Source organism: Pinus tabuliformis, chromosome 8, assembly GCF_031772625.1.
Source record: "Pinus tabuliformis cultivar Carrire ecotype Pingquan chromosome 8, CPIR1, whole genome shotgun sequence".
Lineage (NCBI taxonomy): Eukaryota > Viridiplantae > Streptophyta > Pinopsida > Pinales > Pinaceae > Pinus > Pinus tabuliformis.
This window is the reverse complement of record NC_142294.1, coordinates 1,376,889,738-1,376,961,826: the sequence shown is the minus strand read 5'-3', so window position 1 is coordinate 1,376,961,826 and position 72,089 is coordinate 1,376,889,738.

The following is a 72,089-nucleotide window of genomic DNA, read 5'->3' as shown; positions in this document are numbered from 1 at the left end:
ACATATACAGTAAAAAAACTAATTTAAATCACATAAATCAAAATTTCCTCACAATTTTTTCTGCCAAATTCCAACAACAAAAACGCCAAAAAAAATTCATGCTAAAAACAACTCCGTTGTTTTCCATGCATGCGGCCCTGTCACTCGCGTATGCTGCTGTACGAAAACCTGTAATACAATCTGGCTGTATTGCAGGAGGTTCCTGTGCACCCAAAATTCTGCTTGTAAGATAATACTAAGTTATGTACCTTATTCAAGGCCACGGACCAAAGTTAAATGATATTACGAACTTCATAATCGTATTTAAAGTGGTGTTTGCACCTCTTCTACTCTCGAGTTATGTACTTGTAAGAAATAAAATAATTTAACATGAGCAATAAACTTTCTCATTTTGTTTGGTAACAAATAAATACATATTTTAATAATAGAAAAAGAATGATAGTTTGTTTAGTATTTAACATATTCATGCTTTTGAACTCTTCATAAGTTGGTATTTGAATTCAAACCAGTGCTTAATGGAAATTCCATCATTCCCCATGATTTGAGATCTCAAAGCATCGATGAAAGAAGACCTTGGCACATAAAAGAAATAGACTTGAGTTATACTAAAGAAATAATGAATTTTTGTTCCTTGGCACATAAAAGAAATAGACTTGAGTTATATTAAACAAATAAAGACTTTTTGTTTCAAAATTTGAGAAGGCTTAAATTTGAGAAGTTGAGAAGAGTTAATAATATATAAATAATTCTTTTTGGTTTTAAAATTTGAAAAAATTGTACTCGTCAAATTAATAATATATAAATAACGATTTTTTGTTTCAAAATTTCAGAAGACTGTCCAAACTTTATTAATTTGTTAATTAGATTACAAGTTTTTCTTGGAAATTGGTTATCCTGCAAAAACTAGTGAGTTCTAAGTTAATAATATATTTGTATATACTTATTATTACAAGTTCTAAATCCCATGAAAACCAGTGAGTTCTAGGGGAGCAAATTTCATGGGCAATATGGACTCTAAAATAAAACATACAAATTTGTAATCCAACCAAATGTTAGTAAATTATTTATTTATTTATTTATTTTAATTCAAATAAAAATATTTTATTTCTTCACTTCAGTTCAAGCACATACTTCACAGTTGTCAAGGTGATAGAAGCTCCATGCTCTCTCTGAAAAGCAATTGTGCCCACTCTTGAAACTCTATACTTTTCATCGTCACCCATCTCTATGAGTATCTTGAGGTCTTTCTCCTCCAAGTTACTGAATAAACTTTTATCGCCGGTCATGTGGAATGAGGCTCCACTGTCAAGAAACCAACCACAACCCATTATCGATGAAACCATGCATGCGATGAGGGTGAAGTCCATCTCGAACTGAGAGGCCAATGCCTCACTTTCAGATCCTTCCGAGGATCCCTTCTTGAACTTCTTCGATGGGAAATTTGTTATATAATGACCCATCTCGTGAAAATTAAAGCATCTCACTTTAGATTTGTCAATCTTATTCCCACCATGAGAAGAACTTGATTTGGGATGAGAATCCTTCTCCTTCCCTATCCTTACCTTACTCGCTAGGGCCAGATTTTCTTCATCCTCATGCTTAGATGAAGAACCATCTCTGGTGCTTCTCCTGATCTCCTCTTGCATCAGATCTGATCACAATCATTCCTAATCCGACAGTTTCTCTCTTCCATTCACTGAGTCCTGGTAGATATGCCAGCTCTTAGGAAGACTGAGGAGAGCAAGACTCATCATATCATCATCGACTGTCATGATTCCTACTCTTCCAAGCTCATCTCTATAGGTGGTGAGCTTTTCTAGATATGTAGAGATTGTATCGCCCTTTTCACACTTGATTTTCCAAAGCTTGTCCTTCAGCGCCAGTTTCCTCTAGTTGGTGTTGTTCTGATATAGGTCCTTCAATGTCTTCCACATTGAAAATGGAGTCTCCTTCCCATGGAGACTCGAGACAATATGGTCTCGAACTCCCTCCAGAAGAATCCTCCTCACTCTCACCACACATTTATTCTATTCCACCACTTCTTGGGCATTAGCTGCTGCTAGCTTGGGGACTTCTTGATCAATGAAGTCCTTCAAACCATTATCCTCTAATACCACTTCTATGCGATCCGTCCATGCTATGTAATTCAAGCTACCATCCCAGGAATACTCGAGTCTCAAGCCATTGAATGCCATTGGTGAACTTTGAGATGTGATAAGCAATCGATTTTGTACCTATAATCAAAAACTTGAAACTTGAAACTTCTCCCTTCTTTGTATACTGTTCTCTGCTTTGATCAACTTGGCTCCGATACCATGTAGAAATTTCTTTATAGATCAGCTAGCTCTGATACCATGCAGAAATTCTCATTGTAGATTAATCTGATTATGCAATGTACTAAAGCAAAATACTTAATCGAATTCTATAATCAAACTTGCGGAAGCTTAACCGATTTTGAGCAAGATCAAATAGAACACATATAACAGAGAAGAAGAAACAATCGCACATGAAACATAGAAGAATAATCTAGGGAAAGCCTCAGCTAAAAACCACGCTATTTGTATTATCATACAAGGTGGAAATATCTGAGGGTTACACAAAGCTTTAGCTCTCACAGCTATCCAACTCTCAGTACAATCCCTCATTGTTGCTCATAGACAAAATAGACAACACATATGCCTTCCTTCAGTCCTCCAAGCCTCCTATTTCCTTGTGCAGTTTCTCCTAGGTCCTCCAGTTGTATCCTATGTGATTCTCACTTCGCACACTCCTCTAACCTCTATAGTAACCGCACAATCCTCAAGGAATCTGATTCCTTCTGCATGGATGAGTTTCCTTTATAGGAAAAATTCCTCCAACTGATAGTACAATGTCCATGTCTTTAATCTCAACTGGGTCTTTGTCTGAACTGACATGCATGAGTTATTTATGAGAGAATATTCAGTTATTTAGAGTACACGGGTTGCATGCATGCATGCATTAACTTACTGAACTCACAGTTAGTTCCTCAAACTGTTTGGAACTAATTTAATTGGACTTAACTCAGTTAACTGAGCTAACTAATTACAATTCAAATACAACTCACTCTTATCTCCTTAATTAAGGGATAACTTCCTCAATCAAAGGGATAACTATTGCATGTCTTCACAAAGACTTCATGTTTGAATTTCACCAACTAATTAACTCAAGATGAATTAATTAATTATTTTTCAACAACTGGTGAGACTAAATACAAATTTTAATTCGAGGGCAAATTAAAATTGGAATATATCCTGAAATGTTATCTATAACAATGTTATTTTTAACATTTCTTGTTGCTATTTTCAACAATATACTATATGGCATGTAAGGTTAAGAATTTGAGTAGCTATATTTTCTTAGAAATTGGTGAATGTTAAAAATGATCATTTACGTCATTATATACTATACTAGAATAGCCCCAAAACCCCAATGTGGTGGAAGGGAATGCTTAAGAAAATATAATATTGATATGTTACAAAAGAAAAGTAAATTGTTATTTTCTTAAGTAATAGATATAAGTGAAAAGAAAATTCTTTTTTCAAAAATATTTTTGATGAATACAATACACAAATAAAATTAAGGAATATATTTTATTAAGATACATTAAATAAAATACACAAATAAAATTAGGGAATATATCTTATTAAGATAAATTGCATGTTATAACCATTAAAATTCATATTATACATTACACTACTTACCCATTAATTCATTTCTATTATACAATTAATAGGAAGGAGAACATATAAAATATTTCACAAATACTACATAGTCATTCATCTCGTCGCTAAACTGTTAACATATTCAAAATCTAAATTTACTATATTATATCTATTATTCATCCAAAAGTCTTTAGCTTGCTATTTAGTATTTAGGATGGGGTATGGATAAATTTCTTCGACTTCATTCTTCATGCCCATTCACTTTATGTTATATATTCAAATAAGTTGATTGTTACCATATGTGGAGGTTTAGTAGTATTATATTGATATTAAACTTAAACTATATTTTTGCATTTTCTTTAACAAAGTTAATAGTCATAAACAAATTAATAGTATTAAATAAATATTAAATATAGGAAAATAGCTTTTAATACCTTCAATGAAATAAATGATTTTTGACTAAGCATGAATTCATGACATGATTTTAACTTTAAAATTTATATTTAGTAATTATAAATGGCCTCAATATACATTATCTTTTTACAAGTTTAATTGACCTTCATGTGTCCACTACATCTTACCAAGGATGTATTATCATATAAATGTATTTTTTTTCAATATATTTATTTTAATCATTTTAGAGTTTTTATAGTCATTCAATTTTTTTTATGTATTATCATAAAAATGTATCTTTTTTTTCATTATACTTATTTTAATAATTTTAGAGTTTTTATACTCATTCAATTTTATTTTATTTTATAGCACTTTATCATATTGATAATTACAACTAAAGTTATTTTTTTTTTTCATTTTCACAATTAGTTATGGAACAAATGATATAATAACTGGTTATATTTAACTTATATATTAATTTTTTTTATAATTATTATAATAATAATCATTTAAAATAAAGTTGTGATTTAGTTAGTTTTATGACTTTTTAAATTTTAATGTCAAATGTATTATGAAGTGTTTTGATGCTTATTATGGATTGTTTTCTCTTGTTTTTTATTATGAATATTTCAACATATTACTATAGGCTTAATTATTGTCCCCTTATAAAATTTGATTAATTTTACATTAATTTCAATTTTTTTTCAAGTTTGATGTCTAATTTTTGACTTGAGCATCTCATAGTTATTGTCAAATATGCCATTATTAATCAATTATTTTAGGATATATTTTTAATGATGTGATGTGATACAAAGTTTATATATAAATATATGAAAAATAAATATCATGAGATCTCCCCTCCCATTCACGTCATAGGATCTCCTTCTTCTTTAAAATATTTGGATGATGGGAATCTTAATCACCAAGGATAATAGTAACTAGTAAACCTAAGGGACTCAATTGGATCTGAATATGAGACATATGCATTCCTTGTTGACAATATGCCTTAGGTGGATGGTTTAATGAATTGAACTAACCCTCAATGCATATATTTGTGTGTGTGTGTGTGTGTCTAATGGTTAAGAACTTGTGTTTCTCATTCGAGGCAACACGTGTGAGGAGGTGGATAAGGTACACACACTTTCATAAATTAAGCAATAAGAGAAGGTATTTTGTCCCACAAACAAGGGGGTCTCATATGTTAACCAGACATCTGGTTAGGTCATGATCATAAAATTAGATCTTTATGTGTGTATGTGTGTGTGTAAAACCTCACAAGAAAACCTTGGGTACCTCCTGATATTTCGTGAATGATACATGGCATAAATCATTGGTGTTTATTAGGCACTCAATAGAGCCGAATAGATCAAGGGATTGACCCAGAGACATCCTGGATGTAGCTCAAAACACTCAACCACTTTAGCTAGCCCACTAGCTTGCCACACACACATACACACTTTAGAGTAATGATTTATGTTTTTTGTTTCTGTGCATTCCAAAAACCTTTTTAATTTTGATTTATAAGAAATCATATATGTGACATGTATTACTCACCGTAACTTGTATATCACACCTCTCTACTCTTAGTGAAACAATGGTTAATTGGTTTCAAGTTATATGTGTGTGTGTGTGTATGTGTGTGTGTGTGTGTGTGTGTGGTTGATCTCTACCTCCTTTCTAATATGGCTCTAAATAACATATAATGAATAATAATACATGATAATAGAGAGTCATAGGTGCATCAAAGATCTTAGTTGGTACCCTTGCCTCCTCCTATAACTTGCATAGAATTACATGCCTTTGGAATGTTTAACACTCAAAACAAAAGGATTGACCAAGTACAAGCAAAGTCTAGGTGGACATGCTACATGGTTATTGGGGTATGTTGGTAAACTAATTAATTCTCAAGAGATGTAGATTTTGGACATAATGTTTTCATTTATGACAACCAATGTCATGTCATTGATGTCAAAGGAGGTATAATGTCTTTATTTCAAAGGAGGTATAATGGGTTGAAGATTATTTAGCATTATTATGATGATCAAATGAGTAAGAAAATGGTCTAGTTGGAAATTCCCCTCCAAGACCTTTCCAACAATAGATTACACTTGGTCAAGCTCTTTGGGAATAAGAAAATATGCTAGTTTGAAAACAAAATGGTGAAAAGGGGTCAGAACACAAAATTTGTTAAAGTTCATGTATGTTAAAGGTGGATCTATGCACTCATTCATAATTAGTGGTTATTGGCACATGAACATGTGCATTGTTTAATGGGCCTAACCATCTCACAACTCTAAGCAGTTACAATATTTATGGACATAATGTATGGAAAATGGAGCAAAAACTTCAGCGATAGTTAACGAAGGTTGCACCACTTCCCCCCCCCCCCCCCCATGTCTTTCAACCTCTTGTACATGGACCTAATAGAAACATGACATGTTGAAAACAATTGGATGAAATGGAACTTTCAATGAGTGAACATGTGGGTTGGTGATGTAGCAGATATGGCCAATGGAAATTTGACATGTCAATAGGATGACATGTGTGACATGGATGATGTAGCTAGGCCATCCAATGGTAGGTTGACAAGTGGAAGCATGAGATTGGTACACATTGTCAATGCCATGGAAGTATGATGGATGATGTGGTAGCACGAAGGGGTACGACATGGCATGTCTAGTCAACAAGTTTTAGTAGTCTGTTAGGCCAAATCTAGTGACACATAATACCACTCAGAGAATGCCATGTGTCATCATGATGTCACACTGACGTCAACATCAGATGGACCATGGACCCCTAAGGACTTATTCACATAGCAGGAACATATGGATGAATTAGGAAAGCCTAAGGGGCTACCTTAGTTGTGGCCTAGGTGCCAAAATTAGGTCATAAGGAATTTTTCACATTGGCCCCAAAATCGACTCATGTACCCAAAATCAAATTTGTCATCCCAAACTCAAATTTGTGTCAACCCCGACATGGTATAGGGGAAACCACATGTATGTGTGTGCATGTTGGTGTAGTACATAAGCATATCAATCGATAGATTAGTCTCAGACATAATACATAAGTATTGCTCATGGATTTATGGTGAAGCATGAATAATATTGACTTGGTTACGAGGTTGAGCCTTCATTTATCATTTCACATTATGGATTTTATGAGACATAACAATGTGACTCTGTGGTGGTGAAGCACAAAAACTTTTGATTTGGTTATGAGGTTGAGTCTTGGTTTATTATTTGGAATTATGGATCAGTCTTAGACATAATAGATTGGCCCTATGGTGGTGAAACATGAACAATTTTAAATTGGCTATGAGGTCGAGTCTTTGTTTATCATTTATCAATATGGATTTGGTCTTAGACATAATAATTTGGTTCTATAGTTAAGCCTAAAATTTGTTTTTGGTTCTTTCATGAGTTCGAGTCCCGGTGAAGAAATTCGATATGAGACAAAATGTATGGCGTGGCTATGTGGTTAAGTGAAAAATGTATGGCGTGGCTATTTGGTGACTCATAGTTAAGAAGGAATTCCCAATATTATTTTAGCTATAAGTGGGAAATCATAAGGATTCTTAGGGTCATTACAAGTGAAGGTCATATTTAGCTCCTAATGAAAATGATGAATGCCACCTGAGAGAGGTATAATATCCTAGGATAGTTCAAATTGAATTTTAAAACCCATAGAGGCCCTCTAATATCTATATAACAATATGACATAAATGTGAGGCACATTTTCAATTAATAGATTCATCATAAAAAACTTTGTTGTTATAAGAACCATTCTTACAATATATCTTTGATAGTTCATTAGCATTGGGATCCATTAGAATACGTGTGTGTGTATGTGTGTGTGTTCGTGTGTACATTGTATGTATATTTGTAATGTATTGTGATGTCTAATCCCAATTTTTCAATGACTAACAATGACATCAAAGAATAGGAGCCTAAATTCATAAAAATAGTTGTGACATGAAGGTCATGGAGATCCAAAGTGATATACAAGGGACGGGTATGTCCATCACTCATGTTTTGTAGTTTTCCTAACACAATTTTGGGTGCATCATGTTGCAATTTATCAAATCAACCTATGAGAGGGGTTCATGTTGTAGTGTAATGATACTTACAAATTTTCATGTGCTCTTAGGTTGAGAAATTTGAACTTCTATAGTTTGAGGATAGTCCCTTTCTCCTAATAGCTCACACATTTCTCTCTTATGATAAGCATTCTTGACAACTTCAAAAGGAGCCATCGAGATATCTAGTTTGTTCAGTACATGCCTAATATTGAAAAGAAAAGGAATGAAAAGATTTCTTTCTAAGAATTTGGTCAAAATAATGGGTTTGATCATTGTAACCTTTGCTTATTTTGATGTTGGACACTTCTAAGTATTTATAACAACAAACATTTTGATGTTAGAAGTATTTAGTTCCCATTTATGTAATCTTTCAACACCCTTAAATACATCTTAGCTTCTAAAATTTTAGGAATTTAGTGCAAATTCATAGTTTCTTATTGCTTTTTATGTTATCAAAATCCATTTTGAGATGAAAAATAGCCATTTCAAATGATTTATTATTATTAGAAAGAAAGAAGCATTGAATACTTTCTTTGCCTCTTTACTCATAAGTAGGCTACTTGAGCCAAACCGAGAGGAGAAATCATCTTCCATGTTCATGTTATCATCAATATGTAGAAATAAATTTATGTACATGGGCTACTTTAGAAGATCCTTAGTGAGAACTGTAGGTTATGAAATAGGGCTCAAAATATCCCTTGTAACCAGTTGGAACCTATGGGAATAACATGTCTAGCTTTCCCGAGTTATCTAAAGAGATGTGTACTTAAGAGAGGTTAATAAATGTTGAAGGAGGTGAAGTAGAAAATTTTGGAGATTGATTTGGTGATAATATATTAGAATTAAAAGTTTACTAGTGATGAGATATTAGTTTTAAGATTATCTAAATAAAGTAAATCATTAATTTGTAGCCCACATCCATGAGATATCATGTTTGGTATCATCTACATATAGTAAGCCATTAATACCTGAACCAAATCCATCATTAATAATCACACTTGAAAATATACTAAGGGGATTACTAAAATAAGGAGGAGATGTAGAGTTTAGAAAAATAAAATCAAGCCAATTAGCTACAATTGATCATGGAAATCATTGTCGTATTCACATATAAGTTGTCCTAAGTACAAGAATAGTTTTTTAGAGTCACCTTCTTGGCTATTTTCTTTGGTTCAAAGATAAAATAAATTATTTTCAAGGATTCCTAATGAATGAGACACCTTTCTTTGTAATAAATTGTTTTCAAGGATTCATAATGAATGAGACACCTTTATTTGTGAAATTACAATAATGATAAGGTTTTGTAAATTTTAGAATACTTTTAGAATATATCCATTACATCACTTCCTCTTTGATAGAAAAAAACCATCTTATGGTATAATGGGGTTCAATTTGTAAAAGGAACCTATAAATATACAACATGTTTGGGTCTTTCTACTAGGGTTTGCACTAGAATTGTAGAGCAAACAAGTGTTAAGAGCACTTAGAAGTGAGATTGGCCATTTTATAATAGTTGAAGGGAATTTTTAGTGTCTAAGTGACAAGAAAATTTCTCAGATATTAATAGAGGTGTTTGGTTCTTTGTACTAAGGTTTGCACTAGAATTTTAGAGCAAACAAGTGTTAAGAGCACTTAGAAGCTAGGTTGGCCATTTTATAGTAGTTTAAGAGAACTTTTGGCATATAAGTGACAAGAAAATTGCTCAAATATTATTAGAAGTTGATATTTAGGATGTGATCCTAGCCAATGTAGAATCATTAGAGGCTATCAATGTTTGTTTGGAAATTGGATTATTGGAAGGTAGGCTTGTTCTCTTAAAAACAATAAGAGATTCGGAACTTATGGAAAGATTGAAATGAACAAAAACAAGGATGAAACCCTAAGAAGGTGATTTGATTAAAAAATTGTGTTGCTAAAGAGTAGGTATCCCCAAAGACAAAATCTTCAAGTATTGTATATGAACGTTGTCTCTTGTGTGTCTTGACTATTTGTGATAGACTTCTACTCATTTCTTTCCAAAATGATGTGATGAAATTAGAAATTGAGTACATATTTACTTATGCGCCATTTTTATTGGGAAGAAACCATAACACCATTCCACTTTCCTTGTTGCTAAAATTTTCATGCTCATGTTAAAATAAATGGAGCTAAGAATTTTGTTTCTCACTAAGAAATTCTGCTACAACACAAGTTACGATCAACCAGACTATTATGGTTCCAACAATACTAGGTCATATGCCTTCACCTCTTTTGGTGACCAAAAATATCATGCTTCAACTTGTCTCTCCCAATCTCTACAGGCTGTGAGGTCAATAATGAATTGTTGGATGTGTGCTATAGATTTTCCAACACTACACTGGTACTAGAAAAGGAAACATTATTTTTTCCTCTTTTTTGAGTAAATAAACCAAAATCGTCATGATGATTACTATCATCCAGAAAAATCCTATTAAAGGATATGATCCATATTTATGTGCTACCAGCCTTGATCCATCATAAATCTAGATTACTCTAGATCTACCAAGTGTTGAGAGGGATCAAATATATTTTTACTCTAAAAAAGATTTACACTGAGATATTTGATCTCTATGGGCCCTTTTTAAATCCCATATTAGGATGCATCTTGGTATATCTCGAGTTAAGATGGATCTAGGCTAGCATGTGTGTGTGTGTGTGTGTGCGCGCTCAGTCAACATAGTGAATAATGGTATGATTCTTCCTCACCACTTGTATTCTTTTAAGCATCTTCTAAATATTTAAATTCTAAAAACCAATTTTTTTATAAAATATCATGAATAAATTGAACACTTACAAATTTAATGCCACCAAGTTTTGCAATAGATAAAATTTATTTATTTTTACGTCTATGAATCTCAGTTTGCAAATTATAAGAATTTTTAAACTAACTAAAATTAGATCAGGGACTTCATCCATTTGGAATTTCTTGCTACATATCAATAAAGGATGTCCTCATTGCATTTTGATACCTTTCTTTTTCACATAGTATATAGCAAAAAAATCAACTTGACCAAAATAATCACTCCAAGATGCCAGTATGTTGTTACTCCATTCCTTGTCATTTTTTGCATCCTCACAGTGGATCCAAAGTCCATTTTTTCACTTAGGGATAATGGCTTCAAATCCACCATTGTAATGCAAATAATACTTTCATTTGAACCCTTCTAGTAGAATTATTAGAAGCTTAAAATGTTTGTAGGAAAAGACCTTCAAATAACATGGCTACTCCAAATCCTTGTTAATATTCTCTAAAGAATGAAATTACATTGTTCTCCTTGAAAAAAAATCCCATATATCTCTAAGAACCTATGGCTAGTGATCATTCCAATTCTCAAGAGAAAATTTACAAGAAAGGCCACAAGATTATAGTAGAAACTTTAATAATCACATTATTTGGGATAGTATAGAAAAACTTAAAGAGTATATGTAATTAAAAATGTGACCTGGCATGAGATTGGAGTTTTATGAAAACCCACCAATTAAATTTGTACCTGATATCAAGTAAACATGTTATAAATTTTACAAAACTCATTTAGGGAAGGGATAGAGTAGAGATAAATAGCACCAAAATCCCCATTGAAATCATTCTCCTTGCAAAAAAGGAGAATTCATTGGAATTTCATGCTTTAAATGGTCTACATTAAAGAAAAATATCATGGGAAAAACCATGGGTTAAAAATATGATGGAAAAATCATAAGTTGTCCAAATCTATATTTCAAAAAACTCTGTTTACATGACATGACAACATCTATTCCATAGTGGAGAGAAATCATTAATTTAATTTTTTTAATCTAGTTTTATCTTATTTATTTTTATTTTTATGTAGTTTGACCAAATCAAAATGTTTACAAGAAAATACATTGCAACATCTCTTCTATACTATGTTGTAGAGTGCCTCGATATAAAAAAAAAAAAATATATATATATATATATATATATATATATATATATATATATATATTAATTTTCACGGAAAAAATATATATGCCTTTGTCCTTCATTAATTAACAACAAAATACTCACCATGGAATGTATTTGAACCAAAATAAAAAAAATCCTTTCACCCCACACTTTGAACCACTATAGCTCCATCAATTCAAATTTGTGAAAATCCTATGACCAAATTGGTCATTGACCATATGCACTATGAATGATGGGTCATACTCCTCCCTTGCAACCTTAAGGATCCACCTAGTATAGTGTAGGACCTCCACATATGAATGCTTCCTTGTTCTTAACCATGGAAACAATCCACAATAGTGTTGGGCCTTCTCCATATAGCTAGAGTGACATTCACATCACTATAGTGGTGGTTGATTCTTCCATGTTATTTCCTTTTAAAATCTTTCCTCTCACATAACAGGACTTCTACTTCTACCCATAAGTATTTTAATATGATCTCCATTGATCACCATTCAATTTACCTTTCTCATGGGCACATGAATTACTTTACGAGCAACTTCAAAAACCAATAGTCTAAGAAAATAGAGTAGTCCATGTTTTCTTCACTAATAAATTATTAATATGTTCCCACAACCCATTATCCATGCTCTAATATCACTTGACAAAAGTAAGAGTTGCCTTACCAGGGAAAGAAAGCCAAAAAAAATTGAAGCAAGGAAATCAAATTGCAAACTCAGGCAAAATAAAGGAATACTAAGAATATTACTCCTAATCCTTTAAAGGATTTTAACAATTAATCAATCTTTGTGTGTTACAATTATTATACAAATGGTTCCTTATAACTATAAATGACCATTACATAACTATCACAATAATTTCTACTATCTCAACAATCATCTCCATATCTATTGTTTATTATCTTTCCACTATATCCCCTAAACTCCTTCCATGAATCACTCGATAAATCATTATCCCTATTTTACTTATTCCCTTTAATTTATCCTTCATAGTAACATCAGTCTACATCTCAGCACATCATTTATTTATTAAACATTACAAACTTAGGAATGAATCCTTCATGCATTCTTTAATGAATTGGCCCCTTATTCATCTTTGTTCCTTTGTAGATGCTTGATTTCATTTATCATCTTTATTATGGTTTTTTATTTGTCCTAGATATTCTTTATATTGTACCTACAAACATAAATAGTAAGGGAGTCCATATAAAAATATTACCCTCCATTGAAGTACATGGGTTTCCAACCATTTTATCCATCGATTCTCTAGTAAATCCTTTCTTGTACATGGTTCATAAATCACTTTACATTGCATATGTGCATATATTACTCCCTCTATCTCATCATCAGTTATCATATTCATCATGAGCCATTTTTATTACATGTAACCATACTCTCGATACAACTATATTAATAAGGGAAAGGGATACTAACTATGCAGGAATATAGGGATTCAATCCTCCTTGCAATTGAAGATATAACTCTCTTTTATTTTTTTATTAGTTGATTATGTTGTTGATCCAAATTGGATTATTATATTATTTTTCATCCATATTGATTGTTTTAGAGTGGAAAAAGTAGAGGAATCAATGTGCGAGACCATTTTTACCAGCAGTTTGAGTTTGGAAAGTTTTGGGTCAAAAAATTTAGGAGTCGCTTTAAGGCCTTATATGAACACTTTTATGGTCTTGACCTAACTATGGACCTAGTTTCCATTGTCTTCACATTGATACCTTTCCAACAACGTAAGAATCGCCTCAATCAAAGCTCATATGAGGAATTTATGCCTCCCAGAAGTTGACATATCAAAATTAACCACCATAATTCAAGATGATGCCACGTCTACCTTCATTATTAGTGGAAAAGGTGCTAGCCACCTGATCATAATGAATAGTATTGCAGAAGATGTAATTTCATAACTCTAGTTAAGGGTTGAAGGAGTCAAACCTAAGCACTAGTAAGCTATTAAGACGTTTTATAACCAGACCACTAGGGGAAAAAAGGGTCTCATTCTTTCCAAGTGCATATCATTATATAAAGGAGAAAATTAGCCAAGAGGGATATATAGATAACATACAGAGGATTTGTACATTGTAGTAGCCCATGGGCCATAAGTCTTACTAATTTGTACTCATAATAATTTTCTATTCAGATGAAGAAAGCAAATAAGCCTCACCTTCCAACTAGGATTTCTCCCAAAAGGGTTTCCCAAATTATATTTTGTGTCAATTTTGGTTTTTAAATTTTTATTTCACTACTCTCTCTTTTTTGCATAACTATAATTTTCATGCATACACAATAAACATTAATCTACACATAAAAAAATTAAAGAGAATTAAACCCTCATAGTGTATATTTCATGTTTTTAAGTATAATTTTATTAAATCTATTATGATAAACTATTTAATGGAATACCTATGGAAGTTTACAGACCATGTGTTGGTTCGTATATCCTTATAGTCATGGAGGGTCAATATTTTAGTTTTAAGGTTGTTAGTTAGTTTTGATGAAAAGTGAATGTAATGTTTCAATGTAAGCTTGAGTAGTTATATTGTTGTTTTTGTTGAACAATCATGGTCATTTGAACTAACCCTAGGGGCTAGTAGAAGTGTATTTCAGTTTCCCTTATGAACTATCAAACATATGCATTTTTTCCTAGAAAAGAAGTACATTGTTGTAAACATGGTCTTAATGAGAGAAATACGCACTTTTTGAGAAGGACGAGATTGGTTGTATTGTTTCTAATTCTAAGACTAGAAGCTACGTCACCTAGTTTGAGTTTGAGGTTCTTGAAGTTTGAAAAAAAAATCAATAATGAGAATTTTGATAATAAAATTTAAAATTAAGTTCAACATACTATAAAAATTTTGAAATACACACACACACACACACATGCGAGGGAAAGTTGAACCTGAGCCAAGCCTGCTCACCTTTTGAGCAACGAGGGTTTCTCAATAGATATGCCTATGGTTTGACGAAGATGGTGTTCAACATATGATGCAGATCCCTCCTATAAAAATGTGGTAACAGATAAGGGGAATGGATTCAAGGAAGGATTTAGGGTTCCAACATAAGGGTGTTAAGGAATGCCCAAGGTATGATTGGAGTAGGTGGGATTAGTGAGAAAAGAGATTATGATAGAGGTATGCCAGGGAATCAAGCAAACTAGTAGCAAAAACAAAAGTCAAAAGGACCTTCGGTATCGTGTAAGCCAAAAACAACAGTAATCCCAATGGAAATAATCATTGATTCCGAGACTCAAGGCTTTATCGATCGCATTAAATCATATGTTGTCATATGCAAGTTTGTGGGGCTTTGGCCCATAGAAAAAACCTTGTGTGAGTGGATTAAACATCACTGGAAACAAAAAGGTTATATATAACTATATCTAGGGTGCAAAGGATTTTTTACAGTGGTATTTGCCAATATGGAGGATAGAGACCAAATATTTGATGATGGTCCCTACTTCTTTACATCACTTGGCTTATACATACGACGATGAATGGAGAATTTTAGGTTGTACTCCCTACCTCTGGATTATTGGCCACCTTCAACCCTAAAATTGATAGGATCTATACATTGGGGAATTTTATTAAAATATCAAAGGCAATGCTACAAGGAAGATATACATCATACGCGAAAATCTGTGCGGAAGTGGATGTCTCTGGAGCCCTACATGTAGTAGTCAAACTAGAGTTCAGGGATGAATTATGGTTACAATATGTGGACTATGAGAATATTTTGTTCAGATGCAGAATATGCCATGAACATGGCCACCTAATATGAGAATTCCCTCTGAACAAAGTGGAAGAGCAAGGAAAAGAATCAAAATTAAAGGATACAGGTGGGTTTGTAAGACTTGACCCAATGGGAAGGGAAAATTGAAGACAACAACATAGGAACACGGGAGGGAGAAAAGCATAAAGAAATAGATTTGAAATATTATCAGAAGAGAACCCAGAGACTAATGGGGTGGAACAAGATAAAAATGAAGAGAAAGAAGAAGGTAAAGAGTAAAAACTACTGCAACGGATAGAAGATAATGGGCAGCAAGGGGATATCGTAGATCTATCAAAGGATTTTTAGGGAGATACAAAGATGACTCCAAAAGAGGTAGGAACAAAGGACCAATAGTTTCAAGAAATAGTGGAAAGGGAAGGAATCAACGTCTAAAATATGGTGGAACAAGTGAGAAAACAGGGACTGGAGGCCATCCCAACTGAGCAAATGGATAGGATCCAATACCTATACCTGATGAGAGAAGAAACGAAAATAAGAGGTAAGAAAAGATCACATCCATTGATAGTTGATATGGGAGTGAAGGCATTGGGATCTCAGACGGTTTTGGTGCCATGACACAACTATCGAAAAAGAGGAAGGAAGTCTAATAATGTTTCCCTCTAGGATTTAGGAGCCATGCTAATTAATTCAGGTAAGATGAGAGTGTTAAGCTCGCAACCCCTTCAACATAGTTAAATCATGAAAGTTTTAACATGGAATATAAGAGGCATCAATAGCCTTAGGAAATAAAGATTGCTTAAAAAGAATATTAAAATGGAACAACCAGATCTTATTTTTTTGCAAGAAACAAAGTGCTCAATAGAAAAAATTAAGCAATTAAGTAATAAATTGGGGAGGAGGTTTGAGATAATGGAGGCCACAGCACATGGATCTGTAGGGGGACTAACGGTTGGTTGGAACCCCAAAACTTGATTTTACTTGATGCAAAAGCGGTGAGGTCCTCTTTATTGTTGGAAATCCAAGTTATAGTGACTCCAAGATCACTATTTTTTACGAATGTGTATGGTCCTCAAAGAACATAGGAGAAATCAAGCTTCTTCAATATTTAAGAGAGATAAGAACTAGGTAAGGCCACCTCCCTCGGGTGTTGGGGGTGGGACTTCAATATGATTACCTCTCTATTGTAGAAAAAAAGGGACCAATGACGTATAAACAGAGATGCTAAATCCTTTAAGGAATTCATTGAGGACGCCAATCTTATTAACATGGAAACTACCAATGGTTGCTTTACATGGAGTAATAAGCACAGGGGGAATCATCAAGTTGTGTCTAGGCCTAAATTTGTTTTAATTTATGAGGATCTGTTGATGCAAGGGATAGATGTGAAAGCAAATATCCTTCTCTATGGAGGATTAGATCATTGGCTGGTGGTATTATGATCACAATGTTAGGTACTCCCAGAAATAGACCTTTCAGATTTGAGGCCTTTTGGTTCGATCACCTAGCCTTTATGGAGAATATTAAAATATGTTGGGGTGAACAAATCCCAATTAGGGGCTCTATGATGTACATCTTATAGGAAAAGTTAAAATATATCAAATTGAAATTAAAGAAGTGGAATAATTTAGAATTTGATAACATCTTCCAAGAAAAAATGGAATTGGAATAGAATATTGAAACATTACAACATAATTTGATCAGAGAAGGCTACTCAGATGAAAGCAGAAAAGAGGATATGGAACTACTAAAATAATGGGATTAAAGGTGAAGATATGAGAAAATTATATGGAGACAGATGTCTCGAGTGTTATGGCTTAGGGAGGGTGATAAGAACATAAAGTTTTGTCACTGAACATATAAACTCCAATCAGATTCTCAGAATTAAGGATGAGAGGGGGCACACTTACAAGGTACATCAAGATATTGAGAAAGTCTCGGTTCAACACTTCCAAAATATAGCAAAAGTTCCTCAAGTGGATAGAAGAGAGAATATCCAACTAATTGTTAGGAATATCCCTAAGTTGATCATGAAGGAACAGAATAAAAATTTGAATAAGCCAGTCTCCATGGAAGAAGTGGCCCAGGCTATGAATGAAATTCATAATGGAAAATACCCCAATTCAGATGACTTCACTATTGATTTCTGTAAAGAGTGTTGGGATGTAGTTAAAAAAATATTCATGAGGTAGTAGTAGATTCAAAAGATTCATAAACTATTTTTAAAGCCTTAAAGTTGACTTTTATTTCCCTAATTCTGAAGGAAGAAAGGGCCAATACTCCTGAGAAATTCAATCCAGTAGCCCTATGTAATGTTCTATACAAGATCATATCCAAAGCAGTGGAAAATAGAATGAAAACGATTCTTCCATGTTTGATATCAGTGGAACGGTCTGGTTTTATTAAGAGGAGATAGATTTTGGATAATGTGATTCTTATGCATGAGATAGATCACTCATTGAAGACCTAGAAAAAACCAAGTATGATTATTCAACTAGATTTATTAAAGGGATATGAAAATATTAGTTGGGATTATATGAAACTGGTATTAGGGGAATCTGGTTTTGATAAGTGAAGGATCTATTGAATTATGGCCCTGGTCTCATCCCCCAATTTTTCAATATTGGTTAATGGAGCCCTAAAAAATCCTTTCTTTCCGTCTAGAGGAATGTTGCAAAAGGACGCCATTTCTCCCTTATCGTTTATCATAATGATGGAAGGTGTGGGGAGGGCGATCATCATGGCAAGAAGAGAAGGAGATGTAAAGGGCCTCAAGTTGCATGAGGAAGGTCAGGAAACAATGCACCAACTATTTCTTGTACCATGTTGCATGGTATTACCATCGTGAAGGAGGATAGTTCATTTAAAGTCACCTTGGATTCCTATAATTCTACTTCAGGTATGGATATCAATCAATCCAAACCATGATTTTTTTATTTAACACCCATATTTCTATCAGAAGAATTTAACGACTATCTTAGGGTTCCAAGGAAAATCCCTCCCATCAAAGTACCTAAGGTTCCGTCTAACAATGCAAGCCTGGAAGAAGTCCAATTGGGAGAAAGTTATCTCAAACCTTGAGGACATGGTTAAACAATGGACGGTAAGAGCCTTGAACTTGGCTGGTCAATTGGTCTTAATAAAGTCAGTGCTTCAGGGTATTCCATATTACATGTTATCTATCCCTCCTACTCCTATTAAGCGAGTGCTCCAAAGACCAAACAAGTATAAACGAACTTCTTGTGGAGAGGGGCAGAGGAAAAACACAAATGGTCATTAGTGACTTGGAATACTATTTGTAAACTAAAATATGAAGGAAGCATTGGCCTTCAAGATCTAGAAATAACCAATGGAGATGGTTAAAAGAGGGGTCGACTCCATGGGAAAATCTATGGAAATCAAAATATGCTCCTGACTGCCAAACAAAATACTTAGTTAGGCTCTCGGGTTCAATCCAGGGTTCAACTATTTGGAATTTGACATGGAATAACAAAGGCATAATACAACAACATTATTTCTAGGAAATACAAAATGGAAAAGAATCCCTATTCTAGGATGATTCTTAACAACAATAAATAAAGTTAAGTAGAGAGGAATGGCATCCTTTCCAATGAAGCATAGACAACCAGGGGTATAAGGAAGTCCACCAATTCTAGGAACAAGTACAGGAGAATAAAAAATGGAGAGGATGGAATTTGAACATCTTTCAACATCCAGGCTCGAATGAATTAGCCTCTCAGAACATAATTAAGGAACTAAGCTAGAGAAAAAAATTGTTTAATAAAGATCAGGACCAGCTTAGGTGGGGGGACAAAGAAGGAGGGGAGTTTAATCGACACATAGTCCATGATAAGAAGCTTCCTGTCAAAAATATGGTGGAGGAAATAAGACGTCAACTTAGGGAGACAATTATTAGCAGAGGCACTCAATCCTTAGAGGAACAACCATCGCCCCAAGAAGTGAGAATTCTGAAATTTTTGATATGGAATACCTGAGTGGTCCAAGCCATCAACCCAGTAAACAATATATCTAGGTTGGCTCTGCAATGTGGCTAGATTCTCCTAACAATTTCCTGAAACTGAATTTTGATGGGGTGTCGAAAAGGAATTCGAGAAAGGAAAGGAATGGAGGAGTCAGTCGAGCCTATACAGGCAAAATATAAAGATTATACCTCATAAACATGGGGCAGGCCTCAAACAATGTAGTATAATTCCAGGCCCTTGAGCATGCATTGGAAATGATGATCCATGAAGGAATGATGAATGTGATAGTCAAAGGGGACTTTATGTTAACCATTCAAGCAACACAAAGGATAAAATGTGGCACACATATGAGCAAAGAAACGAAGAACTAGCGCTTGGCCCATTTAATCCAACACATTCAGAAACATTTGGAGGTATTGAAAACTATGGATTTCACCTTAGTATGTCGCTCAATAAACACATTGGCAGATAGTGTGGAAAATGAAGGGGTCAAGAGCAACTAATAACTAATCGACGTGGTGTGGGAGGAAATGTATGTGTGTAAAATAAAGGATGAATGTCAAAGGTTGGAAGAGAGAGATAACTCTACATCGGGAAGGTGGGTTGATAGAGAAGGAGTGGGCCTGAATCAAGACAACGGACCACTTGGCGAGGTAAATGAATAACCCTCATTATGGAAAGATAGGTAGTGGCTAGTTGGGAAACAAGAATGGGTATGTGTTCACTGTATAAGGAAGTAGTGATTTTTTATGTTGGGAGAGGGGATTTCCTCCTTAATAGACCATCCTTCGGATCACCACATTAACTAGAGAAGGCTGCGAGAGGAGTGGAGAAGTATGATTTCCCGAGGGGTGGCATACTAGAGAAAGGCAATGGCAATTATGACTTTGTACAGACTGATTGAAGGGGTGAATGAGAGGGAGTATTCCCATAAGCTCGCATGCTTGTACTAAAACACTGCTAGCATGAGGAAGTTGCCAAAATTAAAGAAGGAATACACTCAAAAATCAGTGAGGTTGGTTATTTCTTGGCCATTTCCTTTAAATTGTGAGTTAGGATAGGGAGTAGGAATTGTAGAGATAAGGTTGGGAGATGGAAAGTGGTGTAGCAGTGAGGGTGGGTTAGCAATTTTAGCTTAGGAAATTAATGTTCTAGGGAGTGTAATGGCCAAGGGTCACAGTGCTAGAGGCAGGTTGAGGGGAAAACCTCACGCAGATGCTCAGGGTTCTGAGGCTAGCAAAAGGACTCAAATGGAGGATGTGACAACTATTGTGCACAAAAGGGAGAGGGAGGTTAGAAAACAGTGTTGGGTTGTCCCGAATGATCAAATTGAGGAGGTGGTATACTAGATTATTGACACAGGGAATACCAGAACTCGGATGACGATGTACCATAAGACCTTGGAGACGTCTTGACACATTAAAACTCTAATTGGGAAGTTGCAAGCGGAGGCAAAAGATGAGCAAGCCAAGGGATAGATGGAGTCACAAATCCAATTGAAGGTGATAAACCAGAGACTGAGAGCTATTGAGGATGCTCTCAAATGTGTAGAAGAACAAAATGTTTGCAAAATTACAGGATTGGGGATATGAATAAAATTTTCTCAATCTACCTAAAGTACATCCATAATCTAGACATCACATTGGGTGAAGAGCGAGGGGATCCTGCTCGTCTAAGAAACTATAAGGTTCAGGAGGTCAAAGATGTAGGCGGTCATCGACACAGCTCCAGGTGTGGGAGGGGCGTCATAAAAAATGTGAAGTGAAGGAGAAACCCCTACAGTTGAGCAAGGTCCGGCGACAATGATGGAAGCAACTCTTGTTAGTTGATTATGGTTTTCACCACTCTTTTGTTTAGTTTTGCTTTATGGTTTCATATGCAGTATGGTAGTTATTTTGTTAAATTCTAGTATGTAGATATAAAATGTGTAGTCAGTAAGGTAGACAGATCGATAATTAGCAGTAGTAAGGAAGGTGATTTTTTTGAACTATATAAGATATATCAAAGACAGAAAAACCTCATGGCATGCCTAGTTAAGTATGTGATTAAGACAATCATTTTATGTAGTTAGTCTAGTTTCCAATCTAGCATACTAGCTATCATGTTTGTACTCTGTGTTTATATCGTAATATAAATATTCACTACTAACTGACAAAACGCACACACACACAAAAATACTTCTAAGTTTCAAATGTGTGAAGATTCGACTTTGGAATGATTTGAATAGTTGTTTCATTGTATTGAAACTAGACTTGGAATGAATGTTATGTTATGCCAAGTGGGAGGAAAGATATGTAGAGGGAGGAGTATTCTATGCAACTAGAAGACTTAGGATTTTATTTTATTACTATTGTTTTTTATAGTAAAAAATATTGAGTTTAAATTTAATGCCAATGAATTTAGATGAAAACAAGTTAATTAGTCAACAACTTATTTGAATTTGAACTCAACTTTAAATTTTCATTGAACTTCATTCAATTATAACAAATTTATTTGATCTTGCTTCAAGTTTAGCTAATTTAAAATTTCAACCTTGAAATATGTCGAATCTAATGACAATGCTTATAGGCTATATAAAAGGCTTTTGGATTTTTTCAATGTTTCTCCACAATTATCTACAAATGTTGTAACCCCAAACTTCACATCCATATAAAATAATAGGAACAATACAAGTTGAAAGAAGAGTTTATTTTCTTAGCATCACTAAAAACCTATTGATTTACAATTGTTTCAAAACCAAAAAAGGTTTTACATAATCTAATAGCCATTATCTCAAGGTTATATTTCTAATACAACTTATGATAAAGGTAAACCTAGAACTAGTTGTTATTGTTGTGCACAAAATTAATATAAGTGATGTTTTTGGATTTGATTATCATAACCTTTATTTTATTAGGGCTTATTATCATACCTATGCTAGAATAGCAACTTTTGAAAACTCAGTTGTTTTTTGACCTAAAAGGACACCTCACCATAAAAACAACATAATTAACTTAAAGAAAGATGGCTATTTGAACTAAAATAGCACCATCAGTATATGCTTTCTAAACATGTCTATAGATTGTAAATATATATGCCAAAAAATTGTAATGTCCATAGGAAAACCTTACTTAACTTCCTAAAGGTTATTATTCTTTTAATATTATATCAGGTTGACTTATAATCAATTTTCATATGAGCATTCGACATGGATATCACAACTTAATATTATGTTAATATGATTAAGATATAAGTGCATTGTTTATTATCTTTTAGACTATATAGATCTACTCAACAATGTCTATACTTAGTTACTTAAAGTTAAATTTTATAATAATAATAATAATAATAATAATAATAATAATTTAATTTTAAAATAACAACCCAACCAAACACAAATTAATATATAAAAACCCTTTGTTTATTGATAAAAAACCCATATCTAGAAACCCAAATGCTCTAGATGGACAATTGTCAATATAAAGGGACATACTTCTCCTAGTAATAATTAAGAGTATGTTCTTTTAGGGCTTAGATTATGTTTTAAAACTATTTTTATTTAGTTAAAAGTTAGTTCTTTTTAGAAGTAAAGAAAGAGGTTACGATTTTACACATAGAATAACAATGATGATTCAACTTGCATTAGTTGATAGTAGCCAATAATAGTTGTCCCCATTACTGATTTGACTACTAACTTATGATAAGTTTTCCCACTATTAAAAACAAGGAATGTTTTTTTTAAGATTATAATTTTAAAGTAAATAATAAAGAAAAATATATTATTATTATCTAATTTTAAGGTCATGGCCAAGCCAAACACCAAATTGGTGTGTGAGACCCCATTGTCTATGTGACAAGAGACCCACCTCCGCGCAACAATTTGACTACGGGGTCTACGAAGGCATAGATACTCTACCCCACAGTCTACGAAGGCATGGATACTCTACCCCTTTGGTTTTGAACCTGTGACCTCTTAGGTGGAAACACATACTTTTAGCCATTAAGCCATATGTCAATTTTATTATAACAATTAAAATTTTAAATATATAAATAATAAGACACTTTTCTCACCAAAGTTGTCAAATATTTTATCCATCCCAAATTTTTGTCTCATAAGCATGAGAGTATCATAGATATCAGTGAATACGTAAAAGTAGAGGCGTTGAAGAATTTTCACCTCTTGATATCATGGGAGAGGAGTTGAAGGCTTCACTCCTTCACTTGTTAATATGTTTGGAGAGGGATGAAGGCCTCGAGTATTCAATGATTATGTTCAGAAGAGAGCACTGTTGATCTCATAAAATAGTTGGTTGGCTTCTTGGGTTGTTGATTTTGGTGTTTACGAATGGAATTTCAAAGGACATTTTTTTGTGAAAAAAATTATGTTCTTAAAAGAATATTAGAATATATAAATTCCGAAGAATATCAACTTTATAAATAATTAATTTAATTATATATATATATATATATATATATATATATATATATATATATATATATATATATATATATATATATATATATATTATTTTGTTGACGGTGTTGGACCCGCCAACATTCAGGGGATTTCCCTGGTGTGAAGTCCCAACTAGACCTCACACCATTTGGTACGATGGCCCGGTTCCCATTATCTTAGAGATTTGCCTTAGCTCTTATTGTTCAACACATGAGAGTGTTATGCTTGTAACTTCAAGAAAGCAAGGTGAGTGTTCTTGGTGAATGTGTAATGTAATTCCGTGTCTCGGTTCTCTTACTATAAAAAATGACAGAGAAAAGTGAGCCTCTTGATGAGAGGGAATAGTCCCAACCTAGGAAGAAACACACGCAAACAACAACAAGGGTCTGTCCAACATCTAGCAGAATAGTCCATAGTGGATGTGGTAGTCATGAAAACTAAAGTTCAAGGGAAAACATGTACACCATCCAGTGGAATAGTCCACACAGGGGTGACGGTCATTAAAACCATGAAAACACACGGATGGTATGTCTAATGCTCAGTGTAGTAGTCCAAACAGATGGGACAACAATGATAAAAAATAAACACATCTTCAACAATATGAGTACTAAAATAACCGAAGTAGTTCAACTATCTTAGTACATGTTAAGCAAACATATATTACAAACGTTTAAAGAATAGTCTTACTAACGGATACAAAACATCCGTGAAAATGTGCTAGCCTGAGACAGGCTTCTGAGTTAAGAAAATGACCCAAGACACATTTGTACACCACACATCACTAGCCCCAGTAGTGGGACATTGGAGCCACTCCTCGCTCCTCAAAGAACAAACTATAGACTCTTAAGGCTATGTGGGAGGAGCCAAGATGAAAAGTCCCTTGCTCATATAATAATGGGGTATATATAGCCAGGTGGGTATAACTAACCCTTATGACTCTTCGACCTCCTTCATGACAGTTTGACTTCCTATGACTTTTCGACTTTACATGACTCTTCGACTTCATATGTGGGTCTCTTGGAATTCCTCTTTACATGACATTGATTACAACAGGTATGGACTATAGTAGTTATGTGGCCAAGAAAACTCATGACACTACTGGCATGTATTGGCTAACTATGTTGTCCATGTCGAGCTATTGTGTTATTGAGTGATGGTATGCTCGCGGTGTAATATGTCTTCACCTCCACATGTCAAAGTGTGGGGGGTCTTCGATGGTCTTGGTATTTGCTTGATGGTGCATGTGAATGTGTCTCTTTCGCTCGCTTGCTCGATGTGCTTCATGTGTTCATTCGACTGCGAGCAAGTATTCTAGCATGCGCCTCTTTTCCATCCCGTTTGTCGTCATGCAATGTTTCATCGATGTACCTGTTCCTGCAATCACTCATGACGAGATGACATCAAGTCCAAAAAAATCTCTTAGTCTATCGTGTTGCATTGTTTTCCATTTCGGTGCAGGTGACTGGGAGAGGGACAAGGAACTGAAATTGTAGAGAGCACAACACAGGATGGGATGTGAGGCTCTAGAGAAATGTCAGGAAAAGTTGTGTAGATGTCACTGGGAGACATATTTTTTCAATCCAGGACAACAATGATAGTTGTAGGGAAAAATCCAGCTAGGAGGTAGAATTGCGCAATCTCCGGGAGGAAGGCCAGGCTGGGTGTCGAGAAGTTGCTGGGCCGATCTGCACAATTTTCAAGGGAACACTTGGAAGGTCATCTAGCTAGGATCTATGCAATTTATCTGGGGAAGACAGTGAGGGCAGCAGGAAGCGCTGGCAGAAACAATATGTGTATTTTTCTAGAGGAGGACAAGATTGGGTTGTAGGAGCTGCTGGTCAAAATTAATTGCGCAGCCCTAGGAGACAGTATAGGCCTAGAGAATTCTCCACAATTCCTAGGCTGATTGCAGAGAAGGGAAGAAGGGTTGGTGACATCCAATTCTACATAGTTTTCTGAGTGAGTAGAGCAGGTCAACAAGGAATCCTCCATTACAGTTATGCACAGTTTATGGGTTGTTTGCAGAGCGGGGAAGAAGGGTTGGTCAAGGATAGCTCTATTCAATTCCTGGGTTGGTTACAGAGTAGGGAAGAAGGGTAGGTGGAGGACAAATATGCCCAATTTCGGAGATTATCATAGCCCTAGGTCATAACTCAAGTCATTTTTTCTGATTGACCATTGAGAGGCTTGATGGGAGGTCTTACGGGAAGCATAGACTGGATTAGTTTCTAGAAAAACTTCTACGTAGTTTTAGGAGTCAATCAGATGGATCATTTCCATAATTATGCATAGTAGGTTGCTCGGAGGATAGCTTTAGGCTCTGCGCATTTCTGGGCAGCAGTGCAAGGTCACTACGATTGGGTCCGATTGACAGAGGGTTGTCCGGTTAACAAATTTTTAGGAAAATTGACAAAGTGTTAAAACAAGTGTACTTGTGCATACATAACAATGTGATCACACACTTAGCACAACTTGATGGTGACACCTCAAACCAACAAGACAACATGTGCTTAGTGAGACTGACTCAAAGGTTAAGAGTGACAAGTCTAATAGTTTACATATGTCTTTGAATTATTGTGATGACACTTGCATGATAGTCTATAACTTTGTGTGTGAGTGTGACTAATGTTGACAGAGTGAATTAAACTCATACACACAAAGACAAACCTTCAAAATGGCAGAATAAACTCCCAAGCATGACATAGCGATCAACATGCCAAAAGACAACCATGTGATCAATCAAGTGAAGAGGGTGTAAAAAATTGATAAGAGCTCATGTTATGAGCCTGAGTGTTTGCAACAATCAAGGGGAAAAACCAAGGAAAGTCCTGAAATTTGGATGCAGGCCAAAAATTTGGAGTGTGTTGCAGCCGCTACAACACTTGGTGACACATTGGTTGAATACCAACTTCTCTATTTCGGTTCATTTGCACCATAGGGCCTTGGCCTTTCAAGAGTTTTTGATTCGTTGTGCAAGTTACTTTGGCTTCCCCATTTACCCCATGGACATACATGGTTCACCTTGTTCCAACTCAATAAAGCACAATAAAATTTTCAGCTAGATCACAATGTTTCAAAATCAGGAAGGGTAGTTTGGTTCACAAGCTTAAGATTTGCAGAGTATAAGTTTTCATCTCTGGTGTTGCTCCCCTGATAGTAGGCCTGGACAATACCCCAACAGAGTCATGTAGGAACACAAGCATTTCTCCACTGCCAGCAAGCCTAGATAGTACCTCGATGGAGTTGCCTTCTTCACCTCTCTACGTAGGAAGCATTTCTCTTCTTTCGCCTTTATATTTTTTGAAAAGAGGACTGTGCATAGGCACTTATTTATTTTTTGGGTGGAAGAGGGATCCCAAATTATTGAGAGAAGAAGAGGTTGTTCCTTCAGAGAAGCATGTAAGACCTCTAATTTAGGTTTTCTCATTTAGATTTCTCCGCTTCTTCGTTTCTACTAGTTGGATTAATATTGAACACACAGAGCATAAGACTGAGTACATGCATGGGGTTTCCTAGTTTGGACATACGTTCATGGTTTGACCAGAGCTTCCCTTACAAAAGGTTCATATTTTCCATCAAGGCTTCATTGACCAAAAGTTACAACCGAGCACAGAGAAGATGGACACTGGACTAGCCAAGTGTTGCAGTGTCACAAGATTCTTTAAACTCAACCACATACTTATTCAAAATCTAGAACACAGTATAGGACAACACTTATTTACAAAATAAAATCACAAGACAACCAAAAAAAGCAAAGATAAAGAACCAAAAATAGGAAAGTAAAACAACAAAACAAAAATAGCAAAGCAACAAAGCAACAATAAGAATGTTATGTACATAGGTTAGGCGTGACCACAGATCACTGAAAATACAACTTTAAATCTTGGCCATTGACAGGAAGGTTATCAATCCTCCCGTCAAGTGATTGCAAGCGATACGTGTGTTGGCCAAGTGTTTCGTGAACCGTGTACAGACCAATCCACAAAGACTGGAACTTCATGCATTTTCCTTTGTCTTCATGGGGTTTATCCCATTTCAAGAATATTTCACCCACAGGGAAGCTAGGATTCCCTGCAGACTTCCAAGTGAACCATCTCTTGATATGGTTCTAGTGGAGTGTAAATTTTTCTTTTGCTTTCATCTATTCTTCCAGTAGCTTGTATAATGTGTCCATCCTACACTGAACCAATAAACACGACTTGCCTCTGGATTCTTGGGATAACTGGAGAGTAGGCAAGTAGATATTGGGTGGCAGGATGGCTTCTTTGCCATATACAAGGAAGTATTGAGATGTGTTCAGAGAGGGATTAGGTGTAACTCAGTTAGCCCAAAGTGCATTCACCAGGGAATAATGTTAGTTTTGCGGGTCAGAGTAAATGGTATTCTTGATGATGTGAATAACATTCTTGTTTGTTGATTCAACAAGACCATTTCCATGCGGATAGTAGTTAGATGAATGTTTAAGCACAATACCATATTGCAATGAAAAATCATACAGTTTCAACGAATAGAAGTAAGTTGCATTGCCAAAAATAAGTGATACAGGAATGCCAAACCTCGAGATGATATTTTGTTGAAGGAAGCTGATGACTTCCTAGTCATTCACTTGTTTGAATGGGACTCCTTCCGTCTAATGCGTGAATTAATCTATAGTAGTATGAATGTATTGGTGTTGTTTTGATGAATGGGGGAAGATTTCCCCAGTGATGTCCAAGCCCCACTATTGGAATGGTTCGTCCACTGCAACAAGCTGTAGCGAGGTTGCTGACCTTCGATTTCTATCGATGCATCACTGATAGAACAAGCACTTGCGAGCATAAGCGTGTGCATATTTAAAAAATGTGGGCTAGTAGAAAAAGGATCTTGTGAAGTTATGCGCATGTGTGCTACCCGCAAAGTGACCTCTGACTGGTCCATCATGCATGTCATGTAACACTCTCTCGAAATCTTATGCCTCTAGGCACCTAAGAAAAATTTCATTTTTGTGCTTTTTGTAAACTACTTTGTGCACTAACTGGTAAGATAAGGCTTTGAGGCCAAGGGCCCTCTTCTATCACATGGAAAAGTGAGAGGGCATGGTGCCATGCTCAAGGTACTAGTGCAATTCCTCGTACCAAGAGTTGTTGTGTGAAGTGGGTGGTTCTCACTCTATATTATGCATATCTATTTCTTTCTCCAAACCGACGATCTCTTCTTCTTCCTCTTGTGCATGTACTTCTTCTGCTACAAGTCTACAGAGCTCGTGACCCTTGATAGTGTGAACTGACTTGATTTCAAGATCATACTTGTAGTCTTGTCATCTAATTAGCACGTCTTTCACCCAGCTCTTGTTCAAGAAGCAATGCTTTGACAGTTGGGTGTGGCACAAAGACTATGCAATGATTTTTTAGTAGGTAGGGTATGAAATGATTCACCGCCTTGTATACAGCATATGACTATTTATCCACGACGGGATAGTTGAGCTCAGGTCCCTGCATGCTCACACTCATGAAGGAGATGGGACGTTCGTTGTTCAGCTCATCTTTTTGTGTGAGCACTGTAGTGAGTGAGTTATTGGAAGCGAATGTATATAGCAAGAAGTATTTGCTAAAATGTGGGTTGCACAGTGCAGGTGCATCTGCCATTACTTGCTTGATATGGGTGAATGCATCCTTTTCCTTCTTCCCCCAACTGTAGATTTCATCCTTCTTGATCATATCTTGGATAGGTTTGACATTCTGTGCATAATCTGAGATGAACTTCTGGAGGAAGTTGATCTTCCCCAAGAAGGCCTACATAAATTTCTTGTTGATTGGGTGAGAAATCTGCATGATAGTATGTACTTAGTTTGGATCAACCTTGATCCCCTATTGGAGATGATATCCCAAGGAGGTTCCCCTCAGACATTGCAAATAAGCTCCTCTTGGGATTTAAGGATATCATGTACTTTTGACATTGCTCGAAGATCTTCTTGAGATGGCATAGGTGGTCTGACTGCTTTCTAGAAAATATTGTCATGTTGTCAAGGTAGACCGCCATGCTCTCTTTGATAAGCCCACGAAAGGTGATGTCCATAGTGCACTGAAAGGTTGCACCTACGTCTACAAGCCCAAATGGAATTCTTTTGTAAGCAAACGTATCCCACTTGGTACGAAAAGTAGTTTTAATTCTATTAGGTTTTGCTACCAGAACTCGGTTATATCCAGAAAATCCGTCAAGGAGAGAGACCATTTCGGATCCAAATATTATCTGCAATATGTGCTCCATAGATGGCATAGGGTAGTTGTCTTTTTTGAGGCCCTGCTAAGCTGTTAGAAATCTATGGACAAGCAGATCTTCCCAGACTTCTTCCTTACTAAAACTAAATTCAAAACTGAAGTAGAATGTCGAACCTTCTATATGGTCCAAGCATCCAACAAATTAGTCAATTATTTATGTATGAGGGGTTCAAGTGACGGATGGACTTTTCTGAGTTTCGTTGAAATAGATTAACCCCTTCTTTTATTGGAATGACATGTTGGATTATTCGTGTGTCATATGTTTTCAAATAATTGTATGTCCATGCAAATACATCACAGTACTATATGAACAGGCGGACAAAGGCTTGCCTCTCCTACGTTTTGGTGTTCCTAGGCCCTTTGAAGTCGTTCTGCAAGTCATAGAGTTTCTCAAATGAAACCACACCCTTGGGGATGGGGCTTCATTTGTTGTCATCAGGTGTGTCTTGCAGAGCCTACTCATGCACATCTTCATCCATCCCTATGTCTTTGAAAAAGTTAATATTGTCTATAAAATGCAGTATATATTCATCATCATCAAAAACATGCAAATTAGTTATGTTGCTAGGGATAGACGGTTTATAAAAAATTTCAACATTAAATCTATCCCTAAGCGGTGTCATCCTATTAGCTGCATTTTCCATAGCATTTGTAGCTGCATTGAACATTCTTGGTACATATATGATATTAAAAGCTTGAAAATTAGAAATAAGCCACCATACCTCTTGCTGGTAATCTTTAATATTAGGTGAGACATAGTCTATGTTGTTATGTACCTTTCGTACCACAATATTTGAATCACCTACCACTTTTAGCATAGCAACATTGAGGCTCAGGCCTTTGTGAAAACCCAAGATGAGTGCTTCATATTCAGGAGTGTTGTTTGTGCACTCGAAATCCAAATAGCTTGAGACTAAATTCTTTCTTTTCCTTGGGTCGATCAAAACACACCCAGCTCTAGAGCCATCGTGTGTTTTGGATCCATCAAAATACAAGGTCCACAAGTATTCTGTACAAGAACCACTTGCCACGCTAGTACTCCTAACACTACTGATATTATTGTTACAAAGTATTGTACAAGTTTCATTTTCACCAGTTGGGCAAGGAAGGAGACCCAACTATATATGTGGTGGGGTGGGGCTCGACTGTGCAAGATATCACCCCATCTGCGTTTCCAAAAAGCAATTTCCAAACAAACGTTCTACGAAAGCCAATGGTTCATTCTGACCGTCCAAGGGAGTAACAATGTGCTTCATATACCTCTAAGAAAACACTTGAATCTAGTTGTTTCTCCCCTAATACGAAACTTGCCATAAGTGTGACTAGTCTATAGTGAAATATCCTTGCAACTTGTTGGACTAGTCTCTGCTGAGAAGTAATCCATATGCTTCTGGGATGTCCACTATCACAATGTTGATGCACTGGTGAGCTCGTTGTTGGGTGTGGAGCATGATTATTTAGAGGTCTTTGTTTCAACCGGATGTATGCCCCAGGAAGTTTGTACACCCCTCCATGCGGGGGGGTGCGGGGGGGACTTATCCATCCCGTGGGGGTTCGTGGGGACGATCCACCTCAGCTGGGGGGTCCAGGGGCCAGCGGTCCCTCGGTGGGGGTTTCAGGGGCAGTGCCCCTGAAGCTAAAAACAGATGTAAAATTTCCTTGTAAAAGTATAGTAATTTCTAGTCAATCTGGTCCGTTCAATAGGCAGATGATCTGACAGTAGAGATTATGTTTAGTTGAGGGTTTTTTCCCTAGAAGGCAACCCCTCTCTTTGCATGAAGGCGTTGTATTGAGGCTGTGTAATAGATGTGTATTCTCCGAGCGAGAAACAGATAGGTGAGACTGTGAGAGAAACAAAGGATATTACAACAGATTTGCTATAGGTTGTGTCTCTTCATTTTGCTAAATAATAGAAAGGAAGGACTGGCTATTCAGGGTGGACGTAGCCCAAACTGCGTGAACCACGTATATCTGTGTCTCTCTGGTTTTATGCATTTTCTGTGTTTATATTTATGCAATATTCTATGTGCTCCATTGCTTTGTAATATATAATTTTCTAACAACTGGTATCAGAGTCGAAGGTCTATTTGGCTGAAAAACTCGCATGAGAGAAGGGTTCTTGGTTTGAGTGGGAGAAATGGCGGAAGATGGTCAGTTTAGGGTCGAGAAATTTAATGGCCAAAACTTCTCGTTGTGGAAGATGCAGATGGAATATTATCTGTATCAGAAAGATCTGTACCTACCATTGGGCGGAAAAACAAAGATGCCGATGGGTATGACAGATGAAGAATGGAACCTTCTCGATAGAAAGGAACTCAGAATAGTATGGTTGTGTCTTGCAACGTCGATCACCTTCAAAATTTTGAAGGAAACAATGACAGAGGGTTTGATTAAGGCATTGGTGAAACTATATGAAAAACCCTCAGCCTCAAACAAGGTATTTCTTATGAAATGGTTATTTAATATGAAGATTTCGGAAGGTGGATCTATTGCAGACCATTTAAATGATTTTAATACTGTTACAAATTAGTTAAGTTTCGTAGGGGTAAACTTTGATGATGAAGTTAGAGCTCTGTTATTCTTGTGCTCATTGCCAGAAAGTTGGAATGGTTTAGTAATGGCCATTAGTAACTCTGTTTCTGGATCTAGTACTTTAAAGTTTGATGATGTTGTTGGTGCTATCCTTAGCGAGGAAATGCGACGGAAAAGCTCCGTTGAGACATCGGGTAATGCTTTGAGTGTAGATTCTAGGGGAAGAAAAATGGAAATAGGAAAGAGCTCAGGATATCGTAGTAAATCAAGGAAAGGCAGATCCAAGTCTAGATCGGGTATAGTGTGCTGGAAATGTGGAAAGAAAGGACACCTAAAGAAAGACTGTAGATCTCGGAAGGGAAAAGAAGGAGATGCACAACAAGAAAACAATCATGAAGCAAATGTGATAGGTGAGGTGTTACAAGATGCTTTGATTCTTTCTTTTGAAAATATTATTGATTCCTGGGTGGTAGATTCAATGGTCTCATTCCATGCCACACCTGATAAGAAATACTTTCATGACTATGTTCAAGGAGACTTTGGACAAGTCCGTTCGGGTGATGATAAACCCTGTAAAATTGTTGGAATGGGTAAGGTTCTTGTAAAACAACAGAATTGAAACCAATGGCTAGTAAAGGAGGTAAGGCATGTTCCAGATCTAAAGAAAAATCTAGTTTCAACAGGGCAGTTAGGCAGTGAAGGTTGTGTGACAACTTTCACAGATAAAGCTTGGAAGATCACCAAAGGAGCCCTGGTAATAGCAAAAGGCGAAAAGGTTGGTACATTGTATTTATGCAATGGTATTTCAAACTCTGTTAATGCTTTAACTTCCAAAGGAGCAGATGCAACATTATGGAATCATAGGCTCAGACACATGATTGAGAAGGTGATGAAGATTCTTCACTCAAGGAATTTGTTGCCGAGTTTGAAGAACGTTGATTTGGACTTCTGTGAGAATTGCATTTATGGAAAATAGAAGAGAGTCAGATTTCTCAAAGCTGGAAAAGAAAAGAAGAGCGAAAAATTAGAGATTGTGCATACAAATGTACGGGGACCTGCTCAGGTATCATCTCTTGGTGGCTCTCATTATTATGTTACTTTTATTGATGATGCAACTAGAAAAACTTGGATTTATTGTATTAAGAATAAATCTGATGTATTTGATACTTTCAAGAAATGGAAATATTTGGTTGAGATTGAGACAGAAGTGTCTCAGATCAGACAATGGAGGTGAATATTTCAACAAAAATTTTGATAGGTACTGTTCAGAGCATGGAATTTGCAGAGAGAAGACAGTTCCAAGAACACCACAAGAAAATGGTGTGGTAGAAAGGATGAACAGAACAATCATGGAGCGTGCAAGGTGCATGAGATTGCATGCAGGATTGCCTTTACAGTTTTGGGCAGATGGTGTAGATACTGCTATTTATCTAATAAATAGAGGACCTTCAAGTTCCTTGGATGGTGGTGTTCCAGAGGAAGCATGGACAGATAAAAAGGTAAACTACTCTTTTTTAAAGCCTTTTGGTTGTGAGGCCTTTGTCCATATTAATAAAGAAAATAGAACAAAGCTTGAGGCAAAATCAAAGAAATGTACCTTTATTAGATATTGTGTTAATGTTTTTGGTTATCGCTTGTATGATTATGAAAATCACAAAATAATTAGGAGTAGAGATGTAATATTCAATGAAAATGTCTTGTATAAAAATTAGTTGCAGGAAAAGAAACAGGAAAAAGAAAACAAGGAATACACAGTTTTTGATGAGATCATTGAAAAAGTAAAGGTGCCTGAAAATAATAATAATCAACAACCACAACAATAGCAACCACCACAACAACAACAAGCACCCCAAACACCTGAAAGTGGTGTTAGAAGATCTACCAGGATAAGTATACCCCCTGAACGATACTCTCCTTCATTATATTATTTATTGTTGACTGATTCTGGTGAACCCAAATGTTATGAAGAAGCAATGCAAGTTGAAAGCAGGAAGAAGTGGGAGCTAGCCATGGAAGAAGAGATGGATTCCTTAATGCATATTCAGACTTGGGACTTAGTCAGGTTGTCTGCAGGAAAAACTACATTGAAGAATAAATGGGTTTACAAGCTGAAGGAAGAAGATGGAGGAAAACAAAGGTACAAAGCTAGACTTGTGGTGAAGGGGTTTGCACAAAAGAAAGGTATTGATTTTGATGAAATATTTTCTCCTATTGTTAAAATGACTTCAATCAGAACTATTTTAAGTCTAATAGCAGCTGAATATTTGCATCTTGAGCAGTTAGATGTAAATATATCCTTTCTCCATGGGGATTTGTAAGAAGAGATATATATGCAGCAGCCACAACGATATGAGGTGAAAGGGAAGGAGAAACTAGTGTGCAGGTTGAAGAAGAGCGTGTATGGCTTAAAACAGGCTCCAAGGCAGTGGTATCTAAAATTTGACAAGTTTATGTCTGAACAAGGTTATACTAGATGTCACTCTGATCATTGTGTTTATCTGAAAAAGCAAAATGATGGCAGCGATATTATATTGTTATTGTATATGGATGACATGCTTGTTGTAGGGTCTAACATGCAGGAAATAAATGTGCTCAAAAGAAAATTGGCAAATTCATTCGCAATGAAGGATTTGGGAGCTGCAAACAAATCCTTAGTATGAGAATAACTAGAGACAGGAAAAATCGCAGATAACATTGTCTCAGAATGAGTACATACAAAAGGTGTTGAAAAGATTTAATATGCACAATGCAAAACCAATTAGTACACCTTTTTCTAGCCATTTCAAACTTAGTAAGGAAATGTGGCCAAAGACCTAAGAAGACATGGATTATATGTCTAAAGTTCCATATGCATCATCAGTTAGAAGCTTAATGTATGCAATCATCTGCACAAGGCCTGATATTGCACATGCAGTGGGAGTTGTAATCAGGTACATGAACAATCCAGGAAAGGAACATTGGATGGTAGTGAAATGGACTCTAAGATATTTGAAAGGTACCACAGATCAAGCATTATGCTTTGGTGGTTCAAACATTTCTCTACAGGGATATGTTGATGCAGATATGGTAGGTGACAGAGATAACAGGAGGAGCACTACAGGATATGTATTTACTATAGGTGGATTCACTGTCAGTTGAGTTTCAAAAATCCAAAGTGTTGTTGCACTTTCAACAACAGAAGCAGAGTATGTTGCTGCTATAGAGGCTAGTAAAGAAATGATTTGGTTACAAAGGTTTATGGGTGAATTGGGTAAGAAGCATGATATGGGCACTTTATATGGTGATAGCCAAAGTGCCATTCATCTTGCAAAGAACTCAGCATTTCATTCTAGGACTAAACACATATATCTCAAGTACCATTTCATACGATCAATGTTGGAAGATGGAGAGTTGAAGCTGGAAAAGATACACACTAGCCAGAATCTTGTAGATATGCTAACAAAAGTTTTAACCAGGGAGAAACTGAGAATATGCTCAGTTTCAATTGGTCTTCAAGGATGACAATGAAGATGAGAAACAACCAGGTTCAAAGAGGAGTCATTGTCCAGCAATGAAGCAGCGGTGGAGTTGCTACAATCATTCTCCAAGTGGGAGATTGTTGGGTGTGGAGCATGATTATTTAGAGGTCTTTATTTCAGCCGGATGTATACCCCAGGAAGTTTGTACACCCCTCCACGTGGGGGGGTGCGGGGGGGACTTGTTCCCCCCATGGGGGTTTGAGGTGTCCGATCCACTCTGGTTGGGGGGTCCGGGGGCCAGTGGTCCCCTGGTGGGGGTTTCGGGGGCAGCGCCCCCAAAGCTAAAATCATATGTAAAATTGCCTTGTAAAAGTATAGTAATTTCTAGTCAATCTGGGCCATTCATTAGGCGGATGATCTAACGGTAGAACTTACGTTTAGTTTAGGGTTTTTTGCCCTAGAAAGCAACCCCTCTCTTTGTATGAGGGCATTGTATTGAGGTTGTGTCATAGATTTGTATTCTTCGAGCGAGAAACAGAGAGGTGAGACTGTGAGAGAAAACAAAGGACATTACAACGGATCTGATATAGGTTGTGTCTCTTCATTGTGCTAAATAATAAAAAGGAAGGACTGGCTATTCAGGGTGGACATAGCCCAAACTGGGTGAACCACGTATATCTGTGTCTCTCTAGTTTTATGTATTTTTTGTGTTTATATTTAAGCAATATTCTATGTGTTCCATTTCTATGTAATATATAATTTTCTAACACTCGTCTATCAGATGATAACCGAATGATCACATCCTGAAGTTCACCAATGGATGGTACACATGTTCGATCAAGTTGGATGTTCTACATGGATGTACTGCTCCATTGTGTATTGATCTTTTTAGCAATGGAGAGTGGAATGACATTGATTGATGTGACAGAGTCAACCAAACAGTTGTGGACATTGAAGTTGAATATTTCAAACAGCAACAAAAATGGTCGGCAGAACGAGTTCGCTTCTTCTCTGTGAAGAGCATTGATTACAGATGCGAATGATCCGAGAGACTTACTTGGTACTGTTATCGCTCCATGAAACTCTCCTAGGTTGTAGCTCGGAGATGCTTGGTAACATATAATCTTCAACATTGTTCTCTGAACTATTAGAATGAATGATGGTTTGGATCAAGTCAGATGACTGTTTCAACTCTATTTTCACTCAAGCCATGCGTGAACACCTCAGCTTTACAAGGCTTTAGACCACTAATGCTCAATAGTTTATAGATTCAATGGATAAATGGAGAATACTGATTGTACCAGCAGATGCATACATAAACACATATGAATGGCTAGCAACAGAAAGCAAATGAAGGTTGCAAATCTAATTTATCAATGCAGAGATAAGATGACAGTTATCTAGAATTAGACACAAAATAAAACATGAATAACCTATTCATGTGCAAGCATAGAACAGAAGAGAAAATGGGAATTGAACATGTAACAACAAAAGAAGCTTATATTGTTGGAATGAAGATGAGAAGCTATAGGAGTAGAGTCTCCACAGTCTCCAAAAGTTGAACCCTTGTTACTTTGAATTTTCAAATATTTATAGGCCTTTTAAAATGCTCTCGAGCCTTCTGAGGTTCGAGAGGTCTTAATCTATCCTCTCTGACCTTTTTTTTAAGACTTGATGCCATGACCAAACATGCAGGAGCTTGGAGGCCTCTTTTTCTAACACCAGTAACCAAATTCTGGTAAATGTGCTGCACTGTCAGGTGGCTTGCTCGTGTCAGCAATGCTCCACGATCATTTTCTGGTTTGGCTGTGTTGCGTTGTTGCCTTTCCCCTTCTGGCCTTCCTATCTCTTGGTCTCTATCTCCCGACCTTTGTTCTATGATGGAATGGGTCTTCGGGCCTTTGAAATCCTCTCAAATAATAACAATGACTATTTTCTATTTTATACAGAAAAACGCTGCAACATTGTGAAATCCTGACAAGCTCCATTTATTTCGAACTTCAAAAGTCCTTAAACACTGTCTATTCCTTTATCGGGTCTGTCCTTATCGCTATCGCAAGTCACAAATGGCTTATTCCCTTTGTTTTTTAGAAATACATCAAAATATTGGAAATACATTAAAAATGGCTCATGACGGACTTCAAATATTATATATTTCCCTTCTCGAACCCTTTTGGGTTTGGGTCTTATCGCATATTGCAAGTTTCCCTGGTCCTACTCCAAGGTTCCCCTTTGTATTTTAGAAATACGTTAAAATCGCGAAAATGCATTGAAAATAGATTTTCTGCGGATCTCAAATCCTATGAAATAATATTTAGAATGTTGTCGGGTCCAGTTCATCGGGTCACACATATACATGTGTATAGGCCCCGCTCCATGGTGTTGCTCTGATGCGATATAGTGATGTGATTAATCGCAATTGCATATCGCTCAAGCCCCGGGCCATTGTTAGTGCTCTTTGTAATCTCTTGTAGTGATTCCTGCAATGCAACGTGGGCCATCGACGTGCGCGCTTGATCGACGGTCCACGTTGACTTTGTCGATTGCCATCACCAGTTCCATATAGTCTACATCGATATCCGTCGATTTCCTCCATCGATTGCGACCCGACGATCAGATCTGGACTGTTAACCGGTCAAATCTGATGGCTACTGTGCATTCATTTCTCATGCCCCCAATGCTCTGTTTTTTTCATGGTTTTCTCTGGTTTTTTGCCTCCCAATATTGTTTTTCTGCCATTCTAAAGGGCTCTTGGCATGCGATTGTTTTGATCTTTGAATGATCCTTAAGAATATTTTGAAGATTTCGGGAGTGTTTTGGATCCATTTTGGGCCACATGCCAACGGCCTAACACTAGCTCCTTCTGGGGATGAAAGCCTCCCTGTGAGGTTTCAAGAACCACAGACCAATTCCTTTCCTGTAAAAGCAAAAATCAAATATATATCCCAGTGTTCCATTGGGCATTGAGTCTATTTTGCATAAAAATAAAAACTAAAAAACATATTACAATATCAAGGCTTTAAAGCCTTAAATGAAATAAAGTTTCAAGAACCACCCATTGTTTGGGCCACTGAAAACATCTCCTCCTTCCAGACTTTGTAGAATAAAGGCATTTTTCTATTGAATTTGAGTGATGAAATATGGACGTGTCCATACGGAGTCAAACTTACCATGATTATCTTTCTTTTCCTTCAATGCATCCCATTTGAGAACCCAGACACCAACTTGGAAGTTGTCCAATTTTTCCTTCCTGTCAAAAGTTTTTTTGATTTTCTTCTAATGAATTTTTGACTTCTCAACCAGTTGCTCTCTAATTTGCTATAATTCAACCATGTTATTCATTCTCCTTACCATGTCATTTGTTTCATCCTATTCTTCTTGAAAGAATTTGGCCACAGGGAGAATCAGTTGGATATGAAAAACAACATCAACGCCATAAACCAGCTTAAATGGAGAATTTCCTATGGACTTCTTCTTGGTAACTTTGTCGGCCCATAATGAAAAATTCAACTTGGAATCCCAACTCTTTTTTTTGCCCTCCAATAGTTTTTTTATTATCCTTACAAGACACTTGTTAGATGATTCTGCCGGGCCATTGCCTTGAGGATAATATGAGGTAGAATGCACCAATTGAATTTCCATGGATTCACACATGTCCACCAATTCTTCTGCCTTGAAAGCTGCTACATTATTAATGACTAGTTTGGTTGGGGAACCAAATCTAGTGAAGATATTCTCATTCAAGAAATTTATGATAACCTGATGATTGGAATTTTTAGTGGGTATGGCCTCAATCCATTTTGTGTGAAATAATCAGTGGCTATCAAGATCCATTTGTGATGGCCACTAGAATGTGGATTAATCTCACCTATGAAGTCCAAGCCCCACTGCTGGAAGGGACCATTAACATGTACTAGCTTCAAGGGCAAAGATTTTAGTTGTTGTCTTCCTGCAAACATCTGACATTTGTCACAAGACTTCACAAAAGAAAACACATCAGAGAACAAAGAAGGCCAATAATACCCAGCTCTCAGCATCTTGTGGGCTAAAGTTTTCCAATAATGATGTCCTCCATAGATGCTAGAATGGAACTGGCGCGTGACTTCCATAGATTGTCATTTGTTTAGACATCTCAAGAGGATCCCTGATGGGTCTTTCCAATAGAGCAGGTTTTCATTAATGTAGAATTTGGTTGATCTGAGCTTAATGCCCCGGGCTTGACTCGAGCTAAGCCCTAGAGGGACTTCTAGCTTCTGCAAAAAATGAACTATGCTAGAATACCAATCACAAGTGGCTAGATTTTCAGCCAAGGACTAATTTCGTTCTCGCTCTGCTATTGCTTCCTCTGTACCCTCACCACTTGACTTTGAACCCACGCAATTTATGTCTAACAAGCTGCAATTTTACTCAGCCATAAGCTTAGCCATGCTCTGGCCTTTGACAAGCTTGGTGGGCTTCACCTCTATGTTTAACTCTATGAATTTTGCGATCCATTTAGCTCTCTTTCCATCAATATCTGGCTGAGTTAGAACGTCTTTTACCGAGGTTGATGGTACATATGTAGTCACCTTGGAATGCAGAATTAAATTTTGAATGTCTTTAAATATTTTATGAGAGCATAAGCTTGTTTTCAATAAGTTCATACCTTAGTTCAGCTTCCCTCAGAGTTTTGTTGGAAAAGGCCACAGGGTGTTCTACGCCTTCAACATTTTTCTGCAACAGAATTGCTACAAGTGTATCATAAGAAGCAAAAGAAAAGATATAAAACTCCTTGGTGTAATCTAGGCTGATTAGAGTGGGAGCTTCCATGATAGCTTGTTTCATGGCTTCAAAAGAGCTTCTTCCAGTGTTTTTCCATTTTATTTCTGATCCTTTCTTCAGCATGGAAGTGATGTGCTTCACTAGTTCTACAAAGTTTGGAATAAACCTCCTGAAAAATTTGATCTTACCCAAGAAATATTGAATGTCCCTTTTTTACCTTAGGATGGACAATTTCTAAATTGCTTGAACTCTAGTTGGATCGATCTTCACACCTTCAGCAAAAACAATATGTCCCAGAAGTTTGCCTTCTTCTAGAGCAAACTGTGACTTCTTTGGGTTCATAGAAATTACAAACTGTCTGCACTTTAGAAACACCTTCTTCAAATTCTTCAAATGGTCCTTGTGAGTACTGGAAAAGACTGTTATGTCATCAACGTAAATAAGGACAAACTTGTCCTTCTCTCCCAAAAAGGCTATGTCCATGGTCCTCTAAAAAGTAGCCCCAACGTTCATCAATCCAAAAGGCATTTTGGAGTACATGAAAGTGCCCCAAGGAGTAGTGAAGGTGGTCTTTTCCTGATCCTCTGAATGTACAATAACTTGATTGTAACCTGAAAATCCATCTAAGAAAGACATAACTCTAGCCCCTGAAACTTTTTGCAGCAAGTGTTCCATCTTAAGAAAGGGGTAGTTGTCTTTTTTAGAGCATTTGTTCAGATTCCTAAAGTCATCACAAAGCATGATTTCTCCATCCTTCTTTCTTACTACCACAAGGTTAGCTATCCACTCTGAATACCTTAGGGGAATTATGATCTTGGCATCCAACAGCTTCTTGATTTCCTTTTCAATCAAAGGCAATATGAGAGGGCTAATAGGTCTTAATTTTTTCTTAAAAGGGATGGTTTTATTCTGCAGTGGAACCTTATGTTGAATGATGTTGGTGTCATCGGTCTTAAGATCACGGTATTCCCAATAAAAAATATCAGAAAATTGTTTCATCACGGTGTAATACTCAGAACTTTAGGCAGAAGACAAATGAGTGGATAGATTTATGTACTTTGAATGGGTTGGGCTCCCTACATTATGTTTATGAACAACAGACTCATTTCCTTTTTTGGCAGGCTTATAAGGTACATCATTATGGTCAAACAACTTCTCTAGGGGCACCAATCCTTTGGGTGTATGGTTACTAGGTAGTTGAACAATGTTGTCCTGACCAATCTCGTCCTTTAGCTTGGACTGGCTACATTCTTCAATGTTTTCATTTTCTTGGTCGATGTTCATTTCAGAAAATTCATCAACGACTTGTAAAAACCTATTAATTTCATCATCATCTTCAAAAACCTTCCAGTATTTGACGTTGTCAGGCAGAGATGGTCTATATTTCACCTAAACTTCCTAAGTCAATTTAGGAGGCAAAGGAGGAATACAAGTGCTAGCACACACAGCAAGGGAATCAACAAGCTGGTTCTTCATTTTCGGGATGTAAGAAATGCTGAAAATAATAAAAGAGTCCTTGAGCTTCCATACCTCATCTCTGTATGCTTTCAGCCTTGGATGTTTTGCTTGGAAATTTTTGTTGACTTGCTGAATTATAAGGTCTAAATCTCCAAACACTTTTATACCTTTGATGCCCATTTCTTTAGCAACATTTAAGCCCAATATCAAAGCTTCATATTCTACTATGTTATTTGTGACCTGAAAAGTCAGCTTGAAAGATAAATGAATGCATTCTTGTGTGGGGGACACAAGGACTACACCTGCCCCTGCAGCTTCTTTAGAGCAAGCTCCATCAAAAACATGTCCCAAATTTGTGGGCTTTCTTCCTCTGTGATCTGGCAAACTGGTTTCTTAAGCTGCATGGAGGTCATCTGGGATTCTTCAATCTGAAGAATACAGGCTCCAAAATCAGTGTCAACGGCATAAATGGGATGATTAGTGGGATTCCTTTCATCACTAATGATATAACCCAACTGAGCTTCTCTGTATAATCTCCTACCCTCACCTCCAAATACTGGGATAGTAGTGTAGGACAGATCATTTTGTAATGTTCCACCTAATCTCTTGATCCAGCCTCTGGAAAGAAACATGCCAAACTTGGGGGGTACATCTGCTATCACAACATCCATCATCATGCTCTTCATGGGCGACTGAGATAAGGTGATGGCTAGGTATTTGATTAATACCAAACATTTCACTTTTCTAGAGTCAAAATAAAACAGGTCATGATAAGGCTTGGTAATGTCAAGACCCAATTCATCCATGATAGCCTTGGGCATTAGATTATGGCTAGATCCAGTGTCCAGAAGGCAGTTATGAAGGATTTTTTCATGAATAGTCAGAGAGACATAGAATTATGGGGAGTTGTCATCATGATTTTCAATCATTGGGCTAAGAACAATAGCTGGTTTGTCATCTTACAGATTTACATAGTCAGTGGAGGCTTGGATGGCTTTAGGCTCAAGGGCCTCGAGGATAGATCTCTTGAAGGACTCATTCTTCACTAATTCGATCAGAGGAATAGGTATGCTTAGCTTCTAAATCTATGATTCAAAACTGAAAGGAGAAGGAGACTTGTCAAGGCCCCTTACCTCGTGAGCTAGAGCTTTGAGGATGATGGGATCAACTACTGGTCATTTCTGCTTTTCAGCTTGTTGTATTGCAGGGACAACAGCTCTTTGAACATGAGTTTCCTTGGCATTGTTCATTTTTTGACCTCAGATCATATCTGAGCCGATCTTCAGTTTGCAAAACAGCTTCACCATCCCATTCTTGGCTGATCTGGTCATTGAATAATTACTTTTCATAGGCATCTGAGGTAAAAAAGGAGGCACTACCTTTGTCTTCAAGACAATGGATCTCATCATCTTCTTCAAATTGCTCTTCTTCCATGACTGCATTCTAGAAAGGGGTCTTTACCCTTTGGTCTTCATTGGCATCTTTTCTTCTTTGCAGAATCTGCAACTACTTATTAGCTCTTCTATATGGATTTTGATTTCTGGGAGAAAAGGTATTAGGAACTCTTCCTTTCCCAGGGTGTTGTTGAACCTTTAATTTAAATATTTTAGAGGCTAATGACTCTATCATCTTAGTCATTTTATCTATCTTTGATCTGATAATCACCCTATGAGTGAACTTAGTTAAAGATTTATTAAATGAAGGTATTACAGACTCATGTGCTAGTGTGTGTGTCTATGTTATTTAAGCAATGGCTCAATCAGATTGCAAATACATAGACACTTGAAATAGAAAATAACAGAGAAATATAGTAAGCAAATACAAGAACACAAGAAATTAATAAGGATTTCACCCTATCCTCAAGGGCTACATCTCTGGTCCATCTTCAGTGGTGGCCTTCTTTTATTGTGTCTTGAAGCAGAGAATTACAATGAAGGAGCTCAATATGAGTCTCCTGAAACAAATTGGCTTGGCAGGGTGGCTCTTGGATTCCCCAAACCACTAGAGTACACAGAATCTTTTCTTTTCCAGCTCTTTGACCTCTTTGGTCTAACAGATCCTCTCAAGGATGGCTTGAGTCTCTCAAGCTCTCTGGTGCTTGACGCTTCCTTTGGTCAGCTCAGCCCTCTGTCCTCCTTTTGCTTTTTGCCTCACTGGTTCTTCTCTTCTCTGTCTTCTATCTTTGGTGTTCCATCTTTCGGTTCCCCCGACTCCCGCCTTTGTCTGGTTTGTACATGGCTTTAAAGCCATTCGAGCTAATGGCGGTTCGCTTCCTCTTCCCCTCCATCGAGTTGCCTGCTACAGCTTCGCTTAGAGTTCCCTGTTTCGGCGTCATCATCGGGCTCACAGGCATGGCCATTTGTCCTCCTGCGAACTGTGCCAGCCTGTCCTCGTCAGTTCGTTTCTTGAGTTACGTTATGGAATGAGTCATTGGCCACCATGGAGGTCAATTCAGACTTCAAATTCTTTCATATCGCAACTTAATCCCTCGTCAATTATGTCTTCTCCATCGGGCGCGATCTCAGCCGTTAGATCTGGAGCCCCCAAATCTGACGCCATTCGCTCGTCTCGCACAGTTGACTAGCTCGACCGTTAGCATGCAATGAGCGGTAGTTTTCTCTCCTCTGCTTGCCACGCGTCGGGCGCTGAGTGGAATCACTCCTCTTTCATCAAAACTGCTTACCACCCATGGATGCCTCTGATCAATACCGCCGGTTTTGGAGCGGGTCCCACCTTTAGCGCTTAGCCTTTTATGCCACAATTTTCCTAGCTCCCACGTGACCGAGCGCTCAGGGGTTCTCCATTTTGAAGGTTTTCTCCCACTGATGCTCTAATCACACATCAAAAATGCTCTCTGTTTTATGATCCAGGCCTCCCAGGGGATAATTTCGCCTCCCGTGCAGTTTCCATGGGCCTCGGTCAGTGTGCTTTGACCTAGGTCCTCGTCGTTCCACGTTGGCTGCCACTGCCACTGGTTTAGAGATGTTTTTGATCGTTGTTTTAAAGTATGTCCCGACCTGGTACAGCCATGGCTCTGTTAATCATTCTTTATGGATCCAATTCGGATCAATATTGGGATCTGAAGATGATGAAGACTCGCCCCTCTGTTTCCTTCTATCAATATTTCCCTTGAGATTTTCTACAGCCATGATGTTTGATTCTACTTCCAAGGCTACATCCTGCATATCAGCCAAGGTAGCACATCGTCTCTCCCTCAATAGTAGATAGAAGTCCGACTAAAAGGTGTTGGGATAGATGATTTTAGCAGAGGTAGTTGTGGGTTTTACTTCAACTGGTATCTTGTTGTACATACGATTAAACCTCTTATTAAAATCAGACAACAACTCACAATTTTCCCTCTTTAAGTTTCCAAACTCGGTGTGGTAGTCGAGTAGATCCTTCTTATCCCCCCAATGCTTTAGTAATGCATCATCTAAAGCCTCAATATTTGCTATATAACTTGGGTTCAGTTCTCTGAACCATTTTCTAGCCTCTCCATCTAGACTTTGGACAGAGACTCTCATCCATACATCATCTTCACTAATGTCCAAGTTATTATCATAGCTATAGAATTATTCAAGATGTTCCTCGGCTGAAACACCTTCAGTCCCACTAAACTTAGGCCTATACTTTTGATATTCTCTAGTAGGCATGGCATTCAAAGGAGTGGGCAGTACTAGAGGTCCATAGCTAGCAGTTATGATTCTTTCCATTTTGGTAGGTGCTTGTGGTCCTGTCATAGCTATGGTGGCTATAAGGGTACTGGAAGTCTAAATGATAGAGAGCTGAGGAGTGACTAATAGGACTAAAGGAGTATGATGGATAGGAGGCTACGTTTCCTTTAGGGTTACAACAAAATGAGAACCTAAAGAATAAGGAGCTTTATGAATCTTTGAAATTTTTTCTTCAATGCTAGTATTAGATGCTATACTCTCAACATGTATTTGTTCTATTGAAGGCCTTTCTTGAAGAGATATAGAATATTGTTTAGAACTACCTAAACCCGATGCCCCTTTCTGCAATGCCTTTCTTTCTTTGATGATTTTTTTAGGGTCAGATACTGGATCATCTTGTGGCTTCTAACAATTTCTTCGAGTATGCCTCACAAACTGAGCCAGAACTATGAAGTGGAGCCGCAAAAAGGTTCATCCTCTAGTAGAGTCGCCAGATAGTTGATTACAACCAAAATTCCCAGACTTTGTCTATTATCAAGGTTGGATCTGTGTCATCTCCTAGGGAAGTTGAGCTTCAGTCTCCTCTCCCCAACAACGACACCAATTATGTTATTGCTCCAGGAAACTCTCCTAGGTTGTATCTCGGAGATGCCTGATAACATATAATCTTCAATATTTTTCTCTGAAGTATTGGAATGAATGATGGTTTGGATCAAGTCAGATCACTGTTTCAACTCTATTTTCACTCAAGATATGCATGAACACCTCAGCTTTACAAGGCTTTAAACCACTAATGCTCAATAGTTATAGATTCAATGGCTAAATGGAGAATACTAATTATACCAGCAAATGCATACATAAACACATATGAATGGCTAGCTACAGAAAGCAAATAAAGCTTGCAAATCTAATTTATCAATGCAGAGATAAGATGACAGTTATCTGGCACTAGACACAGAAGAAAACATCAATAACCTATTCATGTGCAAGCATAGAATAGAAGAGAAAATGGGAATTGAACATGTAACAGCAAAAGAAGCTTATATTGCTGGAATGAAGATGAGAAGCTAGTGTAGAGTCTCCATAGTCTCCAAAAGTTGAACCCTTGTTACTCTGAATTTTAAAATATTTATAGGCCTTTTACAATGCTCTCGAGCCTTCTGAGGCTTGAGAGGTCTTAATCTATCCTCTCTGTCCTTTTTTTAACGACTTGATGCCATGACCAGACACACAGGAGTTTGGAGGCCTCTTTTTCTAACAGCAATAACCAAATTCTGGTAAATGTGTTGTGCTATCATGTGGCTCGCTCGTGCCAACAATGCTCCATGATCATTTGTTGGTTTAGCTGTGTTGCGCTGTTGACTTTCCCCTTCCGACCTTTCTGTCTCCCGACCTCTGTTTTGTGATGGAATGGGTCTTCGGGCCTTTGAAATCCTCTCAAATAATAACAATGATTGTTTTCTGTTTTATACAGAAAAACTCTGCAACACTATGAAATCCCACCAAGCTCTGTTTATTTCAGACTCCAAAAGTCCTTAAACATTATCTATTCCTCTATCGGGTCCATCCTTATCGCTATCGCAAGTTGCAAATGGCTTGTTCCCTTTGTTTTTTAGAAATACATCAAAACATTGGAAATACATTAAAAATGGCTCATGACGGACTTCAAATATTATATACTTCCCTTCCCGAACCCTTTCAATTCCATGTCTTATCACATATCGCAAGTTGCCCCGGTCCTACTCCAAGATTCCCCTTTGTATTTTAGAAATACGTTAAAACCATGAAAATGCACTGAAAATAGCTTTTCTACGAATCTCAAATCCTATGAAATAATATTTAGAATGTCGTTGCGTCTGGTTCATCGGGTCGCACATATACATGTGTATAGGCCCCGCTCCATGGTGTTGCTCTAATGCGATATAGCGATGCGATTAATCGCAATCGCATATCGCTCATGCCCCGGGCCATTGCTAGCACTCTTTGTAATCTTCAATAGCAATTCCTACGATGCAACGTGGGCTGTCGATTTGCGTGCTTGATCGATGGCCCACATTGACTCCGTCGATCGCCATCGCCAGTTCCATATAGTCTGCGTCGATATTCACCAATTGCCTCCATCGATTGCGACCCGCCAATCAGATCTAGACCTTTGATCGGCCATATCTGACGGCTACTGTGCATTCATTTCTCACACCCCTAATGCTCTGTTTCTTCATGGTTTTCTCTAGTTTTTTGCCTCCCGATAGTGTTTTTATGAAATTCTAAGGGCTCTTGGCATGCGATTGTTTTGATCTTTGAATGATCCTTAAGAAGATTTTGAAGATTTCGGGTGTGTTTTGGATCCATTTTGGGCCACATGCCAACAGGGCTAACATTGGCTCCTTCTGGGGATGAAAGCCTCCTTGTGAGGTTTCAAGAACCAACGACCAATGCCTTTCCTGTAAAATCAAATATCAAATCTATCTCCTAGTGTTCCATTGGGCGTGGAGTCTATTTTGCACAAAAATAAAAACTAGAAAACATATTACAATATCAAGCATTTATAGCCTTAAATGAAATAAAGTTTAAAGAATCACCCATTGACTGGGCCACCGAAAACATCTCCTCCTCCCAGACTGTGTAGAATAAAGGTACTTTTCTGTTGAATTTGAGCGATGACAAACAGACCTGTCCATAAGGAGTCAAACTTACCATGATTACCTTTCTTTTCCTTCAATGTATCCCATTTGAGAACCTAGTCACCAACTTGGATATTGTCCACTTTTGCCTTCCTGTCAAAAGTTTCTTTGATTTTCTTCTGATGAACTTTTGACTTCTCAACCATCGACTCTCTGATCTGCTGTAATTCAACCAGGTTATTCATTCTCCTTACCATGTCATTCGTTTCATCCTGTTCTTCTTGAAAGAATTTGGCCACAGGGGGAATCAATTGGATAGGAAAAAAAACATCAGTGCCATAAACCAGCCTAAATGGATAATTTCCTATGGAATTCTTATTGGTAACTCTGTTGGCCCATAATGCAAACTTCAACTTGGAATCCTAGCTCTTTTTGTTGTCCTCCAACAGTTTTTTTATTATCGTTACAAGACTCTTGTTAGATGATTCTACCAGGCCATTGCCTCGAGTATAATATGAGGTGGAATGCACCAATTGAATGGCCATGGATTCAGACATGTCCACCAATTCTTCTGCCCTGAAAGGTGCTACATTATCAGTGACTAGTTTGGTTGGGCAACCAAATCTAGTGAAGATATTCTCATTCAAGAACTTTATGATAACCTGATGATTGGAATTTTTAGTGGGTATGACCTCAATCCATTTGGTGAAATAATCAGTGGCTACCAAGATCCATGTGTTATGGCCACTAGAATGTGGATTAATCTCACCTATGAAGTCCAAGCTGGAAGGGATCATTAATGTGTACTAGCTTTAAGGGCAAAGATTTTAGCTGTTGTCTTCTTGCAAACATCTGACATTTGTCAGAAGACTTCACAAAAGAAAACACACCAGAGAACAGAGAAGGCCAATAATAACCAACTCTCAATATCTTGTGGGCTATATTTTTTCAATAGTGATGTCCTCCATAGATGCTAGAATGGAACTGGTGTGTGACTTCCATAGATTGTCCTTTGTTTAGACATCTCAAGAGGATCCCTGATGGGTCTTTCCAATAGAGCAGGTTTCATTAATGCAGAATTTGGCTGATTTGAGCTTAATGGCCCAGGCTTGACTCAAGCTAAGCCCTAGAGGGACATCTAGCTTCTGCAAAAAATGAACTATGCTAGAATACCAATCATAGGTTGCTAGATTTTAAGCCAAGGAATAATTTCACTCTCTCTCTTCTGTTGCTTCCTCTGTACGCTCACCACCTGAATTTGAACCCATGCAATCTATGTCTAACAAAGTTGGAATTTTCCTCATCCATAAGCTTAGCAAAGCCCTAGCCTTTGACAAGCTTGGTGGGCTTCACCTCTATGTTGAACTCTATGAATTTTGAAATCCATTAAGCTCTCTTTCCATCAATATCTCGCTAAGTTAGAACGTCTTTTACCAAGGCTAATGGTACATATGCAGTCACCTTGGATTGCAGAATATAAATTCTGAATGCCTTTAAATATTTTATGAGAGCATAATCTTGTTTTTCAATAAGGTCATACCTTAGTTCAACTTCCCTCAGAGTTTTGATGAAAAAGGCCACGAGGTGTTCTACGCCTTCATCATTTTTTCTGCAACAGAACTGCTGCAAGCGTATCATACGAGGCAAAAGAGAAGATATAACACTCCTTGGTCTAATCTGGGCTGATTAGAGTGTGAGCTTCCATGATAGCTTGTTTGATGGCTTCAAAAGAGCTTATTGCAGCGTATGTCCATTTTATTTCTGATCCTTTCTTCAACATCGAAGTGATGTGCTTCACTAGTTCTGCAAAGTTTGGAATAAACCTCCTGACAAAGTTGATCTTACCTAGGAAAGATTGAATGTCCCTTTTTGACCTTGGGATGGACAATGTCTGAATTGCTTGAACTTTTGCTGGATCGATCTTCACACCTTCAGCAAAAACAATATGTCCCAGAAGTTTTCCTTCTTCTAGAGAAAACTGTGACTTCTTTGGGTTCATAGAAATTCCAAACTGTCTATACTTTAGAAACACCTTCTTCAAATGTTGCAAATGGTCCTTGTGAGTGTTGGAAAAGACTGTTATGTCATCAAGATAAATATGGACAAATTTTTCCTTCTCTCCCGCAAAGGCTATGTCCATGGCCCTCTGAAAAGTAGCCCTAGCGTTCATCAGTCCAAAAGGAATTTTGGAGTACACGAAAGTGCCCCAAGGAGTAGTGAAGGCGGTCTTTTCTTGATCCTCTAGATGTACAACAATCTGATTGTAGCCTAAAATTCCATATAAGAAAGACATAACTCTAGCCCCTGAAACTTTTTGCAGCAAGTGTTCCATCTTAGGCAGGGGGTAGTTGTCTTTTTTAGAGCATTTGTTCAGATTCTTGAAGTCAACACAAATCCTGATTTCTCCATTCTTCTTTCTTACTACCACAATTTTAGCTATCCACTTTGAATACCTTAGGGGAATTATGATCTTGGCATCCAGCAACTTCTTCATTTTCTTTTCAATCAAAGGAAATATGAGACGGCTGATAGGTCTTAATTTTTCTTAAAAGGGATGGTGTTCTTCTCCAGTGGAATCTTATGCTGAATGATGTTGGTGTCATAGGTCTTAAGATCATTGTATTCCCAAGCAAAAATATCAGCAAATTGATTCATCAAGGTACAATACTCGGAAATTTTGGCAGAAGACAAATGAGTGGACAGATTTATGTACTTTGGATGGGCTGGGTTCCCTACATTATGTTTATGAACAACAGACTGATTTTCTTTTTTGGCAGTGTTATAAGGTACATCATTATGGTCAAAACAGCTTCTCTAGGGGCACCAATACTTTGGGTATATGGTTACTAGGTAGCTAAACAATGTTGTCTTGACCACTCTCATCCTTTAGCTTGGATTGGCTGCATTCTTCACTGGTTTCATTTTCTTGGTTGATGTGCATTTCAGAAAATTCATCAATAACTTTTAAAAACCTATTAATTTCATCATCTTCTTCAAAACCTTCCAATATTTGACGTTGTCAGGCAGAGATGGTCTATATTTCACCTTAACTTCATAAGTCAATTTAGGAGGCAAAGGAGGAATAAATGTGCCAGTAGACACAACAAGGGAATCAACAAGCTAGTTCTTCATTCTCGGGATGTAAGAAATGCTAAAAAACAATAAAAGAGTCCTTGAGCTTCCATACCTCATCTCTGTATGCTTTCAACCTTGGATGTTTTTCTTGGAAAGTTTTGTTGACCTGTTGAATGATAAGGTCTACATCTCCAAACACCTTCAGACCTTTGATGCCCATTTCTTTAGGAGCGTTTAAGAACAATATCAAAGCTTCGTATTACACTATGTTATTTGTCACCTGAAAAGTTATCTTGAAAGATAAATGAATGCATTCTTTTGTGGGGGACACAAGGACTACACCCACCCTTGTAGCTTCTTTAGAGCAAGTTCCATCAAAGAACATGTCCCAAATTTGTGGGCCTTCTTCCTCTGTGATCTGGAAAACTGGTTTCTTAAGTTGCGTGGAGGTCAACTCGGATTCTTCAATCTGAAGAATACAGACTCCAAGATCAGTGTTGACAACATAAATAGGATGATAAGTGGGATTCCTTTCATCACTAATGATATAAGCCAACTGATCTTCTCTGTATAATCTCCTACTCTCACACCCAAATACTGGGATAGTAGCGTAGGACAGATCGTTTTGTAACGTTCCACCTAATATCTTGATCCAGCCTCTAGAAAGAAACATGACAAACTTGGGGGGTACATCTGCTATCACAACATCCATCATCATGCTCTTCATGGGCAGTTGAGACAAGGTGATGGCTAGGTCTTTGATAAGGCTTGGTAATGTCAAGACCCAATTCATCCATGACAGCGTTGGGAATTTGATTATGGCTAGCTTTAGTATCCAGAAGGCATTTGTGAAGGATTTTGTCATGAATAGTCAAAGAGACATAGAATTATGGGGAGATGTCATCATGATTTTCAATCATTGGGCTGAGAACAATAGTTGGTTTGTCGTCTTGCAGATTTACATAGTCAGTGGAAGCTTGGATGGCTTTAGGCTCAATGGCCTCGAGAATAGATCTCTTGAAGGACTCATTCTTCACTAGTTTGATAAGAGGTATAGGTATGCTTAGCTTCTAAATTTCTGATTCAAAACTGAAAGGAGAAGGAGACCTGTCAAGGCCCCTTACCTCATGAGCTGGAGCTTTGAGGATAATGGGATCAACTGCCGATCATTTTTGCTTTTTATCTTGTCGTATTGTATGGACAATAGCTCTTTCCACAAAAAGTTCCTTGGCATTATTCATTTTCGACCTCAAATCATATCTGAGCCGATCTTCAGTTTGTAGAACAGCTTCACCATCCCATTCTTGGTTGATCTAGTCATTAAATAATGACTTTTCGTAGGCAGTTGAGGTCAAAAAGGAGGCACTGCCTTTGTCTTCAAGACAATGTATCTCATCATCTTCTTCAAACTGCTCTTCTTGCATGACTGCGTTCTGGAAAGGGGTCTTTACCCTTTGGTCTTCATTGGCATCCTTTCTTCTTTGCAGAATTTGCAACTACTCATTAGCTCTTCTATATGGATTTGGATTTCTGGGAGCAAAGGTATTAGGAACTCTTCCTTTCCCAAGGTGCTACTCAACCTTTAATTTGGAGATTTCAGAGGCTAATGACTCTATCATCTTAGTCATTTTATCTATCTTTGGATTAGAAGATGATGAAGACTCACCCCTCTGTCTCCTTCTATCAACATTTCCCTTGAGCTTTTCTATAGCCATGATGTTTGATTCTACTTCCAAGGCTGCAGCCTGCATATCAGCCAAGGTAGCACATCGTCTCTCCCTCAACACTAGATAGAAGTCCAAATCAAAGGTGTTGGCATAGGTGAGTTTAGAAGAGGTAGTTGTGGGTTTTACTTCGGCTGGTATCTTGTTGTACATACAGTTAAACCTCTTATTAAAATCAGACAACACACCATTTTCCCTCTTTAAGTTCCCAAACTCGGTGTGGTAGTAGAGTAGATCCTTCTTATCCCCCCAATGCTTTAGGAATGCATCATCTAAAGCCTTAATATCTGCTATAGAACTTGGGGTTAGTTCTCTGAACCATTTTATAGCCTCTCCATCTAGACTTTTGACAAAGACTCTCATCCATACATCATATTCACTGATGTCCAAGTTATCAGCATAGCTATAAAATGATTCAAGATGTTCCTCAGCTGAAACACCTTCATTCCCAGTGAACTTAGGCCTACATTTTTTATATTCTCTAGTAAGCATGGCATTCAAAGGAGTGGGCACTACTAGAGGTCCATACCTAGGAGCTCTGATTCTTTCCATTTTGGTAGGTGCTTGTGGTCCTGCCATAGTTGTGTTGGCTATAAGGTTACTGGAAGTCTGATTGATAGAGGGCTGAGGAGTGACTGATAGGATTAAAGGACTATGATGGATAGGAGGTGAGGTTTCCTTTGGGCTTACAACAAAAGGAGAACCTAAAGAATAAGGAGCTTTATGAATCTTTGAGATTTTTTATTCACTGTTAGTATTAGATGTTATACTCTCAACATGTATTTGTTCTATTGTAGGTATTTTTTGAGGAGATATAGAATATTGTTTAGAACTACCTGAACCTGATGCTCCTTTCTGCAACACCTTCCTTTCTTTGATGATTTTTTCAGGGTCAGATACTAGGTAAGCTTATGGCTTCTGAGGATTTCTCCGAGTATGCCTTACAAACTGAGCTAGAACTAAGAAGTGGAGTTGCCAAAAGGTTCGTCATCCAGTAGAGTCACCGGATAGATTATTACAGCCGAAAAAGTGCCCAGACTTTGTCTATCATCAAAGTTGGATATGCTTTGTCTCCCAAGGAAGCTGAGCTTCAATCTCCTCTCCCCGGTAATGGCACCAATTATGTTATCGCTCTAGGAAACTCTCCTAGGTTGTAACTCAGAGATGCCTGGTAACATATAATATTCAATACTTTTCTCTGAAATATTGGAACGAATGATGGTTTGGATCAAGTCAGATCATTGTTTCAACTCTATTTTCACTCAAGACATGCATGAACACCTCAAATTTACAAGGATTTAGACCACTAATGCTCAATAGTTTATAGATTCAATGGATAAATGGATAATATTGACTGTACCAACAGATGCATACATAAACACATATGAATGGCTCGCTATAGAAAGCAAATGAAGCTTGCCAATCTAATTTATCAATGCAAAGATAAGATGACAGTTATCTGGCATTAGACACAAAAGAAAACATGAATAACCTATTCATGTGCAAGTATAGAATAGAAGAGAAAATGGGAATTGAACATGTAACAACAAAAGAAGCTTATATTACTAGAATGAAGATAAGAAGCTAGAGGAGTAGAGTCTCCACAATCTCCAAAGTTGAACCCTTGTTACTCTGAATTTTCAAATATTTATAGGCCTTTTACAATGCTCTTGAGCCTTCTGAGGCTCGAGAGGTCTTAATCTATCCTATCTGTCCTTTTTTTAACGACTTGATGCCATGACTAGACACGCAGGAGCTTGGAGGCCTCTTTTTCTAACAGTAGTAACCGAATTCTGGTAAATGTGATGCGCTGTCAAGTGGCTCGCTCGTGCCAACGATGCTCCATGATCATTTGTTGGTTTGGCTGTGTTGCACTATTGCCTTTCCCCTTCCGGCATTTATGTCTCCTGGTCTCTGTCTCCCAGCCTCTGTTCTGTGATGGAATGAGTCTTCATGCCTTTGAAATCCTCTCAAATAATAACAATGACTGCTCTCTATTTTATACAAGAAAACACTGCAACACTGTGAAATCCTGCCAAGATCTATTTATTTTGGACTTCAAAAGTCCTTAACACTATCAATTCCTCTATTGGGTCCGTCCTTATCGCTATCGTAAGTTGCAAATGGCATGTTCCCTTTGTTTTTTAGAAATACCTCAAAACATTGGAAATACATAAAAAAAAATGGCTCATGCCAGACTTCAAATATTATATATTTCCCTACCTGAACCTTTCAAGTTAGGGTCTTATCACATATCGCAAGTCGCCCCAATCTTGTTCCAAGGTTCCCCTTTGTATTTTAGAAATACGTTAAAACCGTGAAAACGCATTGAAAATAGATTTTCTACGGATCTCAAATCCTATGAAATAATATTTAGAATGTTGTTGGGTCTGGTTCATTGGGTCGCACATAAACATGTGTATGGGCCCTGCTCCATGGTGTTGCTACAATGTGTTGTGCCCTACAACAACCCCCCATTTCATATCATTTATATTTACAAAATTATTATATGAAATAGGGTCCCTTTAGAAATTAATTGGTATCAATAGCGCATTATTTTAAAGAGGTCCGCAAACTAAATGAAGGCATTATTTAAAACCTTTTAAAAAATCCATTGTTGATCAAATAAAACAATCTTTCATCATTGCGATAAAGCGATCGCAAGATCGCATATCGCAATGACATAAAAAACACAAATAAGTGACACATTGGTCTCCGTCGATGCGATTTCGCGATCGGCTATCGGCAATACACATTTTTAAAACGCCCCCATGACACAAGCCCCGATGCGGTGTGCAATCGGCAATCGGATATCGGTGATACTTTATATGCAGTCAAAGCACCTTAAGCCATTTACCCCGATCCGATGCGATTTCGCAATCGGCTATTGGCAATATCCTATGCTTAATAATGAGGCGCCCAGGTTTTACCCCCGATGCGATGCGATATCGGCGATCGGGCAATCGGCGATACACTATCTATGCACATTGTTATGTCTTTTCACGCCGATCCGATGCGATTTCGCTATCGGCGGTCGGGGGTATGCTATCCATATGTTTATATAACACCTATTCTCCCGATGCGATGCGATATCGCTATCGGCGATCGGCGTTTCAAAATTATCAACATAAAGATTTAAAGTGTTCCCGATGCCCAATCATGATATAGCGCGGATTTCGAAAAAGCCGTTAAATGGAGGGATATTGTGATCCATTCGTATTTAAAGTTTGATCTCTTAAATAATCGATCACCTGCACTCAACCGCCAAAATATCCATAGCACGCTTAAGCGAGTTATTCGGCCGAATTATGGTGTAATGAGCATTTAAGGGGTGGCAGGCCTTAAACGGCCATTTAATGTATCTGTAAGATCTTCCCATCGATTGGATCCGCAGCCATTTTTAAGAGTTAATCTCTCAGCACGCTTTGATCAATATATCTTTCCCGTATTGGATTTTCATTAGCATATTTCTGTGTTACGTTTATTTTCGCCTCTGTGCAGAATTCATCCATAGAAGGAAGCTTGAGCAAGATGGGGAAGAAATCCAAGAAGACCGCAGGCGCTTCCGCTACACCAGTTGCAGGACAAGCTGTCATAGACAAAAAGAAGGGCTTAATATCTGATACTACGTGTACGGGTCTCACCAGAGTTACTTGGCAAGGCACTTACAATCTGATTGAAGCCGAGCAACCAGTAAAGACAGTAACAGAAGCTAGTGTGGATTTACTTCGGAAGTCTGAGAGTACTCTCAAGGATTTAGCCGACTCTTTCCTTCACAGGATAGCAGCCAGGGAGCAAATTCTCCCATACACAGACGTCGTGCGATGGGCGATTGAAGAAATCCCAATCTTGGACAGAACTTTCAGCACCAGAGATGGGAGGATTTTCGGATCATTCAAGGCAGATGATCTAAGGCAAATGTATCATTTGCCCGAGCCAGAGAAGGTATATAACAAGGCGTTCCTGGAGAAGTTTGCAAGTGATAATGAAGTTGAATCCGAACCCATCCGGGATTGGAGACAGAATCCAGCCAAACACAAACACGAATCTTCCGGTAAGTACTCGGTTGATTCTCTGGCTTCTCCTTATTGCTATGCGGGAATAATGATGTGTAGATTATGGGGATTGCATGACTCTGCTAATTTTACCATAGAAATTGTTCCTCTAATGGAGGCAGCAGTAAACAGTATAATTATGGATTGGGCCACTATCCTTTCTGATAAACTAGCACAAGCTGTGCTCGAGTTTAGAGGCAAGACCCAGATTTCTGAAAGAATAATTCCCCCATTTTACTACAGTGCCTATATTCTAGATACCCTCTGTTTTAACTCTGAATTCCCCGTACTTGGCTGGAGGTGGACTGCACAAGACCCCTCGCCCATTCATATATATCACCAAAAATTGTGGAAATCTTCTTATAAACATCATCTATATCAAGTCTGTAATGGCTTTATGTTGCCTATTCATTATTCCATTTTTGATAGACCTGCTCCCAAGATTTCTTATCAAGCCGGATTTGATTTAACCGGAATAGGTAGATGGTTTGGAGAGGAAAGGTTTACCTACATAAGAATTTTTGGTAGCCAAGCCAGACCCCATGTCCTCCCTCTGTACATACCAGATAAACTTCTAGCGAGGGAAATTTCTTACCAAATCATTTCCGAGAGTGTTACACAAACGCTCAAGAAGAATAAGAAGCAAGGTTGGCCCTCTTTTCCTTTGAGGTGTGGTGTATATACCCTGCATGACCTCAAACATGCAGAAAAGGAAGCCACAAAAATTCAATCCTTGACTCTAGTGACTCTCCCAAATAGGCATTTCGATCCGAATAAAGTTGCCTATAATGCATTAGAGCAGGCCAAACTGACAAGATTTGATCATAAGGAAGATATCTTTGATGACCTGTTCTCCTCAGCTGAGTCAATAAGCCAGGTTAGACAATTCGCCCTAGCAAAGTATAATGATGAAGGGTTGACTGAATTTAATAAACTTAGAGAACAGAGGTTGCAAACTCTGCCTCTAGATTTACTAGCAACGACCCCAGCAACATCATCAAGCGAGCCTGGTCGGCAACAGTCGAGCGAACCTCCTGTTATAACCAAAGATCATAAAAAGGAACAGGAGGAAAGGCAAAGGAAAGAATAGGCAGAAAAGCAGCAGAGAGCACAAGAGGAAAGACAGAAGAAAGAAATAGAGGAACAGCAAATGAAAGAACAAGAGGAAAGACAGAGGAAAGAACAAGAAGAGCAACAGAAGAAAAAGCAGGAAGAAGTGCAGAAGGAGTCTGAAGCCGGAAAGAAGAAACAAACCACCATTGATGTCAATATAGATACTCGTATTGACCCCAAATTTCTCCAGGAATGGAAGCAATTTGACTCTACCATCAGTGGGTTGGAATGTTCCAAAGATACAGACACTTCCAAGACAAACGATAGACAGGACATCACTTCACCTCAGGTTCTAAGTGGAACCAACGGCCCACCCATTTCTAAGGATGTTGAAGTAATACCAAAAGACCCCTCCGACCAAATCATTCTACAGGTAGAAGATATTCCTCCCCTGGATGTTTTCTACAGCCCGAGGCATAGAGCAGTGGTAAAACGACAAAGGAAAAGAAGGAAGATTGATCAACCTTCCCTTTTCCCAGAACAAACTGTTACGGGCAGCGTGGTTTGGAAAGAGGAATTCGACCCCTCCGATGACCTAACAAAACTGTCGCAGTATGCAGGAGCCTATTCGGCAGCGACAATCGACAAGGCATCGGAGGTAAGTCTTCTACTGAAGACTAAGGACCAAGAAATTTTCGCATTACAGGCAGAGTTGGCTGAATCAAAGCAGAAGGCAGAGCAGGCGGAACAGCAATTGTTGACACAGCAACAAATGAACAGTCAATTAACTCAGCAATTGCAGGCAGAGAAGCAAAGGATCGACCAAAGCGCGATCCAGAAACAGAAGGAATTATCGGAGGCATTGGCACAATTGAGGGCAGCAAATGAGCAAATGATGAAAACAAAAGATGAGCAAATCGCTCAATTGTCATCGCAGCTCGAAATAATAAAGGGCGCTCCACAAGTGGATGAGTTCAGAGCAGAAGCATTGCAAATAAACACTGCATTAATATCCCAAATTAGGCTCCTGTGTCAACAAATCGCTGAGGCAGAGCCATTGTGTGAGCTAACTACATCCATAAATCAGCAGGTAGAGAAGGCCAGGAATGAGTTAGACCAAGCCGAAGAGATCATAACCGCATATCTTGACTGGCAAGATTCTGATCAAGGGAAAGCAACAAATTTGCCCAGGATCCTAGAAACATATAAAGATATACTCTTCACAGAATGGCAGACTTAGGTGATGAAAGCAGAGAGGGCGGCTTCAAGATGTAAATCAACTTCCAGCAATCTAGTTGATCTAGTTAACAACACTCTCTACTTAGCAAATATGATTTCCCAATGTACACCAGGAAAGATGACAACAACAAACATGTTGGAGCAATCATGTTATCCTAACTTGGAGGAAAAGGGGAGATTAATCGCCGGGATTAACAGTTTAACCTTCGATGCATATTGGCTCTTCCTGATTAAGCCGCACACACAGAGAGCCGCCCTTAAGTGTTTAACAGATGCAATCGGGTATATAATTCCCGATATTCAGGATGCCGCCCAGCTCAGTTCGCGCCTCAACAAACCGCCTGAAGTAGAGCCAATGCTTGCGATAAGTCAGCTCAGATTTAAAGGCAAGCAGCCTACTTGATGAATCATGCCACCGATTGCCAGATCGCTGAGGGAAATAGGATCAATATTTATTGATACCAATTTAGTAGGATTTCAGTTTAATAGATATTTAGATTAATTTAGTATTTATAGACCCTTTCATGTTTTTAGAAAGGGTCGTAAAGTTTTGTATCAGACTTAAAAGACTGAAGTTTGCACTTTTGTGCTTCAGTCAATATTCTTTTATAAAACTGGACCAGTTGTTCTTAATTCGACAAGGAAGCTTTTTATGCAATTGTGCACTATTGTCTTTGTTGAGAATGTTTTTGCGTTGAAGGAAGAACTACAAGTAGCGATTGATATTGGGAGTGTCATGCAGCTCATATGGTATTTCTATCTATGTCTGAATTCATTCCTTTCATATGAATTGCTATGTGATTATTCTTGCTATTATTGATTATATGCATGCGCTGTAATAGTAGATCTGTATTCATTCCACTATTGGATGTTTTATGATGTGTTTCTTTTCTAATCATGTATATGTCAATGATATAAATGATAAGTGTGGTAATATCGCTTTAATCGCTTTGCTTAACTATTTAGGCAACAGTAATCATGAATGAAATAATGTCTATGTCCGTTAAATAGAGTCAACTATATGCTTGTTTATAGACACAGATCATCAAGCACTGCACTTTAAAGCTCAAATAAGTTCCCAGGATAGATTATAGTTTAAGTATTCTCGTTGATAGTTTAGTTATTCGCTCACCATTAGCTTAGTTTATAAATCATCCATTCATCTCGTTTATCAACTTTTGGGAAACTGGTCCCATTATCCCCAGTCGGAGCCACTATTCCAAACGGAAAAGGAGTTGTACTAAGGTCCGAACTGGGTGGTTATCCCCAATGTTGTTGCAGTGATTTTCGAGGCATCAACACAATGCCATATAGTGATGCGATTAAAAGCAATCACATATCGCTCATGCCCGGGCCTTTGCTAGCACTCTTTGTAATCTCCAATAGCGATTCCTATGATGCAATGTGGGTTGTCGATCTGCGCGCCTTATCGACAGCCCATGTTGACTCCACCAATCGCCATCACCAGTTCCATATAGTCTGCGCTAATATCCACCGATTGCGACCCGTCGATCAGAAATCGATTGTTGATCGACTAGATCTGATGGCCACTCTGCATTCATTTCTCACACCCCCAATGCTCTATTTTTTTCACGGTTTTCTCTGGTTTTTTGCCTCCTGATAGTGTTTTTCCGCCATTATAAGGGTTCTTGGCATGCGATTGTTTTGATCTTTGAATGATCCTTAAGAAGATTTTGAAGATTTCAGGAGTGTCTTGGATCCATTTTGGGCCACATGCCAACAGGGCTAACACTGGCTCCTTCTAGGGATGAAAGCCTCCTTGTGAGGTTTCAAGAACCATAGACCAATGCCTTTCCTGTAAAACCAAAAATAAAATCTATCTCCTAGTGTTCCATTGGTCATGGAGTCTATTTTGCATAAAAATAAAACTGAAAAACATATTACAATATCAAGGCTTTAAAGCGTTAAATGAAATAAAGTTTCAAGAACTGCCCATTGATTGGGCCACCTAAGACATCTCCTCCTTCCAGACTGTGTAGAATAAATGTATTTTCCTGTTGAATTTGAGCGATGACAAATGGACCTATCCATAAGGAGTCAAACTTACCATGATTATCTTTCTTTTCCTTCAATGCATCCCATTTGAGAACCCAATCACCAACTTGGAAATTGTCCACTTTTTCCTTCCTGTCAAAAGTTTCTTTGATTTTCTTCTATTGAAGTTTTGACTTCTCAACTAGTTGCTCTCTGATCTACTGTAATTCAACGAGGTTATTCATTCTCCTTACCATGTCATTCGTTTCATCCTATTCTTCTTGAAAGAATTTGGCCATAGGGAGAATTAGTTGGATAGGAAAAACATCATCAGTGCCATAAACCAACTTAAATGGAGAATTTCCTATGGACTTCTTGTTGGTAACTTTGTCCGCCCATAGTGCAAACTTCAACGTGGAATCCCAACTCTTTTTGTTGTCCTCCAACAATTTTTTTATTATCCTTACAAGACTCTTGTTAGATGATTCTGCTAGGCCATTTCCTTGAGAATAATATGAGGTAAAATGCACCAATTGAATGCCCATGGTTTCACACATGTCCACCAATTCTTCTGTCCTAAAAACTGCTGCATTATTAGTGACTAGTTTAGTTGGGAAACCAAATCTAGTGAAGGTATTCTCATTCAAGAACTTTATGATAACCTAATGATTAGCATTTTTAGTGGGTATGGCCTCAATCCATTTGGTGAAATAATCAGTGACTACCAAGATCCATTTGTGATGGCCACTGGAATGTGGATTGATATCACCTATAAAGTCCAAGCCCCACTGCTAGAAGGGACTGTTGACGTGTATTAGCTTTAAGGGTAGAGATTTTAGCTATTGTCTTCCTGCAAACCTCTGACATTTGTCACAAGACTTCACAAAAGAAAACACATCAGAGAACAAAGAAGGCCAATAATACCAGCTCTCAGGATCTTGTGGGCCGTAGTTTTCCAATAATGATGTCCTCCACAAATGCTAGAATGGAATTGGTGCGTGACTTCCACATATTGTCCTTTGTCTAGACATCTCAAGAGGATCCCTGATGGGTCTTTCCAATAGACCAGGTTTTCAGTAATGCATAATTTGGTTGATCTAAGCTTAATGGCCTGGGCTTGACTCGAGCTAAGCCCTAGAGGGACTTCTAGCTTCTGCAAAAAATGAACTACGCTAGAATACCAATCATAGATGGCTAGATTTTAATCCAAGGACTACTTTCACTCTCGCTCTTCTGCTGCTTCCTCTGTACACTCACCACATGAATTTGAACCCATGCAATTTATGTCTAACAAGCTGTACTTTTTCTCAGCCATAAGCTTAGCCAAGCCCTAGCCTTTGAAAAGCTTGGTGGGCTTCACCTCTATGTTGAACTCTATGAATTTTGCAATCCATTTAGCTCTCTTTCCATCAATATCTTGCTGAGTTAGAACGTCTTTTACTGAGGTTGATGGTACATATGAAGTCACCTTGGAATACACAATATAAATTATGAATTCCTTTAAATATTTTATGAGATCATAAGCTTGTTTTTCAATAAGGTCATACCTTAGTTCAGCTTCCCTTAGAGTTTTACTGACAAAGACCACAGGGTGTTCTACACCTTCATCGTTTTTCTGCAACAGAATTGTTGCAAGTGTATCATAAGAGGCAAGAGAGAAGATATAAAAATTCTTGGTGTAATTTGCACTGATTAGAGTGGGAGCTTCCATGATAGCTTGTTTTATGGCTTCAAAAGAGCTTCTTGGAGCATCAGTCCATTTTATTTCTGATCCTTTCTTTAGCATGGAAGTGATGTGCTTCAATAGTTCTGCAAAGTTTGGGATAAACCTCCTGAAAAAGTTGATCTTACCTAGGAAAGATTGAATGTCCCTTTTTGACCTTGGGATGGATAATTTCTTAATTGCTTGAACTCTTGCTGGATCGATCTTCACAGCTTCAGCAGAAACAATATGTCCTATAATTTTTCCTTCTTCTAGAGCAAATTGTGACTTCTTTGGGTTCATAGAAATTCCAAACTATCTGCACTTTATAAACACCTTCTTCAAATGCTGCAAATGGTCCTTGTGAGTGGTGGAAAAGACTGTTATGTCATCAAGGTAAATAAGGACAAACTTGTCCTTCTCTCCCACAAAGGCTATGTCCATGGCCTTCTGAAAAGTAGCCGCAGCGTTCATCAATCCAAAAGGCATTTTGGAGTACATGAAAGTGCCCCAAGGAGTAGTGAAGGTGGTATTTTCCTGATCCTCTGGATGTACAACAATATGATTGTAATCTGAAAATCCATATAAGAAAGACATAACTCTAGCCCCTAAAACCTTTTGCAGCAAGTGTTCCATCTTAGGCAGGGGGTAGTTGTCTTTTTAGAGCATTTGTTCAGATTCCTGAAGTCAATATGGTGAGCCCCATAAATGGGTAATTATATGCGCTCATTTGTCCTCCTAACTTAGCTTAATCCACCATTCTCATTATTTTATTGCATGTTTTTTATTATATTTATGCTATTAGAGTGAGTTGGGTTAGTCATTATGCCATGAAGTCTAATGTGTGCTTTATGCGGATTTTTGGTCAATTTTGAGACAAAGTCAAAGGTTTAATGAGCATTTGGTAGCCAATATTCGAGGAAGACAAGGGAGACAATTTATAGGAGGGTGTCCCCCTCATTGATGACTCCTTACTTCGGATCCTCCTTCAAAAAGCTCGGAGCACAAACAGCCACATCAATTCATCAAAGAGGCAGCCGAGCAAGTGAAGGTTAACTGCTATCTATCTCAAGTCTTGGGAGGTGAGCCTGCCTAATTTTAAGGGAGCTTTTGGAAGCTTCAGTTATATAAGTAGAGAGGCCTAGGGCCTCAATAGTTTGTTGGATGTTAGTCAAATTTTGGCACTTTTTTTGCAGCTTTTTCTCAGCTCATTTCGAGCTTACTTTTGTGGACAGTTTCATGTAATGTGACTATTATTTTGATAATGAAGATGAAATACTTTCTAAACCAACACTGAGTTACCTCAAAGGGCTAAAGCTCTTGGGTTAGGGCCCAGCCTAAGCCACCTAACACCTCTTGTTGTCTATTTATATATTTTTTTGTAGTTTATGAATTAGTTGTTGTTAGATACGTTTCTTCCTTGGTTAGAATAGGTTGCATTTGGTGATTTACATAGTTGTTTCCATTTCAGTTTGTTGAAGTAGGTTAATTAGTGATAAGAGTAAGATACAAGAGGTCCATCAATAGAGCCTTGACCTCCTTTCCTCCCTTCGGGACCATTAACTGAGGCCAAGACCCTCTTGTTTCCATAAAAACATAGATTTGCCTTCTCCATGCAATTTCTAGTGTTGTAGTTTGATTTAGAGGTTAATTCTTTGCTTCAGATCTATTTTGTCATGCCCATTTATGTTTCTGCAATAAACAACCATTCATGTTTTCCTTTCCATATAGCAATTTTCAACATTTTATTTTCCTAGATCAGAATTTAGGTTAACATGAGATACAGTTCTGTTTTTTTGGTGCAGCTAGTTTCTTTGCTTGCTCAGTTTCAGTGTTTGATTTGCATCTCTCTTGCAGTACACCTCTACTGATAATAAGTCAACAAATCAGCCACTACCATCTCTTTTCTACATGTTCCACAGATCATTCACAGCCCCTCATAAATCTTCCCTAAGTTTTTTCACTTTTCTCATAATCTTTCCTCCCTTTCCTTGAACAAATCCAACCACCTCTCTCTTTCCTAATCCTCCCTGATGAACCTCAAACACCTTAACACCTCCTTCTAGCCCTCAGCTACCCTTTCCAACCATTTTCCCACCTTCAAAACCTCTAAAACATCTCTCGGCATCCTCTTGTAGATCCTTCTGTAGACCTCCTGTAGATCCCCTATAGCCTCCTGTAGAAATTCCTGTAGGTGACCTTTTGAAGTCCGATTGCAGGGAAGGCCTTCAGAAGGTTACCAGAGGTCTCCTAGGACCCATCCACACCTTCCTACACCTCTGCAAACTCTAAATTCACCCTCCATTGCCACCTAATCAATGCCACATCTACAAACAAATAAATTACATGCATGACAATTTCACATAAAATACATAAAAACCCAATTATATGTTTTTTTCTCATTTCTTCCTAGAAATAACTTGAATAGATGTTGTTTACTTCCCAAGTAGGTAATGGCATGCATTTTATGGTTTTTCATCTCTCTTTTTGCAAAAATTTGGTTAGTTGGTTAATTAGGTTTTGCTAGGGTTACTTTACATTTCAGTCTTATTTTCCTTTCTGCAAGTAGGGTAGCCTCTGTAGAGTGAGATTTCCTCTATTTCATCACACATAAAGCTTCTTCTAGAAATCATAGAAGTTGGCTTGATCTCCTAGTGATATTGCGCCAACTGACCAAGTGACAGCGTGCAGTAAGAACTAGTACTTGTGCATACAACACCGTCGCTTCCAAGTTTGTTACGAACTACCGGGTTGATAAAAGTAAAGTAGGAAGCCCCAAGAGTTGCAACATTATTGCTGCAATACTGGTGCTCACCACTTTTTGGTGCCGTTTCTAGGGAAGCGTCAAAGTATTTTGTGATTATTTCTTTTCTTCTATTTTCTACTGTACCATTCTACTAAGTAGTTCATTTCAACAAAAGTAGAGTAGTTGTTTCTTTCAATTTCTGCATTTCCTCGCTTTCATTTCAATTCTGCAATTTCCATTTCAGCAAAAGTAGATTAGCCCTTTCAATTCTCCAATTTCCATTTCAGCAAAAGTAGATTAGGCCTTTCAATTCTGCAATTTTCATTCAAGATTAGTAATTTCCTTGCTTTCATTTCAATTCTGCAATTTCCTTTCAGCATGTTCATTTCAGTGGTTGCAATTTGTTTGTTCAATCAATTTCATTTTTGTAGGTACAAGCAGAAAAAAACAAAAATCACCCAAAAATAGATTTCCTTTCATGCCTCGTAGGAACAGAGATAATTCAGTGAAATTCCTACCCAACACCCCCACCACATCACAAAGCCACCCTTCTCTCTTCTTCGGTGGAAGGATCTAGAAGAACCTTTAGGTGAACAACCAAAGATATTTGAAGAACCTATAGGAGAAGAAGAGGAAGAAAACATCCCTCTTAAGATAATGGTTGAAAACAGAAATGCTAGGGGGAATGGAGAAAGAGTAGAGGGTACATTTCCCATCTGAGAGACCAATGGGGACACTAAAATGAAGAACATAAGCCCTTCAACCCTATCTCACTTCCATGGATTGATTACAGAAGATCCTGACACCTTCTTGTTTGAGTTTGTTGTTATCTGTCAAACCTATGATTATGCAGAAGTTGAGCAGAAGTTGAAACTATTTCCTTCTACCCTCAAGGATGCATCATTGTGCTAGTTCATGGGGTTACCTGGCAATAGCATCACAACTTGGGCTCAGATGCAGCAAGCCTTTAATAAAAAATATTGGGACTATTGTAGGTCAAAATATACCATGGAAGAAATCTTTCGAATGACCATGGGAAGTGATGAATCCTTGGAAGATTATGAAGATTGGTTCCAGCTTAGTTATAAAAGGGCCAGGTGCACACTTGACCCCGAATCTCTAAAGTTGGTTCTGCTCAAAGGAATTCCAGAAGACCTTCTAGAAACCTTCCATTTACTGGCTGGGGGAGACATCTACAAACTACCTTATGAAGACATAAAGACTATTTTTAGAAACCATTCTAGGGCAGCCAGATAAAGAGGTAGGGGGAGTCAACCCATAGCTAATACCTCCTCATCTAGTTCATCCCTTAAAGGTGAACTTGAAAACATGCTGGAAGACTTCAACAGTGAGATGCTCTAGACTCTTGCCATGCAAATGGATACCTTGCATATCAAAAGGAAACAAGAGGAAACAGAGAGGGCTTTGGCCATTTTTTGTCCTAGGTGCACCAAAAAGCATCCTAGGAATGAATTCCCATTGAACTCTATAGAGGTTTGTTCAGTCTGTGAAGAAGATCATTCTACAAATAAGTGCCCTTCCTTACCTGGACTTAAAGTTGTATACCAAGGGGCTGAGGGAGCCACTAAACCACTCTATTTCATGAACCAAAGGAGACTGTATGGGCCTAGACCATACCAGCAGGGAATGCAAGGGACATCTTAGGCATACCACAACCCCAGTCAAGCCACTTCCATACCTTCTTGGGGTCCTCCTGCTCATCCTTCTTGGTCCACACCTCCTCCTTGGTCATATCCATCTCAATATCATGCCCAACCAATCGCTTATTTATTCCACTCCTATACTCAGCCACAACCTCAGTGGAATGCATCTCATCAGGGGTGGAGGCCCTAGTACAAATCTCCTCCCGCTCTTTTGCCTCCACCACCTGCTCAACCGCAACCATTGCCTCTTGCTTCACCAAGGCAACCCCAAATACCTACTCAACCGAACTCGAACTCGAACAACAGACAGGCTTAGAAAGTATACATTGGGGAACCATCATGCCCAACCTATGTTGTGGAGATTCAGGAGATTAACCTACGATCTGGGAAGGTCCTCCCAGATAGCCAGCCTCCCCCTTAGGAGGTTGAGGAAGATAAAAAGGAAAGTGAACCAAAAGCAAATCAACCCTTTTGTGAGAGATTATTTGGGACAACATAGCCCACCCCAAAAGAAACTAAACTTCTGGGAGAATTGAAATAGTTATCAAAGAGAAGTGCTTTAAGCATCTAGGCAGGCACAAGAGAGATGCCCCAACCATCAATATCATAGGACAATTGTCTGACCTAATGTTGGGGTAGGTAATCTGTCTGAAATATTTAGACCCTGGAAGCCTAGTAGTTGATGTCCACATCAATTGCACCATGATCCCACATACCTTGATTGATCTAGGAGCTACCATTAATGTGATGACAAAGGACACCATGCTCAAGCTCAAACTCCAGGGCTCCTTGAGAAAGACCACGACAATACTGCAGCTAGCAGACCGCTCCACCGTGACCCCTAAGGGGATTGTGGAGGATGTGATGGTCTCCATTGATTCTTGGGAGTACCCTGCTGATTTCTTGGTTCTCCAACCAAAAGCAAAGCTCACTGAGTATCCTCTCATCCTAGGAAGACCTTGGTTGGCCACTACCGATGCTTACATCAGTTGTTGAGATGGGAACATGACTATCAAGAATGGGCATATGTCCAAGTAGCTAATCCTATACCCTCTTTCCCAACCCATGCTAGAACATGATCTACCTCTCGAGTTGGAGGAGGAGGATGAGGATGAAGTCTATTCTGCACCACTGTGTGCAGTAGAAACTGTCATGGGGGGGAAGCCCAGAAAGAACCTTGAAAATCAACTCATCCCTATCCACCTCCTAGGAGAAGGAACTGTGCACCTTATTGAGAAAACATTTAGATGCCCTCACCTGGAGCTATAAGGATATGAATGGAGTGAACCCTTTAGTTTGTACTCATCACATTTACATTAAGGAATATTGCAAACCAGTCAGATAGCCTCAAAGGAGGATGAATCTAGCCCTTAAACACATTGTCAAGGAAGAATTGCAAAAGTTACTGGATGTAGGATTCATCTACCCCATCTCTGATAGTGAGTGGGTCTCTCCTTTGGTGCTAGTGCCAAAGAAAAATGGTAAGTGGAGGATTTGTGTCGATTATCGAGAACTGAACAAGGCCACTAAAAAGGACTATTTTCCTTTGCCTTTCATAGATCAAGTGTTAGATGGTCTAGTGGGGAAAACGTTTTTCTCCTTCCTAGATGGGTTTAGCGGGTACAATCAAATTCAAATTAGCTTGGAAGACCAAGATAAGACCACCTTCACTTGTCCTTGGGGTACCTTTGCATATCGAGTCCTTCCTTTTGGCTTGTGCAATGCTCTCACCACTTTCCAGAGAGCAGTATTGAGTATATTCTCTGAACTGGTTCATGATGCAGTGGAAATATATATGGATTATTTTACTCCTTATGGTTCTAACTTCCAGGAAGCTTTATCTAACCTAGGAAAAGTTTTGGAAAAGTGTATTGAAATGAACCTGTCCCTTAGTCCGGAAAAATGTGAATTCTTAATGACTGAAGGGACCATGCTAGGTCATGCAATATCTCAACAAGGATTGCAGGTGAACCCCAACAAAATTGGCATCATCCAAAGGGTCCCACCTCCTCAAAAGGTGAGATATGTCTAAAGTTTTCTAGGATTAGCATGATATTACAGAAGATTCATTAAATATTTCATTAAGTTAGCCTCTTCATTGTTTGTTGTTTTGGGAAAAGATGTCGAGTTCATATGGACTGAAACCTATCAAGAAGCTCTAGATACCTTGAAAAGAAAACTTGTGACTGCGCCAATTTTGAGAGGCCCAAACTGGGCCCTACCTTTCCACATTCACACCAATGTCTCGAACAAAGTAATAGGAGCAACCTTGGGGTAGATTGATGAAAAGTTACCTTATGCCATATACTTTATAAGTAAAAATTTGTCCAAGGCAGAGTTAAACTACACAGTCACTGAGAAAGAACTCCTAGCTGTAGTGCATTCCTTAAATAAGTTCAGACATTACATCACAGGATATCAAACCTTTGTACACACCGATCATGCTACAATTAGGTATTTAATGAATAAACCAGATGTAAATGCTCGCATTATTATATGGTTTTTTTTATTACAGCAGTTTGATTTAACCATTGTTGATAAGCCTGGTAAAGAAAATGTTGTTGTTGACTTTTTGTCTAGAATAGATTTGCCTGCAGGTAAGGAAGGAATGGTGGATGATCAAATGCCAAATGAGCACCTATTTTCTATCTCAGTACTCTCTCCATGGTTTGCTGATATAGCAAATTACTTGGTTTCAACACAGTTCCCACCGTACCTGTCCTCGAAAGAGAAAAGCAAGATCGTGAGTAAAAGTGCCCCTTTCACTTGGATTGGGGGAAATCTCTTCAAACTTGGCCCAAATTAGATCTTGAGAAGATGTGTCAGGGAGGAGGAAGTTTTTGACATTCTCCTAACATGTCATGACAGGCCTTGTGGAGGCCATTTTGTAGCAAAAAGGACTGCCTTCAAAATCTTGCAAACAGGTTACTATTGGCCCACTCTTCATCAAGATGTGAAGAGATATACCAGCCAATGTGATCACTTCCAAATGATGGGGAAACCTACTCCAAAGGATGAGATGCCCATGCAACCTCAAGTGACTTTTGAGCCATTTGAGAAGTGGGGCATGGACTTTGTAGGTCCTATCAACCCTCCTTCAAAACAAAGGAAATACATCATTGTGTGCATTGATTACTTGAAAAAATGGGCAGAGACAAAAGCAATCAAGGCAGCAACAGAGGAAAAAGTAGCTGAGTTTTTAAGAGAGAACATCTTCTATAAGTTCAGGTATCCAAGAGAACTGGTTACAGGACTTCCACCCCTTACCATGCACAAACCAATGGGCAGGTGGAAGTCACTAGCAGAGCTTTGGAAGGAATTCTGACCAAAGTAGTGAGCAGCAGCAAAAAATATTGGGCAGATAGATTGGTTAAGGCCACCTGGGCCTACAACACCACATGGAAGACCACCACTGGGTTCACATCCTTTGAACTGGTCTATGGGAAGAAGGCTTTGCTGTCAATAGAATTTGAATACAATACACTAAGGATAGCAGCTCAGCTGTACCTAGACCTCAGCCATGCACCAAGGGAAAGGTTACTCTAGCTCAATGGATTGGATTAACAAAGATTGCAGGCCCTTCTCCACATAGAGGTAGTCCAGCTTCAAAGGAAGATATGGCACAACAAAAATATCAAGGAGAAGCAATTCGAAGAAGGAGATTGGGCGTTGCTCTATGACTCAAGGTATAAAGATTTCAAAAGCAAGCTGAGGACAAGATGGCTGAGACCCTACACTATAGAAAAATGCAATGACAATGGTTCAATTCTGATCAGAACCATTGATGAGGAAGCCATCCCCATGCTTGTCAATGGACATAGGT